The sequence below is a fragment of the Carya illinoinensis genome, chromosome 5, assembly GCF_018687715.1.
Source record: "Carya illinoinensis cultivar Pawnee chromosome 5, C.illinoinensisPawnee_v1, whole genome shotgun sequence".
In the NCBI taxonomy this organism is placed as follows: Eukaryota; Viridiplantae; Streptophyta; class Magnoliopsida; order Fagales; family Juglandaceae; genus Carya; species Carya illinoinensis.
Genome location: NC_056756.1, coordinates 5,035,321 through 5,107,409, shown reverse-complemented (window position 1 = coordinate 5,107,409; position 72,089 = coordinate 5,035,321). Strand labels below are relative to the sequence as shown.

Below are 72,089 nucleotides of genomic sequence, written 5' to 3'. Positions count from 1 at the left end.
GTTCAGGGGTGAGTCTGGGTTGATCGACGTAGGGGAAAGTGAGAGAGGGACGCAGAGGAGTTGTGGGCAACCATGATGTCATGCGTGGAGATGGCGACGGCGGAGCCCTAGCCTAGAGAGAGAGACAGAAAAGAATGGAAGGGAGAGAGATTTGACAGAGGGACAGTCAAACCGAGATGGATAAGTCGCGTATCGTGGTGGTGGTGCTGCGTCGCGTAGTGGTGGTGCTGCATCTGTGGTGGCGGTTGTGAGAGAGGAAGAGAGTGAGAGAGAGACAGAGTTTTCGATTTGTGGGGGAGGGGAGAGTCGGGAGATACGGCATTTGGACTTTGGAGGGAGGGGGAGATCAGACGGGGGGAAATATGGGAGGGAATTAGGATCTAAGTGATCTAAGGGTGGAGATTTAAAATCTCATGCGTATTTATTTGCGGCAACTTAATTTCCATGGTAAAATCTTTTTTGTTTTCACGAATTTTTAATTGTCTAATGTGATTACATGATAAAATGTTATTTTCTTTTTCCACAGATGCTATTTGTGACATTAGGTAAGTATTTTCCACCAAATCTTGCTCGTGGACATGATTTCATGGAAAAAATCATATTGTTTTCTCCACAAACAGTTTTCATGTTATTAGCTAAGTATTTGCCATGGATGTAGAGTTTGGAAAAAATACTTCATGATAAAAACCCATATCTCTTGTAGTGAATGTTTGTTTGCGGCAATTTGTGATATTTTTTGCGACAAATTCTAATGTTGAAAAAGACCTGTTTTCTTTTTAAATACTCTATGTACTAGAGTTCAAATAAAACATCTGTTCATCCCCGTTTTTAAAGTATTCATCCCCGTTTTTAAAACATCTGTTTATTTACTATTTGCAATTTTTTAAATAAAAAACGTCTGGTCAGAAAATAATACTAATTAAATTGACAAACAAATTAAATGAAGTCGTGTTATACCTACTGAGAGAGTATTGTTCGAGAAATTCTCTCAATAAAGCTATTTAATCTTTTTATTTTTATTTTTTATACATTTTTTATATTCTTAAATATTTTTTTTTAAATTTATAATATCATTAAAAAATAATTTCTTAATTTTTAACTAAATAAATAATAATAATAATTGAGATCCATTGCCGGTAACATTCATCTGACATATAACATTATTTCTAAGCTGGTGCTATACCCACCAAGGGTGTAGTCCGAATATGGTTCCGATAAAACTATTTGGTATTTTTTAATTTTAATTTTTTTCAATTATTTTTTTATATTCTTGCACATATAAAAAAATTTCACAACATTTTCTAAAAATATGTTTCTCTAAATATATATATATATATATCGAGATGCATTTGTCGTGATCAGTAGCACTATTCTTATTCTTAAATGAAAATCTTATCACGGAAGGTAGTTGTCGTTGTCTGTCAATTTTGTGTCATTCAACCACCGGTCCCAATTTTAATATCATCAGCTAACTAAGGAAAACACTAATCCCACATAAAGGGATTACCGAAATTTTTTACCGAAAATTGTTTTGATTTTTTTTAAAATTTTTTTACTTAGTCATTAAATAAGTGTTTTTAAATAAATATGTGATTTTTTTTTATTTTTAAAAAATATTGAAAGAAAAATTAAAAAAAAGAAAAAAAGAGAAATACACTGATCGGTAGAAGATCTGTAGAAATCTTCTGTGGACGTAGCAACGTCCGTCGTCCTCTAACTAAACCAACCTTTCGGGATCAACACTAATGCGCGTGCAGGCAGGGCATTTATTGTTTCCAAAATGATCCGGCTGTCTGGCCTACCCAAAGATGAATGAATGTCGGTTGAAGTTGGTAGGGGGCACACAGGTAAGCAAAATATCTAAGAGAAAAATGATCTACACTATATTTTTTATAATATTTAATATAATTATTTTTTAAACGAGAAGTACTTTTATAAAATAAATTACAAAAATAATATCAACTTACAAAAATATCATTGCCTTAAAACGTAGTTATAAAATATGTTGAAAAATATATTGTGTGGATGTCATGTCATGCTCTATTTAAAAACCCAATACTTCAATCATTTTCTAAGCATATAGTTTTAAAATGATAAATGATATTTGTAAGATTAGGATTTCTGCCGTACTTCTGTTTTAAAAAATTAGTTATTAAATCTTAAATTCATATAAAAATTAATTTTTTTTATAATAAATTCTTTTTTTTTTTTAAAAAAAATTATTGTAGTTAACATTATTACTCATACAAAATAGTTGACCGCCTGGCCTATCCAGAGAACGTCGGTTGGAGTAGATCATGGGGTACTGAGTTAAGAAAAATATCCGAAGATGTTTGAGCGTTGCTTCAATCATTTTCCAAGCATATATGTATGTATCTTCCGCATATGGTTTAGCTCTCTTCTTCTTCTTCTTTTTATTTTTTATTTTTCTTTTCCCTTCTGCATGGATGAATTATATTGAGTGTCTAATGGATTTATTATATATTCTTTTGCATTTCTAACCGATTGATAAACAGAATTAGGGATTGTAAATTGGTCCAGTACTGAAAAAATGATGGAATCAGTCTATCACCCTTCCGGGACCGGACTAGACCGAACATCCATAGAGACTAGTCCGGCCTAATTATTTTTTATTTTTTTCTTCTTTTTTCAGGTAAATTATTAATTTTTTTAAAATTATTAAATTAAAATTAAGTAAATTATTAATGTGAATTATGTAACTAACTCATTAAAAAAATATTATACTATAATTATATTTATGATGTTAATAGTTACTACTTACTGATTTAGACTTTATTTTTTAGTATGCATAATTATTAATAATATCATAAATTTTATATATGATTAATAAATATTAAATAATTTCATTGTACATAGATTATTCATACTTGCTTGCAACTTAGGTATTTAAAAAAATTACTTAATTATTTTAATTAAGTGTAAATAATAGAGTATGTATAGATTTATGATGCATTAACTGTTTATATATAATGATATAAATTATCACATAATTTAAGATTTATTATTAATTGATAGCATATATTATTTTATATTTTATATGGTCTATGATAATAAATTAGATAAAATTCATACCAACTTATATAACTACTATATAAAAATAATATATTAAATTATTAAAAATATTTAAAAATATATATAGGGTTCGGTCCATTCGGTTTGGTCCTGTCCAAAATTTGTAGACCCCGAAACCGTACCGAATGTCATTAGTCCACACATTTTGGGATCGAGATTGACTGGTCCCAACTTCAGTCCAATCAGGTTAGTTTCTCCAATCTAGACCGATTGGCTTACAGCCCTAAATGGAATTATGATTTTCCCATCTCATTGCAAAAACAAGTAAAATGAATTTGCTTTTCTATTTACATTATTGTAATTAATTATAATGTTATATACATTCGTGGAGTGTATAAAAATAGACCAATGTGTGCATTCACCAAATCATCACGTCATTGATCATGAGATCGAGCTTCTTTTCATAATAAAGCTGATCAAAGGAGAATAATATTAATTGGAGAAATGGATGATCAGATTGTAGTCTTAACGGGTTAGGATTTAGTTTTAACGAGTTTGGGTCAAAACAAGTTGACTCGTTAAGGCACGATTACTTAATGGGTTGATAATAGGTCAACTTGTTTTAACTCGTTATAACCCGTTATGACATGTTAAGAAAGTTAAAGTTACAATTATACTCTTATACCTTAAAGTAAAATTGTTAGAATTTTAATTTCAATATTTATATTGTTTGGATTATAATTTTGGACTTGTAGTTAGTTTTCTAATTTTTATAAATATTGTAATTTTAAAATTTATATAAAATTATGCTAAATTTAATCAGGTTAAACGGGTTAATTTTATCAATTCAATTCATTTACATAAACAGTTTAAAAATGGATCGAATTATATCATGATAACTTATTTCATAATATTTACTAATAGGTCAAAACGGGTTGACACGATATGATCCGTTATGTTAATAAATCGTGTTAGAATTTAAAATTTTGACATGATAAATTTAATGAATCAGATTAAGATTGAGTTATATAATATAATCTATATATTTTGACATAATATATATACGATTCGTTAATACAATTTGACATCTTTAATCCATATCGCAAAAAATTTGATTTAATTGGATCGAGTTGGATGGATCCTTATGGCACCACTAGAGCTTATTGTTTGATGTGAAAAATTGTACCGACAGCAGTCGACACCTTTATATTCGATCTTCTTTATTAAAATAAGTAAAGCTAACTGGGCAGATTTCAAAGGCAATGAATCTTACCTCTGTCTCTCTCTCTCTCTCTCTCTCTCTCTCTCTCATACGGAGTGATAACATACCATATGTGTCCACGTCTAATCAAATATCTAACTCAAAACCAGATGATACGACTCTTGGAATATTTGTTTTACCTTTCAAAAATTGATAGAGTCACAATCCTTTTACTATTTATTTATTATTATTATTATTTAATTTTTTTTAATTTTTTATTTTACTTAATAATTAAAGAAATAATTATTAATAAAATTATATATATATTTTAATTTTTTTAATGATTAAAAATTTTAAAAAAATACTTAAAAGATAATGATAAAAAAAATTTTAATTTTTTTTTATAAATAATGAATAGATAATAATAGAATAATAAGTCCGTTGGTGTGACATGCATGCAATTAGCTTGATAATTATTGGTTATAAAATATTTATTTGCTATCTTTGTGCTGTTGCATGCATGGACGTTTGTGCTGGTACAGTATTGTCTGTGGTGGGGCACATGCATAAAATTCATGGAAGGCATGTTTTGCATTTTCATTGTGGCACAAATAATTTTTGAGATTTCCATCTTTTTGTTGTTTAATGTCATGAGAGCAATAGCTTGAACCCATTTGAGTCGATCAACATTATAAAATAAAATTAAAACAAAAAGAGTACTATGAAATCATTAATAAATCCTCCATTCGCACAAGATATACCAACTTATTATTAAATTATAGCATCTGTCGAGCTTTTACATCACTATACTTTGTTATATTTTTGTTAGGGTGTATATAAGATTAGAATCTTTATTTGAATTTCAGTCTTATAATTCACTTGAGATGTATATAAATATATAAATAAACCCTATATATTTATTGAATATTTAACTTTATTACATAAAACTCACTCAAATAACTAGAAATATTATAAAATCTTCAAATCAAGTATTTATTTCTTGTCCACTAAGAAATATATACTAGAGTTTGCCTCGTTTGATTACAAAAATTAGATGAGATGAAAAATTTGTTAATAATAATAAGATTATTTATAAATATTAATGAAATAGTTTGAATTAAAATATTTATGGAATTTTGAGAAATGAGATATGAAAGGAAGCATAAGCTAATAATAATATATATGCATAATATCAATTTTTCAAGCATATAAATCTCCAAAACATCATCAAGTACTTCAATAGCATCTTGCAGGTTCTTGGACCCATGCATGTTCACTTTAATTATGATCATGCTTTGCTGTTTAGTTTCATGCAGATTGTTGGACCCATGCATGTTCTCTTTAATTATGATCATTCTTGCAGGTGCTCCAGGAAAGGAGAAGAAGGTTGTTAAAGTGTAGATAGTTTTAGTAGGAAGAGAAAGGGGTAGTTGTATTGGGATCTTGGCTCGTGTTGTGGTTGTAAACCTTAAAATAATGTCCATTTACATATATAAGGTGTTAGCATTGTGTTTCGTATGCCTGAACAAGGTCTTAATAATTCGAATTTAGATTTTCACATGCAAACACATGGGAGAAAGTGGGCTTGGAGTGGCTTAGTGAACTTCTAATGCCTAAGTTAGTCTCTTGTATGTATAGTGATGGTTGGAGAATAGCAAAATTCATAAGGAATTTTTCCTGCTTGGGAGCCAGCTTTTATACAAAATTTATGATGACATTTTGTACCCTATAACAAGGGGTTCATGTCATTCTCCGTAATAATTTTCAACTGAGTCTTTAATACAATGTGGGACTTGGGCGGCGTCATTAATACGGCATGACTTCTTGGATAGCGCCTCGATTGTAGATGATCAAGGCTGTCACTTCCCATGCTTAGCGTCAAGGAATGAAGGGTTGTTCCATGTTTGTCCTTCCTGTCCACTTGTTGGTCTAGATTCTTAAATGTTGCGAGTCTTTGGGGATGTTAGGGTTGGCGTGTCTTGTCTGTTCCACCTTTTAAGTTATATGTCTATTGAGTAAATCTATTTATTTTTTATTTTTTTCCATTCTGTCATCATTCCATGACAGAGCATTAAATAATAGATTTACAAATAATATATATACATATATGAATTATACCATCAAATTAATTGGGATACTTTATCTTCTTGGGATGGTCTTGCCTATTCAATATATATATATATATATAAATGATATCCACACACCCCAATAGTAAACCTGTTTAATTAAATATAGATTTTTTTTTCCTTCTAAAAGGGGTCTGATACTTAGAAAAGAAAGAGGGAAAGAAACTTGAATAGAAGCTGACAAACAAATTAAATGAAAACCTCTTGATCGGTACAACAGAGATTGATCATGTAGGATTGTAAGTATCCGTACGTGTTTCAAAACTAATTAAAATAAAACATCATCGCTAATTCATTATGTTTTTTTGTGCCTTCCGCAGGTTTTCTTGAAAATGCTAACGCTTTTGCTCATTGCAAGCTATACAAGAACAGGAAGCATATATATTTGTGCATTTTCGTAGATTTTCTTGAAAATGTCGAAATTGACTTTTTTGTCAAGAATATTTGTGGCGACATGTTTTTGCTAAAAACTGCTTTTAGTGGCGATTGCAGCATTTTTTTTTTTTCCCAAAACATTAATCTTGTAGGTAAAAGTAAGTATTTATGAAGTTACGAGCCGTTGGATGAAAAAAAAAAAAAAAATGGTGGCCGCAGAAGGCCAATATGCCGAGACCCATTATCAAGATCCACTAACGGGACACTTAGCATTTCTCCTTTTAAAAATATTATTCGTCAAGTTAATTAGTATTATTTTTTCCCTTCTCTGACCAGACTTTCTTTCCTTTTAAAAATGCAAACCAATACCAAGCATATATATGAATGTATGTATAATGTATCTTCCACAAATGGTTTAACATGACTTTTTGTGATTTGAATGAACAGTTGATATATATGATAAAAATCTTTTGATATATTAAAAATATTAAAGAGCTCTTATGTACTGAAGATAAGATCATCGTTCTGGACTAATTCCCATCTCCTTTGATCAATGGACAATAAATTAGTACAACTTTATTTTATTTTCCAAACAAGTCTCAACATATATTATCCTTAAGACAATCTTTATACAGCAAACCCATTTTATAACCAACCGTCAACACATTTAATACAACGAACTTGATTACTTTCCGACGAAATGTACCTAGCTACTAATTATAAAATATCAACAACAGTACAGTACATATTAGGAATTGATTACAACAATGACGTAACTTAAAAGACTTAAAATTTAAATCCAGTACCATAAATTTTTTCTTCAATAATATGGTCCAATCTCTTTGTCATATGAGGTGTGAAGTAATTCACCCAATCTCCACTATTGCCTCGGCAAAAAAATGATGCATGGTCTATGCCTTGGCGAAATAATGCTGTTTCATGATTTGGGATACGAAACCTTCTATTTTTATTCACTTCCAAGTTGCACAAGTTATCAAAACTACACAATATTAAAATATCATTTTCACAATACCTTTTGCCTCTTCTTCCGAAGAAAATGGACAATCCAAGAACTCAGCTATTCTTCTCAAATGGGTGGTTGGTTGCTCTTTCATTTCTTCATACTTCAAGAAAAACATTTTTCAACCTGGTTTCTCGATGCTTTCCTTCCAACAACTCAAAACATGATTCCAATAAGGGCCAAATGGACTCATTCCCCTACAAAACTTGTCAAAAGTTTCTTCAAACGAGACGGTGGTTGAATGCACCCTATTCACGAAGTGCCAAAGTGACACAAAAGTATCTTTAGGGTTTCTATATACATACATAATCTTACATGTTGAGTTTTTCACAGATGTTGGTAACAAAGTATAAGGCATATGAGTTGAAAGGAGTCTTGGAGAGGCATGATTGAGATCTTTAACCTTTTTTTCATTGTACATATCTCCTTCCAATATTGGAACAAGAGCATGAGGGAGGTTTGTGAGTAGAGGATGTTCTTGAAGGTTTGGGTGGTGCATCCAGTTCACTAAGGCGAATAAGATGGCCTTTGACCAGGTAGTACCAACTTTGGGAGCAGTCACCAATAAGATATCAGTGTCATGAGCTTGAAATTGTTTTTGTGATGCCATAACTCCTTCCAATGACCAAGTTGGGATCCAAAATCCATGGTACTCACTTAGTTGGCCTTTCTCTATGTTGACGTCTTTGCATTCTTGACTTGGTCCATCTTCTTCCAGGTGCTCAAGATCAGTAGTAGAAGAAGGTGATTGAAGTGTAGACATAATTTTAAGAGAAATGATAATACTATTGGGTCTCGCTTTGTTTATTGTTATATAAGTAGAGAAAATGAACAACCAAGGCATGCCAAAATTACCAAAAATAGAAATAAAAAAGGCAACGTGGCATTATATTTATCAGGGGCGCCAATGGAGACTTTTTCTTGTTATTTTTCTAATTTTGTTGCTATCATATATTTGGATGAAGAAAATGATCGGGATTTTGATATTTGCTCTCTCGATGATGTTTAAAGTCTCTTTTTCAATACCTTGTTTATTTGGAGCTATAACTCTAGACTTCAATCTATCTCTTGCTCCTAGCTTCTCTTGTATTTATCTTGATTAATACGTGGACCATCTCAATTTCTGTTTTAATAAAAATATGTTTAATTTATAAAAACAAGTTATGCATGAGCTCTGTAGTCGTCTATAATCAATGGCCAAATGCACAAACTTTAGACACGTACGTTCTATGTATTCATATATGCCCAAATAGCATCTTTCGAAATATTCTTACATCGCTTTGCTTTGTTGTATTTTGGTTGGAGTTTGCGTTTAAGATTTGGATCTTTTAGAATCTCTATTTGAATTTTAGGCGTAGTATTCACTTGAGGGAGATATAAACATATAAATGAGCCCTACTGCATATTTATTGAATATTTAACATTATTAAAAGATTCATGATTCTAATAACTAAAAATATTATAAAATCTTGAAATCGAGTATTTATTTCTTCTTCAAAGTATTTATAAAACATCTGTTCATCCCCATTTTCAAAGTATTTATCTTGATTTCACTATTTAAAGCAGGCCTCAATATGAATGTATGATGCATTAATTATTTATATATAATAATATAAATTATCACATGATTTATGATTTATTATTAATTGATAGCATATATTATTTTAAATTTTATATAGTTAATGATAATAAATTAGATAAAATTCATATCAACTTATATAATTACTATATAAAAATAATATATTAAATTATTAAAAATATTTAAATATATATATAGGGTTCAGTCCATTTAGTCTTGTCCGGTCCAAAATTAATAGACCCCGAGACTGGACCAACTGTAATCAGTCCACACATTTTGGGATCGAGACCGACCGGTCCCAACTTCGGTCCGGTCAGTTTCTCTAGTCTAGACCGATCGGTTTACAATCCTAAGTGGAATTATGATTGTCCTTTCTCATTGGGCAGTGGAATTATGATTTTCCCTTCTCACTGCAAATACAAGCAAACTGAATATGCTTTTCTATTTACATTATTGTAATTAATTATAATGTTAAATATAATTGTGAAGTGTGCAAAAATAGACCAATGCTTGTGTTCACCATATCATCGTGTCATTGATCATGAGATCGAGCTTCTTTTCATAATAAAGCTGATTGAAGGAGAATAATATTAATTGGAGAAATGGATGATAGATTATTAAAAACGAGCAGATCATATATTTTTTTCTTTTTTTAATTGGTTTCGTTTAATTTGTTATCATCATTATTATATACTTGAGCCTTTAATTTGTGACAAATTACAATCACAAGCACATGATTAGTTTCCAGGCTGTAATTGATTTCACCATCTTTTTTATCTCTAGCCCGATCGAAGCTATTAATTTCCAATGAAGAAATGTGGAGATTAATCAAAAACAAAACTTTCATTCTTGCATGCCCTAACATTAATTATACCTTCAAGTACTACTCGTGTTATTAATGTTGATGAACTGATGATCAAAATGGTCCAATGTTGTTGATGCAGGGGGATCTGAGATAGATGATGCTGAGCTGTCAGATTGCACCTTGATGGCTCTGAGATACCATGAGTTGGCATATCAGCGTAAAGGCGGAAATTGATTGTGATATTTTCCTAAGTGAGGCCTTTTTTAGTACATTTCAGTCTTTTGGCCATAACTTTAGCTACGGGCATTGGAATCGCACGTAAGACCCCAATTTAGAAAGTTCTTTTCGGCGCGCACGCTGTCCACATATAGCTCCATGTGCCCTTTTTTCGACATCAGATTTTTCTGTTTTCTCCTCCAAATCACTAGTTTTAGTTATTTTTTACTATTTATGGTAATATTTCGTTTGTCAGTTAGGAAGTCATTTTAAACCCGATTTGGGTCCCATTTTTTACAGATTGTTTATTTTATTTTGAATTTCAATTTGGAGTGATTTTCGAGATTTTGCTACTTTTGGCAAAATTTGGATAAACACGATTTTTGGCTATAATGGTCTAGCTTGTGGACTGATTTTCATGATTACTTGATTTGATAATATTCAGTTAAACCCTAGAGAATTTTTCTCTTTGTGTTTTGGGCAATTTTCTCCTCTTCTTCCCTGTGAATCATCTACTGGAACTACCTATAGAATAATCGTTATTTTGTCCAGCGTCAGTGTATATGCATGTATGCATACCAATATGCAAAATCTATTGAGGTGATCTTGTTATTAGAGATAGATTAATAGATTGAACGGAGCCAAGTTTTGACTTAGTATACTCTTGTTAGCAATATTAGTTGTATATGAACAAAATTGAGAAAGAAGTGACACCAAAACATTGGCAATAAAATTGAAAATACAACATTAATAATGCATTTTATTGATTCCATATCAACACGTGTACACATGATGATTGAGGATAATCTAAAAAGTTTATTTTTCCAAGAAAATGCAAACTTAATGTTCTAAGGATGCAAGAGACTTATTATACTGATCATGACATTCCTAGTTTCCAACATTGACAATATTAAAGACGTTCACATAATATATATATATATATACACATAGCAACGTTAACGGGGATGGAAACTTTGGATGTCTTAAAATATGTTACTCAGTTCCATGAAACTTATCATGTTTAAAAATATCATCTAGTTTCTTTGACATTTGAGATGTTAAGTAATTTACCCAGTCTCCAACCTCACACTGGTGAAAAAGGTTTTCGTTCTTCATGTTGTGGGTTATTCCACTTTTATTTACCTCTAACTTGCTCAAATAATCAAAACACCACAACCTTGAGATATCATTTACTATACATTTTGTCTCTACTTAAGAAAATGGGCACCCCAAGAACTCAACTATTTCTTCAAATGATGAGCAGAGTTCAAGCAAAGTACCCTATGTGGCTTTTCTAAACTTTCCTTCCAATAGCTTAAAACACGGTTCCAATATGGCCCAGATTCACTTCTTGAGAAAACTTATCAAAAGTTTCTTCAAATGAATTGGCCGTTGCATCTTCAAAAATTCCTAAGTTTGCATTCTTCAAAACTAAAAAAACAGTAGTTCTACACGACACCACACCTAAAGGGGGGGTGAATAGGTGTAATCTAATTTTTATGGCCTTTTGAAAATTAGTCAAACAAGTAGTTAATAAATGAATCAAATAACACAAATAATCAACACATGATTTTGATCACAGAGTGGAAACTCATTTGAAGAACATCTTCAAAATCTAAAACTACTCCGGGTGTAAGACACCACCTCAAATCCACTATAGAAATTTTAGTTCATTACAACCAATTTAGAGACACTCACAAAACCTTTCTAGTAGCTAAACTTGGCTTGCAATACCACGAGTGACCCACTTGATCTCTACACGTATGTAGTGTCGAAATTCTGACCTTTCTATAGCTTTCCATGAGAACCTCTTGATCTCTGCATCAACAGCAGCTTCGGACTCTTCCAGCCAACAAATATGTCCACTTCAATGGACTCATGTAAGAGTTGATTTTGAGTATGTTGTGGTGGAGAAGTGTTTATCCAAGAGAGAATCAACCAAATGGGAGAGAGGTTGCTCTAAGAAGTTTTTGGAGGCCCTTAGGGTTTTTGCTCTGATTCTCCACCCCTAGAACAGAAGTTAAGCTGTTCTATTTATAGTTCCAATCAAGAAGGCACTTCAAAACCCTAAATTGCAAGTGATCTGGAATATTGACATGAGCGAAGTATCGAGTGAGGGTCGAGCGGCACAATCTACGTGAGTTCGCTCGAGCTCAGTGTCGAGCGAGTGTCGAGCAGCACACTCTGCCTGAGTTCGCTCGAGCTCAGTGTCGAGCGAGGCTTAAGCGATGCAATCTGCTTGACTTCGCTTGAGCGCTACGTTGAGCGAGGGTCGAGCGGTACAATCTGTTAAAGTTCGCTCGAGCGCCCTGTTGAGAGAGGGTCGAGCGGTGCAATCTGCCTGAGTTCGCTCGAACGCCCTGTTGAGCAAGGGTCGAGCGAAGTCATCTGTTTTGACCAATAACGAGCACACTTCAAGCACATTTCAAGCCTTTCCGTAACAACACTTGTTACAACACTATTTTACACAGGTTTTCACAAAAATATGCCAATACACTCATTTTTCCCTCAACAATCTCTCCCTTTGGCATTTCTGTGACAAAACCTCTAACCTATACATATGACTTAATCCTAGCACACCCATCACTAGATCCATATTCTTGAACATGTTGAAATATTTCTGCACACAGTTAGCAAATGGTTAAACATACCCATACACATATACACAAAAATGTGTTTGCAATTCACAAATCATAATTCATGAATAGTCATGTCAAGTACAGGTTTTAGAAAAGAAATATTTCATTAAGCAACAAATCAGAAATTGAGTTCAAAGAACCATTAGTCAAACAACAGCAGCTAACATGAGATATAAATCAATAGACACAACCAAAAGCTGTTGTTCCCCCAAAAAATGTGTTAGTAACACTGTGTTACTAAACAACTAGCATTTCCCATGAGTTGGTACAAGTAACACTCCACACTCCTCCTGAGTTAGTACTGTACTACTCCCCATTTTTGTCACAACAGGCAAAGGGTCTAAATCATCACCATTTGCATCCTCATCATCCTTATTAAGCTGCCCTTTGATGTCATTGAAACGTTGGGTCACAAACTGCTGCAGATTATCAACTTTAACATTAAGGCTGTGAACCGTAGCATCTATAGTATTGAACTGGACGTCAAGACGGGCTAGATACTCAAGAACCTGCTGAAGACTGGGCTCAAACGAACTGGGGGTCGAAGTGGATGGTACCGAGGTAGACGGCTGAGAACTGGATGGCCGAGAGCTCGAATGCTGAGAGGAGGGAGCGGGAGGGTGCTCAACAAGGAGAGGGTGCAGGGTTGTATGAGCACGACTAAGCTGGACCGTCCTACGACCAATAGGAGCCTTAAGTGCAATTCTAGGCTCCGGAGGAAGTAAAACGACTGATTGGGAGAGGGCCAATTGGGTGATTAGACAAGGTAAGGGCAAACCAGTTCGTGTTTTGGAGGACCGATATGCCTTAATAATAACCCGACACAGAAGACTTCTTAAATCAATGGAGACACCCTTGATCAAGGCGTATAGTAGAGTGGCACGATCAAGACCCACATCACTATTATGACCAGTAGGATCTAAATTAGTGAGAACAATCCTATTAAGAATGAGGTGATCAGGTGTAAAACGAGCAGTCAAAATAGGGCTCGTCCCTTCCCAATTACTACGCCGACAACAAAGATATCCAGCAATGACTTGTAGACTGGGAGGAGATGTCCGTGTATAGGTAAACATAGGATGGGATACACGAGGGGCATTTAGCAGATCCGCTATCATGCTCGGAGTTACTCGAAAAACAATGTTCTGGAGACTGACCTCAAACGAGTCATCAACAGACACGTTATGAATGTTGGAGTAAAACTCCCTAACCAACTCCACAGAAGGAGTGAGATGACCAATGGTCAAGGCCTGCCACTGGTGAGACTCAAATATGCGAGGAATGATAGTCTCGGTAAGCTCACGTAGAGATACTTCACACTCGACAATAGGAGTACGATGATAGAAGTTCTAAGAATACAACTCCTGGGCTCGTGCATTACGAAAGTGGACTTCAGTGGGTGCAGGGGGTTGTGGCGAGGACGAACACGTCGAGACATGGTTTTGGCTGTAGACAGAGTCAATGACGTTAGACAAAGCTAAGGCAATGTGAAGACCTGATGAATACATGCCAACCATGCTGTCACAACAATGCCAACCGACAATGCAAGACTCGGTGCATGCCCATGTCTCACTCTTCATTTTTCAGATCAATGATATATGCCTAGTCCAAAATGACCCATATGCATGCCAATGCCAACCCATATGCACGACCCATGCCTCTTCTAAAATAAAACACCTTCAAACACAATGCAATCTTAGTCAAAAGATGTCTCAAACCTATGATAGACATGAAATAGGTATGGAAACAATGCTATGCCAATGCATGATGAAAAAGAGAAAATAAACATCATTGAGGTATTTTACCAAACACTTGGAGTGCATCTAAGTGAGAAACTCGGGCAAAAACCCATGAGAGTTTATAAAACCTCCTTAGTACACCCAAATACACAACCATGATTTCACAAGAGCTTCAATAAACCAAAAGAAATGAAAATTTTCAAGAAATTTCTCAAACACCCCCAATCCGAAACCCATATGCAAAACAAATGGAAATATACCCAAAAGAAATTCACCAAATCATGAAAGAACAAAAGAGAAGGGGTTTTACCTTGATTTGGAGGTGATTTCGGAAGAAAATCCAAGTTTAAACCGACATATTTTGAGAAAAGATGAAAACACACGGGAGAAAGAAAATTGCGAAACAGTGCACTGTGGCTCGAGTGGCGTTGGGCTTTTATAACAGACATTCTCTCGAGCAAACTTAAAACCCTCGAGCGGCCTGTCGAGTGGTTGTCGCTCAAGCGGTGTCTAGCGAGGGTTGAGCGAGACCACCAGAAATGCATATTTTGCCCACTTTTGAAACACACAACACTCACATGACTTGGACAAATACTGAGAATGTCAATTTTCACACCAAGAGTATATATCAAATGTAGAGGAGCATCATATTCTCATAAAACATGCAGGTAAAAACAAAGTATCACAAGTAATGTAGACGTGTGTGTTTAAAGCGGTCATTGCTTAATCAAGAAATTTCAACCGTAAAGCGTGAGCGGGGTTGGGCTGAACATGAAACCATAAGTGCTTGGAAAGATCTTTTCAGATACAGAAAGTCAAACCCAATGCTGCTAGGACCTGAATCTTTCTGTTTAAATACTTGTTTCAGTATGTTCAAGAAAACAGAAAACTTATTCTGTTTTTCACCCTTTTTATTTTTTATTTTTTATAACAACATCACTTTTTCTTTTCCTTTTGAGATACCATATTTTTGCACAAGCGGACTATGATGAGGTCATCTAGCCTGTGGTCAATTCTGTATGTAGGTAGAGCTTCCTACCAACTTTTGATTGCCTCCCCAATAAACTCACAAGTGGTGAAATGTCAATTGATCGAGTTTGGAGTGAAGTGTGTGATGCCAGTCACAGATTACAAGAGATACTCACGTTTCAAATCTTTGTAAAACATGTGTATATGATACAAATCTCAAAAGACACATGAACCTAGATTTTAGAATTAACAACTCCACTATTATATAGCACAATCATGGAGTGCATGTACGAGCAGCAAACAACGAGAAAGAAACTAGACAAACAAAAAAAAAATCAACAACAAAATAAAACAAAAATGCAAGTAATGCATACCTGTCAGTCTACAGCACCAAAACCATGTGTGGCTTGCGTCTTTCCCTTTTGGATGATCCACCTTGGTACCCATTTTCTTGAGTAGGGCTTTTCAATTCTCTTGGTATGCCTCCTAAGCTCAAAACAGTTTGGTGGGATGTGACCAATCTTACCATAATGATGACACACGGGGCTTGATTTGTGAATTCTTTGTCTCAAGAAGGTTGAGACATTCTTAGGGCCATTCATGTGATTCTTACCCCTTCTAGAAGGATAAGCAGTTCTACTCTTAACGAATGTGGGAGCATGCATAAAGTGACTCATTAATTTAAAACAGTTTGGTCTAATATGGCCTATCTTTCCACAGTGATGACATATGTGGCTCATGTTGCGAGCTCCTTGTCTTTTGGGAGGAGGAACTGATTTTTGCACTTGCAAAGGCTTCTTACCCTTTTCAGATGGATGAGCCTTCATTTTCTCAATCATTTCAGGAACAAACACTATGTTTCTCACACTTTTATAGAATGCTTTTGAGCTTGAAGGAGCATCAGGATTCTCTTCAAAGTAGCCTAAACCACTCTTATCACTAGAGGACTTTCCTAAACTTAGGAGTTTGTCAAGCTGGTTTGTCCAAATGGAGAATTTCTGCAACTTAGTATTTAACAAAGTTAGCTCACTTTCATGAGTTGTTACTTTATCTTCCAAAGTCACATGCCTCTTTTGTAACTCATCGGTTAGACCAAGGGCTTCTCTTAGTTTGCCTTGGAGTCCATTATTTTCTCTTTTGCATAAATCTATTTCCTCAATATGTGCTTTATTGAGTTTCCTCAATTTCACACATTCCTTATATAACTTCTCATAGATTCCTGCAAGTCATCTTCATTCCAGTATTCATTTTCAGAAACACTCTCAATGCTTTATTTTTCACAATAGTGCCATGCTTATCGGACTTGTTCTTAAATATCCACTTAGTCCCAATGATGTTATAATTTTCTGGTCTAGGAACTAACTCCTATACATCATTTCTAGTGAATTGATGAAGTTCTTCATGCATGGCGTTGACCCAAATTTCATCATTTAATGCTTCCTCGACTTTCTTGGGTTCAACCTATGACAAATAACACACAAAAGAAACCTTATTTAGTACTCTTCTTCTAAGCCCCATACCTTCATCTAGCTCACCGAGAATCTTTTCCTTAGGATGATTTTGAGTAACTATTGAAGAGGGTTCTTTGTCTTGTGGATTTTGTGGTGTCTCCTCTATGTGATCCTCCTCATCTTGCACTTGTGGGTCTTCTTCAATGGTCTGCCCCAGCTCCTTCATATTTTCAAGCTCCTTCATGGTAGTCTCAGCTGAAATACTATCCGCAACTACATTAATTGATTCCGTAATAGATTTTGCACATGAGTTGTAAACTCTATAAGCCTTACTATTAGAGGAATAACCAAGAAACATTCCCTCATCACTTTTGCTTTCAAATTTATGAGTGTTTTCCCTATATATATATATATAACAATAAAACAAAGCGAGACCCAACAGTATTATCATTTCTCTTAAAATTATGTCTACACTTCAATCACCTTCTTCTCTTACTAATCTTGAGCGCCCGGAAGAAGATGGACCAAGTCAAGAATGCAAAGATGTCGACATAGAGAAAGGCCAGCTAAGTGAGTACCATGGATTTTGGATCCCAACTTGGTCATTGGAAGGAGTTATGGCATCATGAAAACAATTTCAAGCTCGTACTGACATTGATATATTATTGGTGACCACTCCCAAAGTTGGTACTACTTGGTTAAAGGCCATCTTATTCACCTTAGTGAACCGGATGCACTACCCAAACCTTCAAGAACATCCTCTACTCACAATCCTCCCTCATGCTCTTGTTCCGATATTGGAAGGAGATATGTACAATAAAAATAAAAATAAAAAAGGTCATAGATCTTAATCCTGCCTCTCCAAGACTCCTTGCAACTCATTTACCTTATACTTTGTTACCAACATCTGTGAAAGACTCAACTTGTGAGATTTTGTATGTATATAGAAACTCCAAAAACACTTTTGTGTTACCTTGGCACTTCTTGAATAGGGTGCATTCAACCACCGCCTTGCTTGAAGAAGCTTTTGACAAGTTTTGTAAATCTTCAACAACACCCTCTGCTTATAATTAAACAACCCAAATACTCTTGGGCCTTTCTTGGAAATCTCACTCTACAGCAAAAAAGGGGTTCCAGATCTCAACTCATTTACCTCTTCGATACACTTTAACATCAGTTGTGACACTCCCAAATCCCCACGCCCGAACACGGGGAAATTGAGACGTCCGGATGGTGACAACCCGGGTCACCATCCCATCGACGGGTGCCGAGTGTGTGTAAGGCAGCGGATGTGTACAGAGAAACACGCAGCGGATAATGAAAGTCATAACTAAGTACCAGAATTTTCTTAACGTAATACAAGCTGTTTAAAACGTACATAGATAAATATTACATAACACAAATACAGTTTTGAACAAATAAAAAGATAGCATCAGCAACCCGGCGGAGCCGCATCCTCGGGCTCAGCCTCCTCCTCTTCGTCCTCTAACTCTACACCAAAAGCTACGGAACCACGAATGGTACCGCAGGTAAGTAAAACCCAAACACTACCAGATAAAAATACATAAAACTCAAACAAGATGCATGAACCATGCCCAATGCACAAAGCCCATAAAACACAAGTTTTCCACACACGCCAAAAACCCCTCGGACTCAGTCCGGAATCAACAACCAACAACAGTAAATAATTGAATGAGCAATATATATTAAAATCTGAAAATAGGGTTTGGAAAATACTTACAGCGCTATATGGCAATTTTAGAAAACAAGCGGCGTTGCAAACGGCGGAAAAACAGCAACGTCACAGTGAAAATTCACTGTGGCCGTGGGTTTGAAAAACCCACTTTTGAACGGGGACAAACTAGGACACAAGATTGATAGGGAATGATCTAGGGATGGTTGTGAAGCTATTGGAAGTGGCGAACGGCCGTGGGTGGCGGCGGAATGGCCAGAAATGGCCGGATTACCCAAAACGGAAACTAAGCTCGTAGGAGCTGTTCCGGTGGTCGTTGGAGGCCGGAAATGGGTGGGTTAGGACGGTAAGGAGTCGGTGATGAAGTGGTGAAGAAATGGTGGCCGGAGGTGGAGCGACGGCGGCGGATCGGAGCAAAATCCGTGCGCCCTTCTTGGAGCTTTTCCGGCCAAACGGCCGGCCGGTTGGGGGTGGGTTTTGGAGGGGTGGTGCACCGGAGGGAGAGGAAGAAAATGGGACCGGTGGGAGGCCGAACGGTGGCCGGACGGCGGCGGTAGGGTAGAGAGAAGGTGACGTCGGCGTGAGGGAGAGGGAGGAGAGAGAGAGAGCACGGGGGGGGGTTCGGTCGAGCGGGAGAAGAAGGAAAGAAAGAAAGAAAGAAAAAAAAAAGAAAAAGAAGAAAAGAAAAAGAAAGGAAAAAGGAAAAAGGAAAAAGAGGAAAAAAGGAAAAAGATGTGAAAAGAGATGAGGTCCAATCCTCACTCAGGGAAAAAGAAACAAACCGCCGAAAAGATCAAAACTACAAAACAACATAAAGAAATAAAACACAACCTCAAATAAATTAAATTAAATTAAAACCCAATTTTTAAAACGCAAACAAATTAAAATAAAATAACTGATATATTAATTAAAATAAAAACAATTATTTCAGCGAAAATACACTTAAAAGCGGGTCATCACATCCTCCCCTCCTTAAAAACAATTTCGTCCTCGAATTTGCAAATCAACCACCAACTTAAAGCAAGCCACATAAACGCTCATAATCCAACTGAGATCAAGATTAAAATACATACCTTCATCATTCGAACAGATACGGGTACTGCTCCCTCATGTCCGCTGCTCGCTCCCAAGAGAAGTCTTGAGCTAACGGATCTCCCCAAGCCACTTTAACTAAAGGTATCGTCTTGGACCTCAACTGTTGCTCCTTCCAATCCAAAATCTGCGACGGAACAACTTCGTAAGTGAGATCCGGTTGCAACTGAATACCTGCTGGGTCGATGAAGCGAGGCTCTTGCTGCCCAAAGCTCTTCTTCAGGGATGATACGTGGAAGACATCATGAACATCCCCAAAATAATCTGGCAAGGCAACCCTATAGGCGACGGACCCTACTCTCTCCAGAATCTGAAAAGGGCCGACGTACCTCGGATCTAGTTTCCTTTTCTTACCAAAACGCTTAACACCTCTCATGGGAGAGACTTTAAGATAAACCCAATCACCCACTTCAAATGACAATTCTCTCCTCCTGGTATCAGCGTAGCTTTTCTGGCGACTCTGAGCTGCCGCCATTTTATCTCTAATGATCCGGACTTGGCTTTGCATTTCTTGAATTATTTCGGGTCCAATTACCCTACTCTCCCCAACTTCATCCCAACACAAGGGCGACCTACAGTTTCTCTCATAAAGAGCTTCATAGGGAGCCATCTGGATGGTCGCATGGTAGCTGTTATTGTAGGCAAACTCAATGAGCGGCAAGTGATTTTCCCAACTCCCTTGGAATTCCAGGATACATGCTCGCAGCATGTCTTCTAGGGTCTGTATGGTGCGCTCTGACTTGCCGTCTGTCTGCGGGTGATAAGCAGTGCTGAACTTCAACTTAGTACCCAAAGCTGCCTGCAAACTCTTCCAAAACTGCGACGTAAACCTCGGGTCTCGATCCGACACTATACTCTTTGGTACGTCGTGTAGTCGCACTATCTCTTTGACATACAAACGGGTCAACTTACCCAAAGAGTCGGTGTTGTTAACAGGCAGAAAATGAGCGATCTTCGTTAACCGGTCCACAATCACCCAAACAGAATTCTTCCCACTAGGTGTTCTCGGCAAACCCACTACGAAGTCCATCGTGATGTCATCCCACTTCCACTCAGGAATAGGGAGGGGTTGGAGCATGCCTGCAGGTCTCTGATGCTCGGCCTTTACCTGACGACACGTGTGGCATTTCTCCACATATAAGGCAACGTCCTTCTTCATTCCATCCCACCAGTAATTTTTCTTCAAGTCATGATACATCTTTGTACTGCCGGGATGAACTGAATATGGGGCCGCATGAGCTTCCGCCATGATCCGTTCTTTGAAATCTGAGTCCTTTGGGACCACTCTGCGATCTCTGAACCGAAGTATCCCATCACTATCCATGCTATAGTGCAACGGCCCTCGAGATTTTCGGACTCTTTTCCTGATGTTCAGCAGCTTCGGATCCTTTCTTTGGAGAGCTTTCAATTCTTCAAAATCTATTACCCGAATGTCAAGAACTGAAGACAAAATCTCTACTTGCTGCGAACTCTCTATAAGGAGTCTTCTCATCCCATAAAGTAACGAATCCATTTCTGACGGTTCGGCTTCATCCTCCAAATGAGACTTCCGGCTCAAAGCATCAACAACTATATTAGCCTTCCCTGGGTGGTACTTGATCTCACACTGATAGTCACTGATTAGCTCCAGCCAACGCCTCTGCCTCATATTCAGATTTTTCTGGGAAAACAAATGCTTCAAACTCTTATGGTCGGTAAATACCTCGCAAGCTTCCCCATACAAGAAATGCCGCCAGATCTTGAGTGCAAAAACAATCGCAGCCAATTCTAGATCATGTGTCGGATAATTCTTCTCATGGTCCTTAAGCTGACGAGATGCATAGGCTACAACCCGTCCTTCCTGCATAAGGACACAACCCAAACCGAACTTAGACGCATCACTGAAGACTACGAATGGCTTATGCGGTTCTGGGAGTGCTAACACTGGTGCCGTCGTCAACCTGTTCTTCAATTCCTGGAAGCTTCTCTCACATTTCTCTGACCAAACAAATTCTGTATTCTTCCGAGTCAAAGCTGTGAGAAGTCCGGATAGGCGAGCAAAACCCTCTACAAACCTTCGGTAGTAACCGGCGAGTCCCAAGAAACTCCTGATCTCGCGTACTGTAGTTGGGCGTGGCCATGACAAAATGGCTTCTACCTTACTAGGATCAACTGCCACTCCACCCCGGGAAATTACATGCCCAAGAAATTTAACTTCTTCCAACCAGAACTCACACTTGCTGAGCTTGGCGTATAGCTGGTGTTCTCTCAATCTCTCTAGTACCAGGCTAAGATGATACACATGCTCTTCAACATCTCTGGAATAAATCAGTATATCATCGATAAATACTACCACAAAGGAATCCAGGTAAGGTTGAAACACCCTATTCATCAAATCCATGAACGCTGCAGGGGCATTAGCTAACCCAAACGGCATCACCTTAAATTCATAATGCCCATACCTCGACCTGAAAGCAGTTTTAGGCACATCTTGGTCTCTGATTCTCAGCTGGTAGTATCCCGACCTCAGATCAATCTTAGAGAACACGGCTGCTCCTTGAAGTTGGTCAAACAAATCATCAATCCGCGGGAGAGGGTATTTATTTTTGATGGTCACCTTGTTCAATTCCTGATAGTCAATGCACATACGGAGGGTTCCATCTTTCTTCTTAACAAATAAAACTGGTGCACCCCACGGCGACGTACTAGGCTGAATAAATCCCTTCTCTACCAGTTCTTGCAACTGAGTCTTCAACTCTTTCAATTCAGCCGGTGCCATGCGATAAGGAGCTTTATGCACAGGAGCCGCTCCAGGTTCCAAATCTATGACAAACTCCATCTCCCGAACAGGGGGTAGTCCGGGCAAGTCATCCACAAATACATCGGGGAACTCTTCCACAACTGGAATGTCTGCCAAAGCCTTCTTCTCAGACGGCGTGGACACCATCTGCACCAAGAATGCATCTGCTCCCCATGCAATCTCTCGTCTTGCCTGAATCGCCGATATAATTATCGGTTTCTCTTTTAACCTACTCCCCACAAATTCCAGACAATCACCATCTGGAAGCTGAAAGCTAATTATCCGACTTCTGCAATTAATACTCGCAGAATATCGGTATAGCCAATCCATTCCGAGGATAATATCAAAACCCAACAGCTTGAACACCACCAAATCAGCATCCAAGAATCTTCCCTCAAAATTTAACGGGCATCCCAAAGCAACCTTGGAACACCACACCATCTCGCCATCGGGTAGCGCCACTACCATAGCCTTCAGCAACGGTTCCGTGACCAAGTTACACACCCGAGCAAACGTGGAAGACACAAACGATCGTGAAGCACCGGAATCAAACAAAGTACAAGCATAAAACTCATACAAACGGACTCTTCCTGAACCAAACACACAACCCATGAAATCCAAAAAACAACGAAGAAACCAAATGCACCAAAAATTAAATCCAACTTAAAAAAAATTAAATTAATCCATACCTGTGATTACTCCAGCATCATGGGTCGCTGGTGCCTCATCATCCACCTCTCCGGGTGTGACAGCATAAACCCGGGCTTGCACTGCTTGTCTCGGGTTGGTTCTTCCACCGTGTCTACCTCCACGGCTTCCTTGAGCTCTAACGGGGCAATCCCGAGCAATATGCCCCACTTGGCCGCACCGATAACACTGGGGTCCGCTACTCGTCCGACACTCGCCCTCATGAGCTCTATTACAAACTCCACAAACAGGCATACGTCCTCCCATGCGAACACTCGAGGATGCTTGAGGTCGAGTTCCGGTCCGCTGAACAAACTTCTGAGGCGAACCCGAGCTGCTTCCTTCACCAGAAAAACTCCGCCTCTTTTGCCCTGAAGGGGAGCCCATACTCAGATTATTTTCCCTCTCTATAAGGGTGGCCACATCCACTAACTCCTGAAAAGTGGATATCCGATGGCTGACCACCATACGACGTATGTCATGACGCAGCCCCTCCTGGAAACGATCTGCTCGCATCTCCTCAGTGGCGACAAGATGAGGAGCAAACCGCTCAAGTTCTATGAATCTCCGGGCGTACAGCTCCACTGTCGCGCCCCCTTGGACCAGATTGGAGAACTCTCTTGCCTTTTGCTTCCTTACCGATGTGGGAAAGAAGCGGTCATTGAACTCTTTCTTGAAACGCTGCCAGGTCACTGCAGCAAAAGATCCCAGTTCAGATTCCAACAGCACCCTCTTGGTATCCCACCAATCAGAAGCAGTGCCTTGCAAGAGGTAACTGGCGTAAAGTACTTGTTGTGCCTCAGTGCACCCACACACCTCAAAAGTCTTCTCCAGGTCCTTGATCCATTTTCCAGCCTGAAGTGGATCCTCATTTCCAGTGAAGTGTGGAGTCCGATGCGCCAAGAAGCGCTCATAGGTGCATCCGGCTTGCACCATGCTACTGGACCCTCCTGGATACATCCAAGGCCCTCCCTGATATGGCCAAGGACCTCCTGGTTGTGGCCAATACCCTCCTTGTTGCGGACAAGGTTCTCCTGACGGTGGATAAGGCCCTCCTGATGGTGGACAAGGCCCTCCTGATGGTGGCCAAGGACCCCCTTGTGGTGGCCAAGGTCCTTGTGGTGGCCAAGGTCCTGCCTGTTGGGACCTCGCACTCTGTTGCATAAACTCCGTCATCTGCCGAATTGCTTCGGCTATGGAGTCATATCTGGAGGTATTTTCTTGCGGTTCCTGAGTATTTTTCCTTGGTCTCCCTGGTCTCCCCATATTCCTGTCACAACACTACTCCTGACCCTCCTTTTTAAGAAAACAAATAAAACCATCAAAACAAAACAGCACTACCCAGCAAGAAACGAAAGAAACCAGCATGCCAAAACATAACTAGATAAATAAAAACAACCAAACAAGCTCACACAAATAAAACAAATAAAACAACTATACTTAACATAATTTTCAAAACACAACTTAAAAACACATTCTGGTACTACCTACGGGACATGTGGTTTTACCCAAAGCCAAACCGCTCTGATACCACCTGTGACGCCCCCAAATCCCCACGCCCGAACACGGGGAAATTGAGACGTCCGGATGGTGACAACCCGGGTCACCATCCCATCGACGGGTGCCGAGTGTGTGTAAGGCAGCGGATGTGTACAGAGAAACACGCAGCGGATAATGAAAGTCATAACTAAGTACCAGAATTTTCTTAACGTAATACAAGCTGTTTAAAACGTACATAGATAAATATTACAAAACACAAATACAGTTTTGAACAAATAAAAAGATAGCATCAGCAACCCGGCGGAGCCGCATCCTCGGGCTCAGCCTCCTCCTCTTCGTCCTCTAACTCTACACCAAAAGCTACGGAACCACGAATGGTACCGCAGGTAAGTAAAACCCAAACACTACCAGATAAAAACACATAAAACTCAAACAAGATGCATGAACCATGCCCAATGCACAAAGCCCATAAAACACAAGTTTTCCACACACGCCAAAAACCCATTTGGCCCAAAAGCATATCCTTTCTGAAAAACACGCCAAAAGTCACATTTGGCCGCCAAAAGTCCATTTGGCCCAATATCTTGCCAGAAGTCCATCCGGCCCACGCCAAAAGTCCCATTTGGCCTCATAAACCATTATCCAATTTTAACCGTATGCACCATGACCTCCCCTAGGGGTCATCCGCACACCCTGGCTCCAGTGCCACACCGTAGAGTACCACCACGCATGTGACACCTAACGAGCGATGCCCAGTTCCGTGCCCCGCGCGTGCGTAGCCAAGCATCCTCTAGCCCTCGCCAGCGAAGGGCCACGGAGTCGGTGAATAGGGCGATGCCCGGTTCCGCGCCCGGCGCGTTCGTAGCCAAGCACCCCCTAGCCCCGCTCCCGTCATCTCTCTCGACAACTCAGGGGACATCACTCAGTTTATTCCGCTCCCGAGTGACCAGAGGAGCTCCACCGAGATAATAACCCATCCCGGCTTGGGCTCGTGATACACACGCACCCGCAAAACCACTCACGCCAAAACACAGGCTTTTCACATAAATCCACAAACACACGTGCATGCACCATGAAATGCCATATCAATGCATAATAAAATAATCAAACAACATAAAACAAATAAACAGATAACTCCGTCCTCCATCCATCCGACCCCCGAAACTCCTCGGACTCAGTCCGGAATCAACAACCAATAACAGTAAATAATTGAATGAGCAATATATATTAAAATCTGAAAATAGGGTTTGGAAAATACTTACAGCGCTATATGGCAATTTTAGAAAACAAGCGGCGTTGCAAACGGCGGAAAAACAGCAACGTCACAGTGAAAATTCACTGTGGCCGTGGGTTTGAAAAATCCACTTTTGAACGGGGACAAACTAGGACACGAGATTGATAGGGAATGATCTAGGGATGGTTGTGAAGCTATTGGAAGTGGCGAACGGCCGTGGGTGGCGACGGAATGGCCGGATTACCCAAAACGGAAACTAAGCTCGTAGGAGCTGTTCCGGTGGTCGTTGGAGGCCGGAAATGGGTGGGTTAGGACGGCAAGGAGTCGGTGATGAAGTGGTGAAGAAATGGTGGCCGGAGGTGGAGCGACGGCGGCGGATCGGAGCAAAATCCGTGCGCCCTTCTTGGAGCTTTTCCGGCCAAACGGCCGGCCGGTTGGGGGTGGGTTTTGGAGGGATGGTGCACCGGAGGGAGAGGAAGAAAATGGGACCGGTGGGAGGCCGAACGGTGGCTGGACGGCGGCGGTAGGGTAGAGAGAAGGTGACGCCGGCGTGAGGGAGAGGGAGGAGAGAGAGAGAGAGAGCACGGGGGGGTTCGGTCGAGCGGGAGAAGAAGGAAAGAAAGAAAGAAAAAAAAAAGAAAAAGAAGAAAGGAAAAAGGAAAAAGGAAAAAGAGGAAAAAAGGAAAAAGATGTGAAAAGAGATGAGGTCCAATCATCACTCCGGGAAAACGAAACAAACCGCCGAAAAGATCAAAACTACAAAACAACATAAAGAAATAAAACACAACCTCAAATAAATTAAATTAAATTAAAACCCAATTTTTAAAACGCAAACAAATTAAAATAAAATAACTGATATATTAATTAAAATAAAAACAATTATTTCAGCGAAAATACACTTAAAAGCGGGTCATCACATCAGTGAAGGACTCGGCTTGTAAGATTGTGTATATGTGAAGGAATCCTAAAAAACTGTTATATCAGCTCGGCACTTCGCTTGGTCGTTTGAAGAGGCGTGTGATAAGTTTTGCAGGGGAGTTGTTACATACGGACGCTATTTGGATCATGATATTCTGAATTGTTGGAATGAAAGCTTATAAAGCCTCGAAAGATGCTTTTCTTGAGATGTGCTCCTCATTGCTTTGGTTTTCAAGTGTTAACTAATAGTAGTTTCGCATCATTAATATGTCCTTTAAATAAACTTACTATTTTTTAAAATCTTTATATACATATTTATATATATATATATATTGACACACATTTAAGAGGCCTTATTCTCATAAAAAATTCGGTATCGAATAGGTACTGAATTGTATAGATTTTTTTTTTCTTCAATCATATTTTAAATCCCTTTAAACATTTTTAAAGATAAAAAAAATTACAAAATTATTAAGAAACAATTCCTTAGCTATTAAATAAAAAAAATTATAAAAACATTCAATACAAAATATATGCACAATTTTTTTATGGCTCCATCATTTTTGTTGGTTGGTCAAGAAAGTTTGATGTTGATTGATTGGTGTAACCAGCGAATTGGTTGGTCAACTAATTCTCATCAATTTCTCCAATTATTCACCTTCGATTAGCTTACGAAAAGAAGCTCACAAGTCTCATGAATGACATGATCTGGTGAACGCATACACTGATTTATGCTATTTCTCTCCAAAATTTAAGTTGTTTAATTATAATATTAATTCATTCTTTTCCTTATCCTTCTCTTGATCGGTTTCATAAATGTAAACAAAAAAGAAAATTCATTTTGCTTGTTTTTACAATGAGATGGGAAAATCATAATTCGGTTTATCGATTGGGTCATACGTAGAAATGCATAAGGGGAAAAGAAAAAGATAAAAAGAAGAAGAGAATAAATGTCATGAGACCGGCGGCTGGGAGTACAAAGTAATGGATGAGCAGAGGTGTTGGTGGAAGAAACAGAAAAAGCAAGTGAAGAAGAGAAGAAACTAAAGTAATCTGAAGTGTCTTAAGTGTTTTGAAGTGAAGATGCGAAGTCAGTCCTAAATGGAAGCTGAACGACGCCGTGTTGTGTGTGTGTGTTAATTCCAGATTAAGCTGGATGTGTGTGTGTGTGTGTGTGTGTGTGTGTTGAAGTGTGTGTGTGTGTGTTCACTGAACACAGCGTTTGGGATATGCCCAAACGGTGCGTTTTGTTTTACATAGCTGGGTATTTCTTTTCAGTTAGTGGCCAGCCTCTATTTTACATTCCAACATGTTTTACATTCCACGTGTTTCAATTCCATTAGTTCTGTTAGTAGTGGTTTTACATCCATATGTAAGCCAAAAAAATGGCAGAGAAGGACATCAGAATATTTTGGCAAAAAGGTAGAATTTGTAGTCTTGTAAGGAGGTTGATTCTCCCTCGAAGAGGATCCTTATCAATGCAACGTTGTGGCTGAAACCTTTCATCAAACAGATTGTCTGCCTTTCCTTTACCATTGTATTTGCATGCTCATTCTTCATTCAATCTCTTCCCACCTGCGTACAACAGCCCAGAAGGAGTAATCAAGAAGGATCCTAACATTGGTATCAGTAGTCATCCGATCCTACCATCAACCTAAAATACAACCCAAACAGCCTCCCATCCACCCAAACCGCATCCCAGCCAACCCAAACAGCCTCACAGACCAACCCAAACAACCTCCCATACAACCCAAAACCATGGCTGAAAATACAAGATCCAAAACTCAACTCATAGAGGCCTTACAAGTTCAAGTAGAACAACACCAACAGGAATTTATTCCAATCAAAGCTGAAATCAGGGAGCTCAAAACTGATGTTCAAGAAATTAAAGATATGCTACGTAGCTTGATGAACCGACAGAACCAGCCACCACCTCCTCCACTTTTTAACCATGAAACCAACTTTGAAGTGGAAAATCATGACCCAAGAAGAATGAATTCCAAAGGGGTCAAGCTGGATTTTCCCCATTTCCAAGGACTCAATCCAGCCGCCTGGCTTTTTAAAGCCAGCCACTATTTCGACTTCCACCAAACATCAATGCCTCAACGATTATTGATGGTCTCTTACCATATGGAAGGAGACGCTCTCGTATGGTTCAAAAATGTTGTCGATGGGGGGTTATGCCGTGATTGGGACACTTTTTCCAGAGCATTGTTGTTGCGTTTTGGACCCACGGCCTATGACGATCCAATGGAGGCATTGATGAGGCTGAAACAGACCACTACGGTTGAGTCTTACATGAGCCAATTTGAAAGGTTGGCCAACCGATTACGAGCTCTCTCGGATAATCATAAGTTGAGCTGTTTTCTTTGTGGTTTGAAAGATGAAATTCGAATCCCGGTACATATGTTATGCCCTGTGAATTTAAATGCAGCATATGGATTAGCAAAAATGAAAGAAGAATACATTCCAAGCATAAGAAAAATTGCTAGATCAATGGGGGAAAGAACCACAGCCATGGGTGGGGGAAATTATTCCACTAGCTCTTATTCGAGCGATTATTCTACCAAATGGAGACAACCTATGGGGGGCGCTAAACCAATTTCTTCTGAACAAATGAATGAAAAGCGACGCAAGGGCCTATGTTTTAATTGTGATGAGAAGTGGAATCCACAACGTACTTGTAAAACTCCTCGGATTTACCTCTTGGATGTAAATGAGCAAGTATGTGAGGAGTTGTGTGAGGAAGAGGAAGTGCTGCCGATGGTCAGAATGGACGACAAAACAGTGCTGGAAAACAAAACTACACCAACCAGCAGCAAGGAAGAGCTGGAAATTTCCTTGGCTGCCATAGCGGGAACCCCCACGGTGAGTACAATGTGTTTACTTGGGAGTCTTTGTGGTGAACAAGTGGTGATCCTTATAGATTCAGGCAGCTCCCACAATTTTCTAGATTCAGCATTAACAGCAAAGTTGCAGCTGCCTGTGGATTATTCAGTGAACTTGAAAGTTAGAGTGGCAAATGGCCAATCTCTTAACAGTGAAGGCATATGCCGGACAGCCTAGTTAAAGGTGCAAGGTAATCTGTTAAAACCCCCCCTTCATTTATTAGAGTTGGCTGGTTGTGATATTGTGCTTGGAGTCCAATGGCTAGAGACCTTGGGTCCCATAACCTTGGATTTTTCAAAACTATTAATGACCTTTATGTGCGAAGGCAAAACCATTGAATTCAAGAGGATGAAGTTGAACCCCTTGGTTGTCGAGGATGGTCCAAAGTTAGTAAAAGCAACTTTGGCTAAGGGGAAGGGCATTCTTTTACAGATTATAGGTGAAAGGGAAGTGAAGGAATATTTTGCAGTGGTGGAGGGGCAATTTTCTGAACTGTTAGAAGACTTTAAAACCGTATTTGATGAACCCCAAGGGTTACCCTCACCCCGTTCTCATGACCATCAAATAGTCCTTAAAGAGGGCACTCAACCCATCACAAATAGACCCTACCGATACCCTTATTACCAGAAAACAGAAATTGAAAAGATTGTGGCAGAGTTATTGGAATCGGGAGTGATTAGACCCAGCTCTAGTCCTTTCTCCTCCCCTGTTTTGCTGGTCCGTAAAGCCGATGGAAGTTGGAGGCTTGGTGTGGACTATAGAGCACTTAATAAGGAAACGGTGAAGGCAAAATTTCCTATCCCAGTTATTGATGAATTGTTGGATGAACTTTTTGGCTCGGTGATTTTTTCCAAACTCGATTTAAGATCGGGCTATCATCAAGTGAGGGTGGTGCCAAGTGACATTCCTAAAACAACATTCCGTACCCATGATGGACATTACAAATTTTTAGTAATGCCTTTTGGCCTCACTAACTCTCCAGCCACATTTCAAGGGTTAATGAACGATGTTTTCAAACCTTTTTTGCGGAAATTTGTGCTTGTTTTTTTTATGACATTTTGGTGTATAGTAAGTCCAGGGAGGAACATGCAGGTCACCTAAGAGAAGTTTTAAACATGCTGAAACAGCATTGCTTGTATGCAAAGAAATCTAAGTGTCGGTTTGCGGTTGATGAAGTTGACTATTTGGGCCGCATTATTAACAGTAAGGGGGTAATGGCTGATCCTTCTAAGATTACTTCAATGATAGAATGGCCTGAGCCTAAGAATGTGAAGGCCTTACGAGGTTTCCTAGGGCTCACGGGGTACTACCGGAAATTCATCAGGAATTATGGTCTCATCGCAACTCCTCTCACCTCATTACTCAAGAAAAACTCTTCTTCTTGGAACATGTAGGCCAGTGAGGCGTTTACAGCCTTAAAGCAAGCTGTTTCACACCCACCAGTCCTAAAACTTCCCGATTTTAGTAAGCCATTTGTGATTGAGTGTGATGCCAGCTGAAAGGGCATCGGGGCAGTGTTAATGCAGGCTGGACAGCCTATTTACTACCTCAGCCAGGCACTTAAGGGCCGAGCGCTCTCACTATCCACCTACGAGAAGGAGTTATTTGCCTTAGTAACAGCGGTGCAAACATGGAGGCCATACCTTCTTGGGCAACCATTTTTCATTAAAACGGACCAGCAAGCACTTAAATTCCTGCTAGAACAGCGGGTAGGAACTGAGGCACAACAAAGGTGGATTACTAAGTTGATGGGGTACGATTTTATTATTGAATACAAAAAGGGAAAAGAAAATAAGGTGGTGGATGCTTTGTCAAGGAAGGAAGGTGAGAGTCAAGAGGCAACTTACTCGGCTATGATATCCATCCCCACCCCACTTTGGATTGAAGAATTGAAGAGGAGTTACCAAGACTCTACGGAGTTGACTGAATTAATTCAAAAGTTGCATGATAATAAGGAAGTTCCTAAGGGGTTATCCTTGCAACAAGGGTTGTTGGTTAAAAAGGGGAGACTAGTGGTGGCTCCCAATTCAGATTTTAAACAAAAGGTTTTGCAGTACATTCACAACAGTCCCCAAGCGGGTCACTCGGGGTACTTAAAAACATATCATAGGGTGAAGCGTGATTTTTATTGGAAGGGCATGAAGCGAGACATCAAACAGCTGGTACAAGAATGTGAGACTTACCAAGCTGTGAAGTATGAAACGACATACCCCGTTGGGTTGTTACAACCCTTGCCCATTCCTAACCAGCCCTGGACTGACATCTCCCTTGATTTCATCGATGGCTTGCCAAGTTCTAAGGGATTCAGTGTGATATTTGTAGTGGTGGACAGATTTTCAAAGTATGGTCACTTTATAGCCTTGGCCCATCCTTACACAGCCCAAGGGGTAGCTGAGGAGTTTATGAGGAATATTTTCAAGCTGCATGGATTTCCTAAGTCCATAGTATCATATAGGGATCCCATTTTTCTAAGCTCGTTCTGGCAAGCCTTATTCCAGTCTCAAGGAACTTCTCTAGAATTCAGCTCGGCTTATCATCCCCAAACTGATGGTCAAACTGAGGCCGTCAATAAAGGTTTGGAATGTTACTTGCGCTGTTATACAGGGGCAAAACCTAAGGCATGGTCACTATGGTTACCTATGGCAGAGTGGTGGTATAATACCACCTATCACACAGCCACAAAAATGACCCCATTTGAAGCAGTTTATGGCCATCCTCCCCCAACCCTACTGTCCTATATCTCCGAAACAAGCAACAATGCCACAGTGGATCAAATGCTCAAAGACAGGGATAGTGTGATACAATTGCTAAAAAGTAATCTCAGTGAAGCTCAAAACCGTATGAAACACTATGCAGACAGAAAAAGAACAGAAAGGCAGTTTGATGTAGGTGATTGGGTATATTTGAAATTACAACCGTACCAACAAAAGTCCCTAGCACTATGACACAATCTCAAATTAGCCCCTAGATTTTATGGGCCTTTTCAAATTGAAGCTAAGGTGGGAATAGTAGCTTACCGATTGAAGCTCCCGGAGTCCTCCAAGATCCATCCGACATTTCACGTGTCTTGTCTCAAAAGGAAGATTGGCTCTCAAGTTCCCATCTTTCCATCCCTACCACCAACAGACCACACGGGTGAAGTAAGACCCGAACCAGAAAAAATATTAGAGAGGCGAATGAAGAAGATGGGAGAGAGAGCAGATACCGAAGTGCTTGTCAAATGGGTGGGCTTAACCGTGGAAGATAGCACCTGGGACATGTTGTGGCGTCTCCAATGACTTTACCCGCACCTTGTGGGCAAGGTACTGTAAAGGGGGGAGTTTTGTCATGAGACCGGCGGCTGGGAGTACAAAATAATGTATGAGCAGAGGCGTCGGTGGAAGAAACAGAAAAAGCAAGTGAAGAAGAGAAGAAACTAAAGTAATCTGAAGTGTCTTAAGTGTTCTGAAGTGAAGATGCGAAGTCAGTCCTAAATGGAAGCTAAACGACGCCGTGTTGTGTGTGTGTGTGTTAATTCCAGATTAAGCTAGACGTGTGTGTGTGTGTGTGTGTGTGTGTGTGTGTGTGTGTGTGTGTGTGTGTGTGTGTGATGACCCGCTTTTAAGTGTATTTTCGCTGAAATAATTATTTTTATTTTAATTAATATATTAGTTATTTATTTTAATTTATTTGCGTTTTAAAATTGATTTTTAATTTAATTTAATTTATTTGATGTTGTGTTTTATTTCTTTTAGTTGTTTTGTGGTTTTAATCTTTTTCAGCGGTTTGTTTCGTTTTCCCGGAGTGAGGATTGGACCTCATTTCTTTTCACATCATTTTCCTTTTTCTCTTTTTCCTTTTTTCTTTTTCCCTTCTTTTCTTTTTCCTTTCTTTTTCTTTTTTTTCTTCTTTTTCTTTTTTCTCTCTTCTCTCTCCCCGATCGGTTCCCCCCCCCCCCGAGCTCTCTCTCTCTCCTCCCTCTCCCTCACGCCGGCGTCCCTTCAACAGCCCAAACCGCCGCCGTCCGGCCACCGTTCGGCCCCCCACTGGTCCCATTCTCTTCCCCTCCCTCCGGTGCACCACCCCACCCAAGCTCACCCCCAACCGGTCGGCCATTTGGCCGGAAAAAGCCCAACAAAGCCGCACGGTTTTGGCTCCAATCCGCCGCCGTCGCTCCACCTCCGGCCACCACTTCTTCACCACTTCATCACCGACTCCTTGCCGTCCTAACCCACCCATTTCCGGCCTCCAACGACCACCGGAACAGCTCCTACGAGCTAGTTTTCCGTTTTGGGTAACCCGGCCATTTTCCGGCGATTCCGCCGCCACCCACGGCCAACCACTACTTCCAATAGCTTCACAACCATCCCTAGACCATTCCCTATCAATTTCGTGTCCTAGTTTGTCCCCGTTCAAAAGTGGGTTTTTCAAACCCACGACCACAGTGAATTTTCACTGTGACGTTGCTGTTTTTCCGCCGTTTGCAACGCCGCTTGTTTTCTAAAATTGCCATATAGCGCTGTAAGTATTTTCCAAACCCTATTTTCAGATTTTAATATATATTGCTCATTCAATTATTTACTGTTGTTGGTTGTTGATTCCGGACTGAGTCCGAGGAGTTTCGGGGGGTCGGATGGATGGAGGACGGAGTTGCCTGTTTATTTGATTTATGATTGTTGGATTATTTTATTATGCATTGTTATGGCATTACATGGTGCATGCACGTGTGTTTGAGGATTTATGTGAAAAGCCTGTGTTTTGGCGTAAGTGTATTGCGGGTGCGTGTGTATCACGAGCCCAAGCCGGGATGAGTTATTATCTCGGTGGAGCTCCTCTGGTCACTCGGGAGCGGAATAAACTGAGTGATGTCCCCTGAGTTGTCGAGAGCGATGACGGGAGCGGGGCTAGGGGATGCTTGGCTACGAACGCGCCGGGCGCGGAACCGGGCATCGCCCTACTCACCGACTCCGTGGCCCTTCGCTGGCGAGGGCTAGAGGATGCTTGGCTACGCACGCGCGGGGCGCGGAACTGGGCATCGCTCGTTAGGTGTCACATGCGTGGTGGTACTCTACGGTGTGACACTGGAGCCAGGGTGTGCGGATGACCCCTAGGGGAGGTCATGGTGCATATGGTTAAAATTGGATAATGGTTTATGAGGCCAAATGGGACTTTTGGCGTGGGCCAGATGGACTTCTGGCGAGATATTGGGCCAAATGGACTTTTGGCGGCCAAATGTGACTTTTGACGTGTTTTTCGGAAATGATGTGTTTTTGGGCCAAAAGGGTTTTTGGCGTGTGTGGAAAACTGGTGTTTTTGGGCTTTGTGCATTGGGCATGGTTCATGCATCTTGTTTGAGTTTTATGTGTTTTTATCTGGTAGTGTTTGGGTTTTACTTACCTGCGGTACCATTCGTGGTTCCGTAGCTTTTGGTGCAGAGTTAGAGGACGATGAGGAGGAGGCTGAGCCCGAGGATGCGGCTCCGCCGGGTTGCTGATGCTATCTTTTATATTTGTTAAAGCTGTATTTGTGTTTTGTAATATTTTATCTAGGTACGTTTTAAACAGCTTGTATTACGTTAAGAAAAATTCTGGTACTTAGTTATGACTTTCGTTATCCGCTGCGTGTTTCTCTGTACACATCTGTTGCCTTGCACACACTCGGCACCCGTCGATGGGATGGTGACCCGGGTTGTCACCATCCGGACGTCTCAATTTCCCCGTGTTCGGGCGTGGGGATTTGGGGGCGTCACAGTGTGTGTGTGTGTGTGTGTGTGTGTGTGTGTGTGTGTGTGTGTGTGTGTTCACTGAACGCAGCGTTTGGGATATGCCCAAATGGTGCGTTTTGTTTTACATAGCTGGGTATTTCTTTTCAGTTAGTGGCCAGCCTCTATTTTACATTCCAACATGTTTTACATTCCACGTGTTTCAATTCCATTAGTTCTGTTAGTAGTGGTTTTACATCCATATGTAAGCCAAAAAAATGGCAGAGAAGGACATCAGAATATTTTGGCAAAAAGGTAGAATTCGTGGTCTTGTAAGGAGGTTGATTCTCCCTCGAAGAGGATCCTTATCAATGCAACGTTGTGGCGGAAACCTTTAATCAAACATGTTGTCTGCCTTTCCTTTACCATTGTATTTGCATGCTCATTCTTCATTCAATCTCTTCCCACCTGCATACAACAGCCCAGAAGGAGTAATCAAGAAGGATCCTAACAATAAAAGAGTTCAATCATATGCGCTAGATACATATATATTGATATACATACATACACATATATTTTACATATATATATAATATAATTGATGTCAGACAGAATAACGATTATTTTTTAGGCTAATTTTTATAGATAATTTGTAGGGAAAAGATATAAGATTTGTCTAAACTATAGAGAAAATTCTGAATAATATTAATTAATAATAAAATTTGAAATTATTTTATGAAACCCATAAGCCGGACTTAAATACTTACAAAATTCAAAATTATGAAGATTTTTTTCAAAAATGAAAAAATCTAAATTATTGTATGAAAAATTAATATAAAAAAAAAAGAATCCTATGAAAAATTTGATCAAATCAAAATCACTTCCAAACTTAAAAACAAATTTTTACTAACAAGAAAAGAATAAGTATAAATATATAATTTGAAATAAAATAATTGATATTATCATGAATGATTCTAAGAAAGTAATTACTGATTTTTCAGTCGTAAATTTCGATTATGTACTAAATGCGTTATCGATGTTTTTAAAATGGTAGACATTCCGTCAGCAATTTAATTAAATTTGTTGTATTAATGTCAATGCTGGCGGAGTTAGCTATCTTGGCTTGAGAACAGTGCTACTGTTTGTGACTTTTTTCTATCTATATTCCTGGGCTAGGCCCAATTAGTTGTCTTTAGATTACAAGCATTGTCCCCCAGATCCAATCACACTCAAAGTCGCACAATCACAAAAGGATGAAAAGAATGGTTGGGCAGAGCTAAGGACATGCCTAAAAACCCATCTCAATCATTATTTTGGCCGTCAAACTTGTTTATACGAATAAAAATTATTTAAAATACACGACATCAATTTGTATGATTAAAATAAATTATATTATTTTCAAAAACCAAAGTTGAAATTCCCTCTCCCTAAAATACAAATTTCTACCAAGACGGGTCACTTGCGCTCATTGCCTGCTGTTGCTGTTAGGCAAGTAAGGATACGTACGTTAAAAACATGAAGGATGGGATTTTGTCCAAGACCTTAAAGAAAAGAAAACACAATTCTCTCTACGGAAGAAAGAGATAATAACATGATCAAGTTATCTATGCAGAAGTTATATACTGTCAGGAACTCTAAAATGGATAATATTAAAGAGTAATGATGGATATATACATGTAGTTATTAGCTGCGCAAAAGCCGCATACACATTTTGAAAAAAAGTAGCTGAGTTCACTATTAAAAAATTAAATTTTTTCATACATGTCTTATATTTTATTACTTTTTTTAAAAAGAGTGTGCACACTTTATGATAAATCTCATATTTATTTACTTTGGAGAATGACGTAAACCCCCTGACATGGGGTACAAAATATTCCATAAATCTCGTATACACCACAAACTATTTCTCATTAATGATCATAAATAATTATTAACCTTCATAATTTATATAAGTAAACAAATTGGTAGTGCAGTTAAGAAAAAGACCAAATGAAGACAATCAGAAGCAATTACAACAGTTAGTATGTAATTGTTAAGAAAAAGTAAGATTTTGTAGTATTTGATTTAACATCATAAGTTATTAAAAGATAAAAGAGTGGTAAGTGGATATTTTGCTTATAGTCAACGGAGAAATCAAACTGCATCGATCTTGGAGTCTTAGAGATTCTGTCAAATTTTTACATGCATCGCTTTATATTGTTGTATTCACTCATGCATGAGTCCGAAAATCTGAATTATTTGGGGAGGGGGTGCATGCAGACGATATCTTACTCTTCTTCCTATGGGGTATTTTATGTAGAATTATGTTTTCACATGCCCTTTATGTACAACGTTAAGACTTTTTCTATCCTGCGGACCATAGGGTTTTTTTTTTTTTTTTTAAATTTTATTTTTATTAAATTAAATGACTTTCTTCTATTTATTATTTATATATTATAAATTTATTAAAAAATAAAAAATAAAAATAAGAATATAACTACTAAATATATCTATTAAATGTGTCTATTCATATATTATTTATTATTTATTTATTTTTAATAGTTAAGGAAGTGACTATTAATAAATTTATATTTTTAAATTTTTTAATAATTAAGAATATTTATCAAAAAATTAAAAAAAAAACTTATTTATATTAATATCCATTTTTAATATTCATCTTATTATCCAAATAAAAATAAAAATATAAAGTAGAAACGAAAAGCAGAATCTTTCGTAAGATTATCTGGTTGGAGATCAGGGGCAGCAGTACTAGCTCTGTATCCACCACATAAATACGTAGGAGGGGTCTGCAAACATTAAATGTTATATATGTCAGAGTTACTTTAGAAAACGTGTACATTTGACATGTAACATGTGTCTTGATATATATATAATGTACTGATCACGACATTTAAGGTGGACAAAGAATTAAGAACAACGCTATGTCCTCAGAAAGAATTCTCACCGATCAGCTTTATATATATATATATATATATATATATATAAAAGAACTTTTCAATTTATATGTTTTGTTTAGCGGCCTTTATGTTCTCTTAATCACAAAATTGTATATATTTGACCTAACTATTTGGTGCAATAGTAAATTTTTGTATATTGTATGATAAGGATGTTGTGTGTTTTAGGATATGATAACTTTTCAATTTTGATAATAATTTTTTTTAATTTATAATTGAGTTTTTCTGTCAAATTTTAGTCGCCGAAAATAAGCATATGATTGTTGAAAATACCTCATTTGCAACTCTTTTTTTTTTTTTTTTACTGCTGTGAGAACTATTATTTCCTATTAATTTAAATGATTTATTCTATTTATTATGCATACATCACAAATTTTTAAGAGGAAAAAAAATTAAAATTATGGTTGCGTGCTAATTAAATATGTCTACCAAATGTGTCCACTCATATATTTTTTATTTTTTTATTTTTTTTAACAGTTAAAGTCCAAAGAAGTTACTATTAGTGAATATATATTTTTGATTTATTTCTTAATTGGTAAGAATGTTTAAAAAATATTAAAAAAACACATTTATACTAATGTGTACACATGATTTAATATGCACATTTGATAATCACCAAAACATTATCCAAATAAAAATAAGTGTAAAATTATCTGGTTGGAGATAAGGAGCAGCAGTACTACTAGCTCTATATCCACCATATAAATATATAGAAAGGGCCAGCAAACATTAAATATTATATATGTCAGAGAATTACCCTAAAAAAAAAAAAAAAACGAGTACATTGACACGTAACATGTGTCTTGATATATAATGTACTGATCACGACGTACGGTTTACCACCTGGAATAGCACATGGTGTTATTTAAGATGGACAAAGAAAGAATTAAAGAGCACATGCAAGCTGGGTCCCGTCCCAACCCCCCGCCCCGTGGCCGGGGTAAAGAATTAAAGAGCACGTGCAGGCTGTCATTTAAGGTGGACAAAGAATTAATAACAATGCTATGTGGACAGAAAGAATCCTCACCGATCAGCCTTTTTTTTTAAAAAAAAAAAAAAAGAAAGAAAACTTTTCAATTTTTTTAAAGTATTTAAATATTTTTTAAAAATAAAAAAAATCAGAAATTCATTTAAAAACAATTGCATCATTATTAAGTAAAATAAAAAATAAAAAAATAAAATGCATTTCGGTAAATTTGGCATGCCTTCGCTGTTCATTTTCCTTACAAAATAATTATAAAATAAAGAAAGACTCAATAGTAATGTCAAATTTCTAATAAAATTATGTCCACACTTCAATTACCTTCTTTTAATGCTATTCTTTAACAGTTGGAAGAAGATGGACCAAATCAATAATGGAAAGACGTCGACATCTCTTCCCTGCCAAAGGAAAAAGGCCAACTCTGTCTGTACCATGGATTTTGGATCCCAACGTGGTCCATGCTAGGACTTATAGCACTCCGTAAACACTTTCAAGCTAGTGACACTAGTATCCTATTAGTCACCCCTCCAAGAGCTGGAATTACTTGGTTTAAGGCCATCTTGTTTGCCTTGGTGAACCGGATGCGCTATTTAGACATTCAAGAATATCCTTTGCTCATAAATATCTCTCATGCTCTTGTACCCAGGTCAAGGTATTTATGAAGGCAGGGCTGGAAGATGAAACTTAATTTAGGGAGACGCGATAGTGGCCTAGATAATATACAGAAGTTTTAAATTATAATTTTTATGGTAAAGAATTTTAGAAATTTTAATAAGTATTTATGCGCATTTTCATTTACGATTTTAGTATTTTAATTCAAAACAACTTTATTTATTATTAGAAATTTTTATACTTAACGCTTCTTTTAGAATAATAAAAATAAATAAATATATTTTTGAGTCAGGTTCAGTAGTAGCACTTTAATTTCTTCGAAAAGTTTTAAAAATAATTTTATTCTTAAACCTAGATAATGGGTGTTAGACATCTACATTTTGGCATAAGAACCACTAGCTTCCCAATGCCTCTTGTAGCGTTTGAGCTCCTGGAAGAAGATGGGCGGAGTCATGAATGCAAAGATGTCAACATATCTTCCCTACCAACAAAAGACTTTCTCAGTAAATACCGTGGATTTTAAATCCCAACATTATTCATGGAAGGAGTAATAGCATTCCAAAATCAATTTCAAGTTCGTGACAGGTTTGGTAACATAAAATTTTTATCTTAAATTTAAAATTTTGATCATCTTATTATTACAATTTTTCTAAATTTTTATATAAAATATAATAAATAATTTAATTTTTTCTTAATTTTTTAAATTTCAAAACAATAATAATATTAAAATATAATATTTTAATATTTTATCTTAAAACTCAAAATTTTCAACTTGCTTACCAACACCATCTACCCACAAACAATCCTCACTCAACTCTTTTGCCTCTCCAAGACTATTTTCAACTTATTTACATATTTTTGTGTCACTTTGGCGCTTCATGAATATATAGGGTGCTTGTAATCACAGATTCACTTGAAGAAGCTTTTGATCTCTCCAAAATTTAAGTCCTAGAGACCACTAGAGTTGTTTTATATATAATTCTAGCATATCATAATTAATTATAATAATCCATTATTTTCCTTCTCTTGATTTCATAATGTAAATAGAAAAGCAAATTCGTTTTGTGAATTGTTTTAGCAATGAGATGGGAAAATCATAATTCTGCTGCCCAATGAGAAAGGAAAATTATAATTTCGTTTATTAAAATGCAAAAGGATATAATAAATCCATTAGACGGTCAAAATAATTCATCCAGGAAAAAGAAAAGAATAAAAAGAAAGAAAAAGAAAAGAGTTAAACCATTTGCGGAAGATACATACATACATACTGAAAGAAAGTTTGCAAAGAAATGGTTTTGACCTAGACAAGGACTTCAGTATGTAGATTTCAAATATATGTAATTGTACAAGGTAAATTGGAAAGGAAATAAACTAGAAAGAAAAGACTAAACTTAAAAAATATATAATATTTGATAGATGTGAAATAATTGTCTATACAATAGTTGAGAATCCTGAATTAGTAGGATTCAAATGTTGATGTCGATTGATCTTTATTAGGCATGTGATGCTGAAATTACTGTACAATTTCATCTACTGATATAGCTGGAGAGGTAGTGGGAGAGTTTGTGGGGTCTACTGAATTATATGATTTAACACATACATATGACCTACTATTTAACCTGCTTCGACCGACGTTTATTCAACTTTTGGGTAGGCCAAAACAGTAAAAATTATTTTGAAAGTAAAAATTTTATGTATAATCATTTTTATGTATTTTTTATATAATTTATTAAAAATAATTATATGTAATAAAAGTTTTTGAGAAAATAATATCAAATATAATTTTAAAATATATAATTTTTTGTATATTTATTTTAAAAAATATATATGATTTTTATTAAAAAAATAATTTTTTCATATAAACTCAAAATTTATCTATTTACTAAAAAAATATAAAAATATTTACACATTTTAATACTATAAATATTATTTATAATTTTGAAAACAAAGCAATATGCTTTGTAAATAATTGAAGTACTGGGTTTTTAGATATTTTGCTTACCCCTGTGCCCTGCCTAATTCAATGCAAATTCATTCTTCTTTGGGTAGGCCAGATAGCCATGCAGACTATTTTGGAACAATCAATGCCCTACTTACACGCGCATTGGTGTTGATACAGAAAGGTAGGTGTAGTTGGTGCAAGGCATTTAATTGGCTGGTGTACAATGAATTTGTTGTATTATTATCACTATATATGTATATATTAACATGGTTAATTACATGATGTGTCTTGATCATGTACTCGAGACGGTTTACCCAAAGAATGATCATAATTAAAGAGTACATTATGGATGGGGCCAAAATCTGAATGATAATAAATAGCACAGCGTGAGTCCAAAAATATGAATGGTCATAAAAATCACATGCATGCATGGGTCCAAAAATCTGAATAATTTGTGCAGATGAGATATAATTACGTGGTTGGAGCTCAGGAACATGAGCAGTAGTAGTACTAGCTCTGTATCCACCACATATATAAATATATAAAAAGGATCAACAAACATTTACATCTTGTTTGATTACCTTACATGAATAAGATAAAATTTAAAAATTAAATAAAATATTATTAAAATATAATTTTTAAATATTTTTTTATTTGAAAATTTTAAAAAGTAAAATTATTTCTTTTATTTTGTATAAGAGTTTAAAAATTTTTTAATAATAAAATTAATAAAATAAGATGACTAAACGATACGTAAATATTATGTCAGAAAATTACCCCTATTTTTAGGAAAAAAAAAAACTTGTATATTGACATGTAAGGAGAGATGGTAGATTTCCTTTAATTGGACAGCTAAGTAAATCCCCCATGTACAGCTTCTTTTTTAATTTTTTGTTATTTTATTATTATTATTTTAATCTTATCTCATTTCCCATCGGGTACAGTTTGTTGTGAGCACTGGATGTTATGTGAAGTTTAAGTACATGATAATGTATACCTCGATCGGGTGTACTTCTCTATATATACCCATAACATTGAGAGTACCTAGGTACGTCTGTAATAATATCAACCACGTACTGAACAATTTCGTGAAACAACGATCATACTTCTACGTCAGCACTTTGCAGTTCCCTTCCTTCTTGAATCATGTCTGTACTCGATTCATCTTTTTCCCAGCACTTGCAAGAAGATGAACTAACCCCAGATCAATACGGGGACTTCATATCCTCCCTACCAACAACAGGCTTCTTAAGTCAGTACCGTGGATTTTGGTTTCCAACCATGTTCATGCAGGGAGTTTTATCCCTCCAAAAACACTTCCAAGCTCATGAGACTGATATTCTAATGATGACCCCTCCCAAAGTTGGGACTACTTGGTTGAAGGCTATCTTGTTTGCTATAGTGAACCGAAAGCATCATCTAGACCTTCAAAAACATCCATTGCTCACAAACAATCCTCATATTCTTGTGCCCTACTTGGACTTACATCTCTACAATAAAAAAGAGGTTCCAGATCTCACCTCATTCCCCTCTCCAAGACTCTTTTCAGCTCATTTACCTTATACATTGCTACCAAGATCTGTTAAAGACTCAACCTGTAAGATTGTGTATTTGTATAGGAATCCTAAGGATACCTTTGTGTCTATGTGGCACTTCCAAAAAAAGTTAGGGACAACGATCGATTCATTTGAAGAAACTTTTGATAAGTTTTGTCAAGGAGTGAATCCCTTTGGGCCATATTGGGATCATGTTTTGAGTTATTGGAATGAAAGTTTAGAAAAGTCTCAAAGGGTACTCTGCTTGAGATATGAAGAATTGAAAGAGCAACCTACAACTCAGTTGAAGAGAATAGCCGAGTTCTTGGGATGTCCATTTTCTTCGGAAGAAGAGACAAAAGGTATGGTACAAGATATTTCAAAATTGTGTAGTTTTGATTATTTGAGCAAGTTGGAGGTGAATAAAAATGGAATAACCCATAATATGAAGAACGAAAACCTTTTTCGCCGAGGTGAGGTTGGAGATTGGGTAAATTACTTAACACCTCAAATGTCAGAGAAATTAGATGACATATTTAAAGAAAAGTTTCATGGTACTGGGCTAACATTTTAGGGCATCCAAAGATTGCATCATCGTCATCGCTGCTAATGCTATATATTATTTGAACGTCTTTATTATTATCAATGTTTATGCTAGAATGTTGTGATCAATATAATAATAAATCTCTTGCATCTTGTAAACGTGTAAGTTTGCATTAGCATGAGAAAGTAAATTTGTTAGATTATTGTCAATCATCAGGTGTACTTGTGTCGACATGGAATCAATAAAATGCATTATTAATGATGTATTTTCAATTTTAATGTGGATATTTTGGTGTCACTTCTTTCTCAATTTTGTTCATATACAACTGATATTGCTAACAATAGTATACTAAATCAAAATTTGGCTCTGTTCAACGATCGATCTATTTCAATTTCTAGTAGCAAGACCTTGATCATCAATAGATTTTGCATATTGGTCCATGCACACACACATACAGCTAGCATTGGGCCATTTTGATCAATTCAACAATGACACGAGTACTTGAAGGTATATACAAGACAAACTACATGCAAGAATCAAACTTTTGTTTCCGATCTACTTAATTTCCACATTTCTTCATTGGAAATTAATTAATAGCTTCGAGCTAGAGATTAAAAAAAAAAAGACGTTGAAATCAATTAATACAGGCTGAAAAGTCATCACCATGCACTTGTGATTGTAATTGGTAACAAATTAAAGGGGCTCAAGCTGTATCATATTGTACTTGTGATTGTAACATATTAAGAGCACTTGTAATGAATGACAAAACGAAACGAAAAAAGAAAAAAAAAAAAAAAAGACATGTGATTTTCAATTAGTACCCGATCACCTCATTCTCATCCATTTCTCCAATTATTCTCCTTCGATCAGCTTACGAAAAGAAGTTCTCAAGTCTCATGAATGACATGATCTGGCGAATGCACACACTAATCTCTACTATTTCTCTCCAAAATTTAAGTTATATAATTATAATATTAATCAATTATTTTCCTTCTCCTTCCCTCAATCGGTTTCGTAATGTAAACAGAAAAACAAATTCATTTTGCTTGTTTTTGCAATGAGATGGGAAAATCATAATTAGGTTTATTGATTGAGCTGTATGTAGAAATTTAGAAGGGGAAAATAAATAGATAATATAAGAAGAAGAGAATAAAAAAGTTCAACCATATGCGCTAGATACATATATACTAATATATATACATACACATATTATAATATATAATATAATTGACGCCAAATAGAATAAGAATTATCTTTCAGGCTAGTTTCAATAGATAATTTACAGGAAAAAGATATAAGATTTGCCCAAAATACAGAGAAAACTCATAATAATATTGATTAATAAAAAATTTCAAAAATATTTTGTGAAACCCACAAGCCAAACTTAAATAGTTGCAAAATTTGAAATTATGAAGATTTTTTCAATAATAGTAAAATCTAAATTATTGTATGAGAAATTTATACATAAATTTAAAAGAATCATACCAAAACTTTGGTCAAAATTAAAATCAAAATCACTTCCAAATATTTTTTTTTTCTTTAAAAAGAGTCAGAAGCCACCTACATTGCAGTCTCGTCTCAATTTTATTAATAAACCCTCACTTATGGTTAAGGAATACCGTGGTTATAACCCGAGACTTGGAGGTTACAAAAGAAAAAAAAAAAATCAAAACCCAAACCTCTCAACAAAAAACCATGAAAACACAATTACAATACATATGACTCAAAGAAATAAAAACCACATGCAGCAACCTGTAAAAAACCTGCACAACCAAAGAGTAAGAAAATAAAGGACACAATGCAAAGAGAAACATACCTGGAGGGGCTCGAGCCGTGCAACATGAACCAACCTCAAGAGCACCAATGAACCTAAGCTCGAATGTAAGCAATTGCCAATTTGTCAAGTCTCGCGAGGCCTCTAATCTCTCGAGGAAGACTTTGAATATCCGAGTAGAACATGTCCGCACCTTGTGCACCAACCTTAGCTAGAGCGTCCGCCACAGAATTTCCTTCTCTGAGGCAACGATTGCACACAACATCCATCGCCTCAATGTAATCAATAATTTGGTCCCAAAAATTCCATAAATACCAAAGTGAGCATTTTTTGGATTTAACCCAAGTAACAACCACCTGAGAATCACAATCAATATCCACCTCCCTCCAGCCGGCAATTCTGCATAGACGTATCCCTTCCAACAAGGCACGAAGTTCAGCCTCATTATTAGTACAATTCCTAAAAGGCTGGGAGAAAGCGAAAATAAGATTACCCTCCCTATCACGAAGCACACCACCACCACCACTACTTCCCGGATTCCCGAGACTACTCCCATCCACATTCAGTTTAACACGGCCTTGAGACGGTTTGGCCCATCTCACTACCCTTTCATTTTTTGGTTTTGGAAAAATAGGAGGGATCTCCAGCCGCGCAAGTATCTTCGCATCCCCTGAACTGAGCTTTGTAATTTTAGAGATGTTCTCCATCACCACATGCAACTAGAATTTAATAGAGTGCCAAACTTCATTCATTTTTTGGTTTTGGAAAAATCGGAGGGATCTCCAGCAGCGCAAGTATCTTTGCATCCCCTAAACTGAGCTTTGTAATTTTAGAGATGTTCTCTATCACCGCATGCCAAACCAGAATTTAATCACTTGCAAACTTGAAACCAAATTTTTACCAACAAGGCAAGAATGAACATAAATATATAATTTGAAATAAAATAATTGATATTATTTTGAATAATTTTGGAGAAAGTAACTGATATCCTATATCAATTTGGATCTGCACCATTTTCACCAGGTTGGAGAGAATTCGTCCTAGAATTGTCCTTGAATTTTAAACTTTCTTATCTCGATCTCTTGGATGTCCAATTAGACAATTCTTTCTTTTCTTTTGTTGTATCATCTTGATGATCATGGAAAAACTAAAACAGATTTTATTGGATCGAAATAAAATAATATTGAACATCTTATACTCCAAAATTACGTTTCTTTCTCATATCTCAAATCCAGAAAAAATATTTTGCATAAGAGAATTTTAAAAAAGATCATCAACTCCAAGAAAATCAACATAGTTAATTATTTTAAAAATTGTTTCATGATCTTCAAACTTCAAAACTTCACCACCATTTTCTTTTTCCAAATTTTCTATGTTTTCAATAAAAATAGTTCTCTCATCCACTAGGTTATCTTCATTATGATAGGTATCATAATCACTTCCAAACTTAAAATCAAATTTTTATTGATAAGACAAGAATGAATATAAATATATGATTTGAAATATAATAACTGATATTATTATAAATGATTATAGAGAAAGTAACTAATATCTTATATCAATTTAGATTTGTATCAATAATATATATTATAAAATATGTACATAGAGAAATTAACCCCCGAAATATTTAAAATAAATACATGAATAAATAAATATAAAAATATATATATATATATATACATAGAGAAATTAACCCACGAAATATTTAAAATAAATACATGAATAAATAAATATAAAAATATATATTATATTATATATATATGTGTGTGTGTACGTTGGCATTCGCTTGGTAAATTAAATAAATACGTAATAATATTAATATTGTCAATGTATGCGTTGACATAGAGCGATCGGTAAAAAGCATTGTTCTATTCTCAAATTTCTCTCTCTCTCTCTCTCTGATGTCAATAAGAATAAAAAGAAAAATGAGAATATTGCGTTGACATCATCCCGATCAACTCCCCTATTTCCTTCGGTCCTTTGATAGACGTACTCGTGGAGAGCTACTCATGAGCTACAGATGGAGCAAACTGATCTTCATGGTTCCGCACTTTTCTATTATAATGTGGAGAACTGAAACACGCCCACTACGGCCATGAAAAAACACTACAATATAATTAGTCTTTTGTAACACAAAAAACCGTCACTAAATATCTTTGGTGACGGTTTGAAACTGTCACCACGACTATCAACTAATGTGTATTATAGAAAACAAATGGTGACAATTTACGTGCAATCGTCACTAAATAATTTACATATTTACAATATCTCTCTCTAGTTTAATATTATAACACTATTATTTATTTGACATTGTTAATTTATATAAAAAAAATTATTAATTATGGAAAAGAAGCTTCATATTTTTTAACAGGCAACAAAGTATTTTAATTAAATCTTAGATTGGCAGGAGATTTCTATGCGAAATATTTCATTTATTGATCTCGGATTAGTGAATATCGTAGTTACTTATTATATAACTTAGTATAAGTTGATTTATTTTAATTACTTACAAGTATAAGCACATATTAATTAAAATTAGTTATTATGTTTAATTACTTATTAAATTCATTAAATATTTATTCTCATATTAAATATATATTAAATGTTAATATTTTAACTTTAGTGAATAATATATTTATCCCTAGTCTTAAATTAAGTTCCTAAACTTATAATTTCCCTAAGAGGCCATACACAAAATCAATGTTATTGTAATTGATACCTATGTAACATATAATTTTATATATCTTATTAGATATCTTAGTTACTTATTAATTGATACCTCCTACTAAATATTTTAATTCATATTTATTTTTTATTATTTATAGTATAAGTTGATTTATTTTAATAATCCCTTACAAAAATAAGCACATATCAGGTCGAATTAGTTATTATGTCTAAAATGTTTACTAATATTTATATTCTTAATTGAGTGAATTATTTATTTACTTATTATTTTATTTTAAATAAGTATATTTATTTATTCCAACTCTTTACTTATTTATATTATTATGATGGAGTGAATTATTTATTTACTTATTATTTTATTTTAAATAAGTATATTTATTTATTCCAACTCTTTACTTATTTGTCTATTATTTTACCTATTTGATCATTAGTATGCTTCTTCTTAAGTTGTTAATATCTATTAGTATGCTAAATAAATATAGTTGTTAGTATCTATTAATAAGCTATATACTATATTATCCATTGTAATCATAATATTTTAATTAGTTAAACGTCAAAATATAATATACATCCCCTACTAGTTATAGATACACAAATAATCACAACGTATGTTTCACAAATAATAAAAAAATACACAAAATAAAAAAAATCTACAAATATAACATACACAAATAATCACGAGATATGCTTCACAAATAATAAAAAAAATACACAAATATAACATACACAAATAATATCAACATATGCTTAAAAAAATATACATTAATTGTAAAACATATTCATTTTAATCCATAAATATATACCAATATTTGTATTTTCACTTTAGGAATAACCATACACACAACACAATTTTTCATTTTAATTCATCATATTACATAATCCATATTACAAATATTTCCTTTTAATTTCTTCTAATTTATCAATATCAAAGTCATAACATATTCACAATATATACAATCAAAATTCACTACTCAACTCACAATATTATACCCACATCTAATTTATAAAAATTCACAATCAACTCACATTGTACACATTAAAATATTCATCATTATCAACAATAAAAATGTATAAACATGTTAATAAAGTTTAGAAATATACCTATGCTTCACAATATCATCTTACAAATCACAAGCTTTCAACAAACTACAACAACCAATCATTCACAAAAAATCACAACGCTAGTTAGTTACTATATATATATATATATATATATATATATATATATAAACATAAGAAAAATATCATAAAATTGCAAAAAAACTAAAATAAAAAAGAGTTTTTTCTTACCAAAATATATAGATTTTTGAAAAACTACTAACCCCCCCTCTCTCTCTCTTAGGAGGAGCAACAGAAGTGAGTCTGCTTCCTCCCGTGCGTGTATTCATTAATAGTAATCTGATTTAATTGAACGTTCGAATGTTTAAGTTGTACGTTTGAACGTTAAATTATCCCGCCCAATTTTCAAAAGCAATGTTTGAACGTATATAATTTACGTTCGAATGGTACTTATACAAATTTATGTATATTAACTTAAATATATTATATATATCTTATATTATATATACTAGTATATATTAGCTAGTATAATATACTATTTAAGTTAATATATACTAGCTAGTATAGTATATATTATATAGTAGTATATAATATATACTACTATACCCTATTATCATGTACTACTATATAATATAGTATATTATACTATATATATAGTCTTGTATACCAGGATATATAATTAATATGTAATTAATATATAATAGAAATATAATTAATATATAATAGAATAAATAATTATAATTAAATACATGAAGTGTCGAAAATAAGGATAGGTGGTACAACTGTCCTTGATGCATGAATAAAAATATAGGATAACATACGCGGATAAAATCAACTTTATTAAAAACATAATACTTACAATGAGATTAATTCTCAAAGGATTGAGGGGCAAGAGACATGAAAATGAGTTTACAAGAGAGAGTACTTTGGAGATTGAGACTAACGTGAGAAGGATTCAGATGGAATATTCTGAATGCCTTCCCTTACTTACAATCTGCCTTTTTATAGGCATGAAAACAATAACTTACAATAATATTAATGACATGTACAGTTACCCCAATAACTCATACACAGTAAATAAGTAGCTACATTAAATAAACGTGGGCTACTGAATAGTAAATAGACAGCTGGATGATTGAATTACAGTACCTATCTGATCCTAAAAAATTACTTGATGCTTTTCTATTACCAAACTGGCATTATGTTCTTCAAAACATCACGAAACTCAGAATTTTTATGAATTTATTTTAGTAGATACATATTTTATTATTATCTCCGAAATCTCATGTTCTCTCCAATCCTAACCTTCTCCACCTACAACTCCGATTATCGCTTTCACAAAGTCACTACTAAACAAGTTCTTACCCTAGAGCAATGAGGAAAAATCCCTTATCTGACGAGAAGATTTTCTTAGCTATATGATCATTCCTGTTTTGATTTTTATGATTATCAACAGACATTGAGCAAAACATTTTTAAAATAGAACAAAAATTTGCACCATTCTTGGTTCCTTCATTTTGACAAATTATAGGAAATTAAAACATTATCACAATAGTTCTTAATATGGTAGGATCAGTTTGAACTAGAATCTCTCATTCTCCCCAGTCCTCTCTAGGAAAGTCTCCAAACTTTTATATTACAAAATGATTATCCATCTTCATTATCACATTATCCACCACTTCTCATTTTCTTCCTTATTAAAACTAAATTAAACTAGATTATCATAAATTTGGATTAGCATGTGTTAACTAGTTATATATATTATTAAAGAATGTTCTTTGAAAGTCAGTGTTTATGTACCACGCATCATGTCATAATATCTACAAGCATGTCATTCAGTATAATTTATGATCATGTTTCATTCAGCATATTATAGTTATGTATGTATTATGCATATCACATTGCATAAGACAAGTAAGCTTTTATAAGATCAAGTGTAAGATAAAAATCAAATAAATAAGATGGTCATTCAGATGCATGGTACCAATACAGTTTCAGGGTGGATGTACAAATCATAGACTCAAACGTGGTCTACCATAGTATGCCAAAATACCATTAGCAGCTCCCCTTACTTCCGTTGATTTGGGGCCGGAGCACAACCTTGCACACATGATTAAGTGTGTTGGTTAGTCATAATAGTAAGATAATTCAGATCAGCAAGACAAGTCATGCACATCATCAGCATAATCATGAACACTCATAAATTTTAAGTTTTCAATATGAAATATTTTATAAAAAACCTTATGTTAAATATGTTTACATTATGATAAGTATCTTACTGAGTTTTTAACTCATTTTAGTTTTTAACTCATTTTAGTTTGTTTTATATTTTCCTTCTCTCGGTTTCATAATGTAAATAGAAAAACAAATTCGTTTTGCTAGCTAATTGTTTTAGCAAAGAGATGGGAAAATTATAATTTCGCTCCCAATGAGAAAGGAAAATTATAATTTCGTTTATTGATTGGGTAGAAATGCAAAAGGATATAATAAATCCATTAGACAGTCAATATAAATCATCCATGCAGATATAGGGGAAAAGAAAAGAAATAAAAAGATAAGAATAACAGAGTTAAACCATCTGCGGAAGACACATACATACATACATACATACATACATAGATACACACGACCGACTATTTAATTGCTTACCTTTATGCCCTACCTACTTCAATCTACGTTTATTCAACTTTTGGTAGGCCCAAACAGTCCAACTATTTTGAACGAGTGAAGTCAAATATAATTTAAGAATGTACAAATTTTGTATATTTATTTTTTTAAATAAAATTTTTATTAAAAAATAATTTTTTTTGTAAATTTAAAACTTATACATTTTTTAAATATATAAAATTTACACATTTTAATACTACAAATACCATTTATCATTTTGAAAACAAAACAATATGTTCGGAAAATAATTGAAGTATTGGGTTTTTCGATATTTTGCAAAACCTCTATGCCCTAGCTACCTACTTCAACGCACATTCATTCATCTTTGGGTATATATTTTGCAAACAATAATTTCCCTACGTACACGCGCATTGGTGCTGATCCAGAAAGGTAGGCTTAATTAATTGGGGCGGGTGGTAGATCAATGACACAAAATTAAGTGACAGACAATGACAAATAGTACTCTTTTGATAAGATTTTGATTTAATTTGTTGGTCAGGTTAATTAGTATTAAAGACAACATGATGGATGGGTCCAAAAATCTGAATAATTTGTAATGCAGATGAGATAAGGAACAACAGTACTAGACTTCATATATATATATATATATCGTCTACTCATTTATTCATCAATATCGTTCTGACCTCCCCATGGCTATTTTTGGTTTGCTTGATGCTGAGACTTCAATTTATTAACTAATTAAAAGCATAACTTGCTCGAGCGAGCGGAATGATGATGGAAAAAAAAAAAAAAAACTAAGTAAAAAGAGAAAAAGGGCAATTTTTTTAAAAACCCCAAAAGATAGAGGCATATGCATATATATATATCTATTGCTACTTCCCACAGTAAGTTAAAAATAAAAATAAAAAAAATTATATATTCATGACTGCGATACAAGGCCAAAGAAGACCAGGTTCTTTAATTTGTGTTCTTCTTCCGTCAGTAGGAACTCTTTCCACGATCAGAAACGAAGGAGAATTTCCTGGTTTTTGTGTTCCTCTAGTTCCAACAAATCCCACCTTTCCTGTTCCAATTGCATGTTTGTTTTGTTTATTAGTTTATTGGTTGATCGATAAACAGTCAAGTTTGCTTGTCTTGGTTGTTCTTTTTCCTTAAATATATATAACAACAAAACAAAGCGAGACCCCATAGTACCATCATTTCTATTGAAATTACGTCCACAATTCAATCAGCTTCTTCTACTATTGTTCTTGAGCACTTAGAAAAAGACGAACCTAGTAAAGAATTCAAAGACGTCAACAAATCTTCCTTGCCAATAGATAAAAGTCATCTTAGCGAGTACCATGGATTTTGGATCCCAAATTGGTCCATGCCAGGAGTTAAAGCATTCCAAAAACACTTTCAAGCTCGCGACACTGATATCTATTGGTGTCCCCTCCCAAAGTCGGTGCTACTTGGTTAAAGGCCATCTTGTTCACCTTAGTGAACCAGATGCATTATTCAGACCTTCAAAAGCATCATTTGCTCACAAACTTCTCTCATGCTCTCGTGCCCATATTGGATGAAGATATCTACAATAGAATAAAGGTTCCAGATCTCAACTCCTTTAAATCTCGAAGACTATTTTCAACTCATTTATCTTATGCTTTGCTACCAACACCTGTAAAGGACTTAGCATGTAAAATTGTGTATGTATATAGGAACCCTAAAGATACTTTTTCTTTTTTTCACTTTTGCATTTCCTGAATAGGGTGTATTCAACGGCTGATTCACTTGAAGAATATTTCAATAAGTTTTGTTGTAGAGGAGTGAGTCCACATGGTCCCTATTGGGATCATGTTTTGACCTGTTGGAAGGAAAGTGCATAAAAGCCAGCTCAAAAGATACTTTTCTTGAAGTATGAGGAAATGAAATAGCAACCCACCACTCATTTGAAGAGGATAGCTGAATTCTAATTTGGATGTAAATAAATGTGGAAAGTGGCGTATCCCGGATCATGACACTACTGCACTATTTCACCTTGGCTTAGATAACGCAGTATTTTTTCGCCAAGGCAATAGTGGAGATTGGACGAATTACTTGACACCTTATATGGCAGAGAAATTAGACCATATTACCGAAGAAAAACTTCTTGGTACTGGATTAAAATTTTAAATTTTTAAGTGACATTATCGTTATCATCAATTCCTATTATGTACTAAATGTATTATTGATGTCTTTTAATTAGTAGACATTTCGTCAGCAAAGTAATTAAATTTGTTGTATTACTGTCAACGCTAGCTTGTTTTGACGATTGGTTATAAAATCATGAGTTTGCTGTAATAATATTGACAACCGTTATATATATTGAGATTCGTGTGGGAAATAAAATGAAGTTTGTACTAATATTATTGTCAATTAAAAGAAGATAGAAAGTCCAAACGATGTTCTTATCTACAATACATGATCAGAAGAGCCCTTTAAATTTTTTTTAATATATCCAAAGATGCTTATCATATCAAGTGCTCGTTCAGGTCTACTGGGTTAGGACTTCAAGTTGCATCACCATAATCGCTGCTACATACTATGTGAACGTCTTTATTATTGTGTCTTTGTGATGAAATATCGTGAGCAGAGTAAATGCCTTGCATTACTGTCAACGTGCACGTTGGCATGCAGTCGCTTGGTCAAATAAATATGTAATATTATTGTCAATCTATGTGTTGACATCCAATCAGTAAAGCGCCGTATTAAAACCCTATATATGCTAGCTTTAGAATGGGAGAAGGATGACATGTACTATTATAACACAGGATATAAGAATTCAACTTTGCATGGCACTAAAAGATGCAATTTGAAATAAAAACGAAAATAGAAAAACAGATGTCATGATAGTTGAAGGTTAATCATACCAACTCAATCAAAATTTGACTCTGCTTCTATTGTTGGTAGCAGGACCTCAATGGATTTTGCATAGTGGTGAAACTACAACCAGTCATACAGCATTGGACCATTTTCAATTCAACAAGTATTGAAGTCACAGTTACCAAACCAACTGACTTGGCAAAAGCAACAACAAATTCAGCTTTTTGCCACCATTTTTTTCCCCACAGATCATAAATTGCCGCTAATATATTTGTTTTCTCACAATATTTATGTCTCCAAAAATATCCAATGAAATTGTCAATAAAAATGGATACTTTCGGCAACAAACCTTCACCGCAAATTTTTTTGACATTACAAGTCAAATTCTTTTCGTTTTGTGTTTGTTCTAACAACATACAATCGTCACTTGCGTCGGTTTCCATTAATAAATCACTGAATCCTTTTGTGACAAGTAAAAGTCGTGATTATAGCTGAGTTATGTAAATAGTCCCTACAAGGAGCGTACGGGACCTTTTCTCTCTCTGTTTGTCAGTCGACCCTCTATCATTGTTCTAGAATACCATATTTTGGGTGAAACCCACAACCAAATATGAAAATTCCTACTTATTATAACAGATTGTGAATTATTGCTGCCGTAATCAATCTGTGATGAACCAGCAATCACTGAATCGTCATCGACGATGACGACACAATCCACATTTGCAATTCATTTTGCATGCTTCGATTCGCAGTAGTATCGGGAGATTTTTTGGACCCTAGCTATCTTTGCTCAATCATCCCCTTCCCTTCACTGATCCCTACAAAAATTAACAATATGTTTCGGCTGCCTTTACTGTGAGCTATCAACAATGAGTGCATGGAAGCTACGGTCAAGTAAACAAGCTTTCATTTTTTGGTTTTGTGCTGCCCTTGTTATGCTATATTTCTCTATTTGTGAGGCTTTAATTTGTTGAGATGTAAGATGAAGGGATAAAGCCGTATTTCTTAGTAGATTTATATCACACGAAATCTAGCGTTGTGGCATTTTATATAGTGGATAAATATCTACATGCCAATAGTCTGGGACATGGCAGATTGTGAGAAGCTTTTAGAACTCTTTTTTTGTTTGGGTTAATTTGTGAGTTGTTCTCATTGTATATTTGATTATTGCTTGAAATGCTGAGTTCTTTAAGGTTGACCAGCTATTCTTCACCGTTCTTCTAATTGTCTCTATTTTTCTCTCCTTCTTCACTAGCATGCTGTCTTTTTTCATTTCTTCACTTTTTTTTTTCTTGGCTTTAGAATTTTGGTTCCTGCAATTTACAATCTAGATATCTTGATCAAACTTGAACCCTCTGTATATATTGTTCTTCTTGATGCCTTGACTGAGATCTGAATGAAGCTTTAATCTTAGTTGTCTGTTCTGGGGGTTTTTCCATTTTGTTTCCTAAATTACAGTTTTTCTTTGGGAGATTAAAACTGGATGAATATTATTTTGTGCCTTTATTGTTTCGCTAACAGTTCTCCAATTTGTGTGTTTTGGATATAAATTTTTAAATGTCGGTTTTAACGAAGTGAGGTACTGTTTTGTTGTTATCTAACCTCATGAAGTTTCTCGTTTGATTGGTTGCAAAGTATAGCGTGCACAGGTTCAGCGTCAAAGTTGCATTTCCAATTAGTGAACCCTTTGTGCTTGATTGGGCTCTTGCCTCCATCATCAACAGTACGTTTATATTCTTTCAGATCATCCTCTAGTAATCGGATAGAGTTCTTCCCTTTTATCAGTTGATGCATGGCTATAATTATCTTCAGCTGCTTCTTTGACGTTTAATAATTGCGGTGGCTTTTTAATTAGCATTTACATAATGAACTTAGTACTTCTAATTTCGACCGGAATGATTGATTGGATGGTAACTTGGGTTTAAGTAAATTATTTTTATTGCTTTGTAATTTGATTGAAGTGAGAAGTTATTTAATTAAGTCATTTTCACAATTTGGTGAACCATAAGTGCGTATTAAGCTACTCCTTCAATTAAACATTATTAGTTATGCGCATTTGATTGTTCTATCACCATTTAGTGTGCCTTTCTTTCGCTTATATGTCTGGAGTCGTGTGATGGTTGTATTGTGGATCAGGCACTCTCATTTCTGTTACTTAGCCTTTTGGACCATCCCATATAATTTAGAAATAATGGTCAGGTATAACCCTCGTTGTGGATTTGACTCTCCTTCACATGTAGCTATAAAACATGGTCTGAACAAACTTTTTAAACCATTTTCCATTTACATGTTTTGTTCTCTCATGCATGCTTCTGTTTTTTTACTTCTAAACCATTTCTTACTTAAGATTGGCCATGATTGAGTGTTGAATGTATCATGTTAATGCAACTTCCAATTGTTATTGTTATCTCTTGATTCTTTTTATTAATTTATAAAATAATGACTTCCAAAATGATACCTTGATATAGGTTATGCTAATGCATTTGTGGAGCATTCACTGTTCTTAAAGTGTGTATGCACATCTGCATTGTTTTCTAAGGTGAGCCCTTTTTGGCAACTTTATGTGCATGCTATTTAATATCCTTTACCTACTCCTCTTTTCATTTCTTTTTCTGTTTGCTGTTTTTTTTTTTTCTTTTTATTAGACTTCTAATCTTACAAAATGATTTTACCTACCCACTCAAATTATAAAAGAAAATGTTGGATTCATTTAGAGCAATAATGTCAATCATTAAAAAGAACCTTGAGTAGTTAAATAGTTAAATAATAATTTATTTAATAAATTTATTAACTAATATGTGAAGTCTATTTGTAACATACTAAAAAAATTAATGCAAATATTAATAAAATATATGCTCATTTCATTATTATTTAGACTTTAAGATAGCTAGTCCAATGTGGACAAATCTATCTAGAAGTCCATGTTCTAGCTAAAAGTTAACATTCCACTTGCTAAATTATAGACTTGGCAATGGCCTACTGGTTGCCAATGCTCTGGGGAAAAAACTACAGGTTAAAAAAGTTATGTTACAAAACTGGCTCTAAGGTCATGCAATATGTAGACTGGAACCCAACACTGGTTTAGCGAATTATCATAAGCCATAAACCCAAACTCAAGAAACTCTAAAAACCAATATTTATGAAGAAACAGATACATAAATGTAGGTATTGAAAATTTGTTACAAGTTTATGTAGGGTTGTTCTATGTGCAACAGGCAATAGGCAGACTTAGAATTAACAAAAGTGGAGTTAGATTTTTTTATGGTAGAGAAACAAATTCTATTTCCATAAAATAATCCCATGCTTGGTTCTTACCACTACCAATGCTGATATGCCAAGTATGCTCGTGCTACAATGTCAATGTGTCCCTCGAGTGATCTCAGTGTTGCTTTTTTTATTAATGACATCCATATGATGCCAAAAATATCAGCTTTGATAACCCATAATTTATCTGTTTATGATCATCTATTGAATTATTTCTAGTGACTTTCTTCACAAAAAATTAGGGGAAGATGGGGAAGACATACAAGTCTAAGCTAATTGCATACCATCCTTTTTCTTGGCACTTAATAAGTAATTGCATACCATCCTTATAATGCTAATAGTCACATAATATTCTAAACACCACTAAAAACTTTTTCTGTTGATAATACATGGAGGAAAAAAAACTATGGAGAGCCATCATAGAGAGGACTGACTGAATTCATTGCAAGCTTATATTCAAGCTCTTTGATAAGTATTTGACGTGTAGAAAGTGCACCTCAAAGTAATGCATGATCTATTAATTAAGCATTTAAATCACAAGTATGTGTGCACATATAGACTGGAATTTAATATATCAGAAACATTAGCCTAATAGAATAAAACGATTACCAAGTTCAGTATGATATGATGGACCTTGACTTGAACTAACACTCTAGTGAAACTTTTCCTAGAGGTTCGGCTTTTTTAAAAACAATGGCAATTGCTTAAATAAATTTAAACACTAGCTTCCCCTATAGTCAGATATGCACTTTGAGAGCTCAAAAAGTTCAACTTATTCAATGTTATGGTGGTCTTTTGTGAGTTCATTCTGGTCAACTAATGTGCTGTTTTTCTTAGTTTTTGGGAGAAGGAACTAACATTATTGCGCAAAGGCAACTTTGCACCATTCCGTTTTATTTTGTCTACACTTTGACATCTCTGCAGTCACTATTAAATCTGATTCAACGATTGCAAAGCTCACTCGCCATTCATCCTCCCTACCATGGTAATATGTTTATGGCATGATATCTTGATTTGTGTACTCTTCCGTGCATGCATGTTAAATTGCAAGTGTAGAATGTACTTGAAAATATGTTCTTCTTCCAAGTGTGGTACATACTTGAAAATACGTTGGGGAAAACATCCATTTGCTATATTAGATGGGAACAACGCAGAATACCAAAACAACCTAGCCAAATACTATGCATAGCAAATTGTACATAGACAACGAAACTTCATGATGTATGTGATGATGAATATTAATGGAATGTTTTGAAGATCATAAACACAGTGTATGAAAGGATTTTTTGTCAACTAATTATAACAGAAAGCACATCAGCATATCTGCATAACAATCCAAATTGAAGATATGATGCTAGCATTTTTTGCCCCACACCTTCACATGTAACTGATCTTGCAAAAAAGATCATCGTTGAGTCATGGTACAAACCTTAGTAGATGTAGAAAAATAGGATTGTCTCTCCATAAACTTTACGTGGTCAAGTCATTTTTATACCAAATAGCTTAGCAACACCAATCACTCTTCATGGATATGATCTAATGTAAACCTTAAACCCTTTTCCCTTCAAATACTAACTCTGTCAAGAGGCTATTGTTCACTTAATTCAACCATAAACTTCCCAATCTTGTATTTTATCACAAAATACAAAGCTACTGCATGATATGGACAATTTCAGAATATGCATTTGGCCAATGGATCCTTCTTGGTATATAATAGCTTCTATTGTGCCTCATCGCGACCACACAAGGATTAGTATCATCTGAACTACTTTCTGTTTCTAATGTGGATTGCTTTGTAACTTGATATGATGATGAACTGCAACCAAAATTGGCACATCAATTTAAACAACCCACAATATCCAGTACCAACAATGCCCAAGCCTAGTTACATCACTAGTCACTCATTGTTTGTTCATTTCTCCCATAAAAACATTGTTGAAGAGTAGCATCTAATATATAGACTAGAATACAATAGGATGCTATCAACTCTGGAAAACCGTATAGCTGCTAGATCCTTTTCCTTCCACGATGAATATTTAAAATGTAAAATTTTGTGCGAGGTTGTGTGTGGGAATTGATTACAGAATTGGCATGCTAAACCAAAGATATTAAAAATGTGCAGGCTCCCACGACTAGATGTGACAATCCCAGGAATTGAGCTAATCAATTAATACTGACAGACTTGGTGTAAGTTCTCATCTATGCTATAATACATAGTTTTTTGCTATTGCTAGAATGCACTATAGAATGTTCCTACTATTATATATCTGTTTAGGGTTATTGAGGTGTAACTTGGCTTTGCAGTTTGGTCATTGTATGAATATATTGTCACCTATGATTCGGTTAGCAAAAAGGGTTTGCATGCATTAGATGGGATTTGAGTTACAATCTAGTTTTAATCCAACTCATCAATGTAGAAGAGTATAATTGCCTTTATAACTACTTCTATTGATCAAAACTGTTTGGAAACAGTTTGTGTTGTTCAAACTTTTAATATTGGTATAGTTGCTGCAAAACTTTGAATGTAACGGGTGGGTGTATGAGCAAACATTTATCGGTATGAATCTACATGGAGTTGTGGTTTTGTGTTGTTTTTCCAAGTGGTTGTATGTTTGATGTGATAACTGACACTAGACTCATGATACTATGTTTTCCATTAATCTTTTTCAGGAGTAGCTCCTAAGGTTAAGTTGTAAACTACACCTTGGGAGCTACTCCTAACAAATCTGTATGGGTTTTAAATGGTTATCATTTGTCTTGGGGGGAAGTTAAACTGATGGAATGTTATGATAAACTCAGTAAGTGTGTGACAGGGCATATTTGTAGGGAGACATGATAATATAGGCAGCTTCTATTGGCAGCCTATAAGCTGCCTTCATCCCTTTGATTGATATTTATGTAGTTATGTACCCATATATATATATATAATTTGTTTGATCCCTTCCATTCGACTGGAATTGCTTTTGATTGGGTTGGGCCAAGCCCACTTGAATTGAGCTCTATCTTTTTGGCATTGGGCTTTAATATTTTTTTGCTTCATGATTACTATAAAATCAATGAAACATCAATTATAATTGGACTCTTTATAAACTAGCACTCAAGTTAAAAAAATATCATTAAAAGTCACAATTATACTTATGCATTAGCAAATAGATGTGAAAAAGTAGCATTAAAAATACACTGTTATGCACTATATCACAATTCTAGATTTTTTTTTTTTTAACGAACATCATACTACAGTCTGCAGTTGAAAGCTAACATGTTTATCAGTTTTGTCCCTTTGGACATACATATCTATTACAGAAGGAGCTGCCTCCATCCATTTGCATTCATCATCATAATTGATAGGACATATTTTGCAATAGAGTGGAGTTCACAGTTAGCCTCGATCTCTATATTAGAACTTAACTTGCCAAGTAGGTCTTCTTAAGCACATCCTTTTAATGTCCTCAATCAACAAGCCATACCATAAGTAGTTCCCACCATTTGTGAAAGACTTTATCAATCCATATATTGGCTGGTGATAAAGTATTAGAATTGCATAATTAAGTTCCTTAAATGAACGATTTATTTTATCAAATGAGAATTGAGCACTTAACTATGTATCAAATTCTAGTACTTGATGTTAAACTAATTGATGCTAATATTTTATACATAAAATTCTATAATTGTTGCAGGACATTTATGAAAATAATAAAAGGGCATCACTCGGACATCAAATGCACACAGCAGCAAAAGCACTCACACATGCAGACCCTTGAACGGAAAGAGCAGAAAAGTGCAAACACATGCAGCAACAAGACCCTTGGACGGCTGGAGCAGAAAACTCAAACATGCATATCACGTTGAGCAGCAGAGGAACGGAGGCTATAGAAAAAGAAAGAAGACCAGCTCACACATGCATGCACACATGCAGTTCTGCAACACACATGTAGACCATTCACACACACATTCACACATGCAGCTGCTACAGCAGGAGAACACCAGCTCACACACGCTGGAAACACACACATGCTAAAAGCAGAAAGGCACTCGGACGTTACAGCAGAGCAGCAGGAGAAGAAATGCACAATACACATGCAAAACAAACTCATTCGGACACCACTCACACCAACTCATAGCAGCTGCTGCAGCAAGGAAAAGCACACGGCCAGTTCACACATGCATGACAGCTGGCAGATAGCATCATTCGGACCACAACATCACACATGCAGAAAAATGCAAACATACAGACCAAACTCACATGGACAGCACACCAATGCAGAAAACATGTTGCTGGAAGGCAAGCTTTTCTTGCTTCTGCACATGGAAGGTCAGTGACAGCCACACTTTGCATGCTGGAGCAAATCACGTTGATCAGGACAGCAAGAAATCAGATGGATCCGAAGAAGCAGAAGGAGGATAGCTGGACCGAAAGCAGTAGAAGGAGAATGACTCTTTACTTCTCAACTTGTTTTATACGGCTAGGAGTTTTCGGTTTGGCAACAGCAGGAGGCAAGACTTGGGCAGCTATTTTTCTTGACTTTTACTTTCATTTATTTTTCTTTTTCTTTTTTTTCGGTTTGGAGCAGCAGGAGCTTGGGGAGTTTCAGTTTTTTTTTCTTTCTTTTATTCTGGTTTAAGAGGAGCAGTTGTTTGAGGGACCAGCAGACTTTTATTTTTTTGCATTTTTCGTTGGAGACAGTTAGGTAGGGGGATTGTTATTTTCTTCCTTATGTTTTCAGATGCAAGGATGCAGTTTGATCTTCTTGCTTTTTCTTTCATATTTCGTTCGGCTATAGTAGTAGCTTAGTTTGAGTTTTTCTTCTTCTTTTCATTTTCGTTCATAGCAGTAGGTAGCAGCAGAGTTGTTAATTCCTTTCTTTCGTTTCAGACACTCGGCAGTTTCCTCTACCTTTCATTTAGCTGGTTATTTGTTTTCTTTTTTTTGCTTTTTTTTTTTCAGGTTGAGGTTTACAGACCTGGGAGAACTCTCTCTTGTTTTTATTTGTTTTTATTTCGTTTCTTGTGGCTGCTGTTTCAACCTCTACTTCCCATTCTCTTTGGATTAGACTTTTATTTACGGATTCATTTCATTTGGTTTGTTAGTGGATTTGGCTTGTTGTTCTTTTCATTTCCTTTGGGCAGCGTTAAGCTTCATTTAATTTTCTTAAGTTTTATTCATTTAGTTAGTTTTGATTTGTTTTATTTCTTTGAGCTTTGACCGTTTGAACTGCTGTTTTTTTTGTATAGATCATCTATTTTGCATTTTAAAATTTATTCCATGTTAGTATTTTCTTTAATTTTTAATATGAGTTTACTTAGATTACTTTTTATTGTTAGAAATATTATGCGTAGCTAATTTCTTAAGCTTGGGTTGTGGAATGGGACGTGATTTGTTTCGGATTCTAGATTGATACAATATTTTGTTGATAATTATTGATTTCACTATGTTACTAGTCGGATTTAAATTGAAAATAGATTGAAGCTCTTGCTCTTGTTTTGTTGTTGACGTAAGGCATAACAAAAGCTTGAAAATTATCAAGGCTTCTCTCGTTTGTTTGTTAATGTGTGTTCGGCTAGTAAAATAGAAAATCCCTTAGGAAAATATTGCAAAACTTGAGCTTAACCTTTTTATCTTCCGATTATCAATGCCTTGATTGGGTTGTTAATCGAGAAAATTATCTAGAATCCAAAATAAAGAGAGTCCCAAACCCAACTCAAGTGTTCGTTAATTTGTTTTTTTTTAGAAACTCTAATTTCAATTTCGATTATCTTTTTGCATTGCATTTTAATTTTATTTTCATCTTTCATACTCGATTCATTTGTTACTCACAAATTTCGTATACGCTTTGATGACCCTTTGTCCCTGTGGAATACGATCCTGGACTTATCCTTGATGCAACTTGACACTTCTACACTTGGAAGCACATTCGAAACCGAGTCAAGTTTTTGGCGCCGTTGCCTAGGACAACTGGCGTTTATCAGAGCATTCCTCTATTGCTGAGAGGACGTTGTGGAGTTGTGAACCTTTTCACAGCCTGGGTGACATCTAATCTTTTTCCCTTCTCTCTGTTTATTCTTCATAGTCTTTGATTTTTTGCTCCTGTTTGTATGACTGGTTGGACTAGAGACCATACATCTCGACTATTTAGGACAGAATCATTGACATCTTTTAGCTCTGTATCATCTTCTGTTGAATCATCATCAGATACTGTTAGCACCATGGCTGAAAATGAGCATCATGATAGGGAAGTGGAGAATCCAAACAGGACTCTTAGAGAATATCTTCAGCCTGTTAGGACTAGCACACCTTCTTGCATCATTTTACCTATTAATGCAAATGCTTTTAATTTCAAACCTGGGATGATTCCATTGTTACCACACTTTCATGGTATGGAATCTGAAAACCCATATTTGCATATCAAAGAGTTTGAAGAAGTGTATTCCACATTCGTGGATAGAACATGCACTGATGAAGTCATAAGATTGAAACTGTTTCCATTTTCCTTAAAAGACAAGGCTAAGACATGGTTGAATTCTTTAAGACCAAGATCCATTGGGACTTGACAAGAAATGCAAACTGAGTTTTTAAAGAAATTTTTTCCCATGCATAGAACCAATGCCTTGAAAAGACAGATCATGAATTTTGGCCAAAAGGATGTGGAAACATTTTATCTTTGTTAGGAACGATTCAAAGACCTTTTAAATGCATGTCCTCATCATGGATATGAGAATTGGAGGCTCATTAGTTTTTTTTTATGAGGGGTTGCAACCAAAAATGAGACAATTTGTGGAGACCATGTGTAATGGAGTGTTTTTTAACTAAGAACCTGAGGAAGCTTTTGAATATTCTGATGTTCATGATAGGTCGGAAAGTTCAAGAACAATTTCAGGGGGTGGGAAATATAATCTGAGAGAAGTAGATGATTTGAATGCTAGGTTAGCTATGATTTCTAAGAAATTAGAAACTATAGAACTGAAGAAAGTGAATGAAGTACAAGCTGTACCTCAGATTACCTTGAGCTGTAATATTTGTGAAGGCCAAGGGCATTCAACTAATGATTGCCCAACCATTCCAGCTTTTAAAGAAGTTCTTTTGGATCAATCTAATGCGGTTAATATGGTTGCTAAATCTTTTTCAGGTCCTTATTCTAACACCTACAATTTGGGATGGAGAAATCACCCTAATTTCAGTTGGAGAGGTGATCAAGCTGCTTTACCTGCACCCAACATAGCCGGTCCTTCACAAATTGTACCCTACACTACCCCAGGAGGTCCAGGACCATCTCAGTATGCCAACCACATGGTGCCAGCCCAGAAAAAGAACCTTGAAGACAATTTCCAGCAATTATCCAACAATTTCCAGCAGCTGTCCACCAATTTTCAGCAATTTATGCAAAGCCAAGCTGCTATCAATAGTCAAAATTCACAAGCAATTACTGAGATTCGAGGGTCAGTCACAAGGTTGACTACAACCATGAGTGCTCAAGAAAAAGGAAAATTCCCTGCACAATCTCAGCCTAATCCCCAAGGCCAAAACCACCAGTTTCAAAATGTGGCAGGAGATTCAAATGTCAAGCAAGTCAAGGCTATTACAACCTTGAGAAGTGGTAAGGTGATTGGCATTCCAGCTCAAGAGGTAGAAAAGAATGGTAACACTTCTAAACCTCTTTCTGAAAATGAGGAATATGATCCTTTGAAATCTGAAAGTGTCCCAAGCACTACACTTGTACCTTTTCCTCAAAGGTTAGCCCCTTTGCACAAAGATAAGTATCACGCTGAAATTCTTGAAATTTTTAAGCAAGTTAGGATTAATATACCATTGTTAGATGCTATTCAACAGATTCCTACCTATGCTAAATTTTTAAAGGATTTATGCACCGTAAAAAGAAAATTGAATGTGCAGAAGAAAGCTTTTCTCACTGAGCAGGTTAGTGCTATTATCCAAACCAACACTCCTCCCAAATACAAGAACCCAGGATCCCCTACCATAGCTTGCATGATAGGGAGCTCAAAAATAGGCCAAGCATTATTAGACTTAGGTTCAAGTGTGAACTTATTGTCTTATAATGTTTATGTTCAGCTTGGATTGGGTGAGTTGAAATCTACTTCTATCACATTGCAGTTGGCTAATAGGTTTATTAAGATTCCTAGGGGTGTTGTGGAAGATGTTTTGGTTCAAGTAGACAAATTCTACTATCCGGTAGACTTTGTCGTACTCGACATGTAATTGACTAATCATTCTACTTTCCAAGCACCTGTTATCTTAGGAAGACCCTTCTTGGCTACTTCTAATGCACTCATAAATTGTAGAAGTGGAGTTTTGGAAATATGACCTTGGAACTAAATATTTTTAATCTTTGCAGGCAACCGCAAGAAGTTGAAGAAGTTCATGAAGTGAATTTGCTGGAAAATTTCATTGATGAAAATTCTACACATTTTCAACTTATTGATTCTTTAGAAGAATTTGAAGAAGATTTGAAAATATTTGATAATGTTAATGACTCATCTTTTGTTTCCTCAATAGGTCAGCAAGTTACACCACCATGGAGGTCAAAATTTGAGCAACTTCCACCATTGGCATCAACCCTCAAGCCTTCGGAGGAGCAATCCCCAACTTTGGACTTTAAACCTCTTCCATTGGAGTTGAAGTATGCTTTCTTAGGACCACAAAGCACCTTCCCTGTGGTAATTTCTTCTCACTTAACTAGTGAACAAGAAGATAAATTGCTAGAGGTCCTTAAGAAGCATAAAAGGTCTATTGGATGGACAATGGCTGATATAAAAGGTATAAGTCCCTTGGAGTGTACCCATAGGATTTATTTAGAAGATGATGCAAAGCCTTCTAGGGAAATGCAAAGAAGGTTGAATCCCACAATGAAGGAAGTGGTTAAAGGTGAGGTGTTGAAATTGCTTGATGTGGGTATCATTTACCCCATCTCGGATAGCAAGTGGGTAAGTCCCATTCATGTAGTTCCAAAAAAATCCGGGCTTACCATTGTTAAAAATGAACAAAATGAATCGATTCCTACAAGGATTCCTACTGGTTGGCGCATGTGTATAGATTATAGGAAGTTGAATGCCGCCACTAGGAAAGATCATTTTCCTTTGCCTTTTCTTGATCAAGTGTTAGAAAAAGTTGTTGGACATGCCTTTTATTGTTTCTTAGACGAATTCTCCGGTTACTATCAATTAGAAATAGCACCAGAGGATCAAGAAAAGACCACCTTTACTTGTCCTTTTGGTACTTTTGCTTTTAGGAGAATGCCTTTTGGTTTATGCAATGCACCAGCAACTTTTCAAAGATGCATGCTTAGCATCTTTAGTGACATGATTGAAAACACTCTAGAAGTGTTTATGGATGATTTTTCTATATTTTGTGATTCATTTGAGAGTTGTTTAACCAATTTACAAGCTGTTTTGGCCAGGTGTGAAGAGAAGCAATTGCTGCTAAATTGGGAGAAGTGCCATTTCATGGTACAACAGGGCATTGTTCTGGGACGTATTGTTTCATCTAGAGGACTTGAAGTAGATAGAGCAAAAATTGAGTTGATTTCTAAACTTCCTACACCTAAGTCAATAAAAGACATTAGATCTTTTCTTGGGCATGCGGGTTTTTATAGGAGATTTATCAAAAACTTTAGCTCTACTTCTAAGCCTCTATGTAAGCTATTGATGAATGATGTAAAATTTGATTGGACACCCGAGTGTCAAGAAGCTTTTTGTCGGCTTAAAACTTTGCTAACCACTGCCCCTATTCTTCAACCTCCTGATTGGTCACTTTCTTTTGAAATCATGTGTGATGCAAGTGATTTTGCTGTAGGAGCTGTTCTTGGATAGCGTAGGAACAAACTTCCTTATGTCATTTACTATGCAAGTAAAACTTTGAATTTTGCTCAAAAAAATTATTCTACTACTGAAAAAGAATTACTTGCTGTGGTATTTGCTTTAGAGAAGTTTCGTGCATATATTCTTGGTTCTCCTATAGTCATCTTTACTGACCATGCAGCTCTCAAGTATTTATTGGCAAAGAAAGATGCAAAACCAAGGTTGATTAGATGGATACTTTTACTCCAGGAGTTCAATATTATCATCAAAGACAAGAAAGGAGTAGAGAATGTGGTAGCCGACTATTTGTCCAGGCTCACAGTTGCTGAAACTGAACAACCGACACCTGTTCTTGATTCTTTTCCTGATGAACATCTTATTTTAGTTGAAAATTTGCCTTGGTTTGCTGATATAGTAAATTTCTTGGTGACAGGACAAACACCACCTCATTGGAGAGCTCAAGATATACGGAAATTCATGCATGAGGTGAGATCGTTCTTCTATGATGATCCTTACCTTTTCAAGTATTGTTCAGATCAAATCATTAGGAAGTGTGTGCCCAATGATGAAATTTCTGGTGTCTTAAATTTTTGCCATACGGAAGCTTGTGGTGGGCATTTTTCAGCCCACAAAACAGTGGCCAAAATTCTTCAAAGCGGATTTTATTGGCCAACCATGTTCAAGGATGCCTTTAGTTTTTGTAAAACTTGTGAACCTTGTCAGAAATTAGGAGGAATCACTAGGAGAAATATGATTCCTATGCAACCCATACTAGTGATTGAAATTTTTGATTGTTGGGGGATAGATTTTATGGGACCATTTCCTTCTTCTTATGGCTATTTATACATTTTGCTTGCTATTGACTATGTTTCTAAGTGGGTTGAGGTAGTCCCTTGCAAATCTAATGATCATCAAGTTGTTTTAAAATTTTTAAAAGAAAACATTTTTGCAAGGTTTGGCATGCCTAAAGCCATAATTAGTGATAATGGCACCCGCTTTTGTAACAAGCATTTCTCGGCCTTAATGAAGAAGTATGGTATCCATCACAAAATCTCTACTCCCTATCATCCTCAAACCAATGGACAAGCTGAACTAGCAAATAGGGAGATTAAAAACATTCTTGAAAAAACAGTTAACCCGAACAGGAAGGATTGGTCTTTGAGATTGTTTGATGCCTTATGGGCTTATAGAACAGCCTTTAAAACCATTTTGGGCATGTCTCCATATAGATTAGTGTATGGTAAGGCTTGCCATTTGCCTGTAGAGTTGGAACATAGAGCGTATTGGGCCATTAAGCAATGCAATTTTAACATTGATAAAGCTGGTTGTGTGAGAAAATTGCAGTTGTCTGAGTTAGATGAGTTGAGGAAGGATGCCTACAACAACTCTAAGTTGTCCAAAGAAAGAATGAAGAACTTCCATGACAAACACATCCAACGTAAGACTTTTGAGCCTAATAAAAAAGTGTTATTGTACAACTCTCGGTTACACTTGTTCCCTGGTAAGTTAAGGTCTCGATGGAGTGGGCCTTATGAGGTACAAACTGTTTTTCCTCATGGTGTTATAGAGATAATGAATCCTCTCAATGGTAACATTTTTAAGGTTAATGGTCAAAGGCTCAAGCTTTTTATTTCTAACTTTGCACCTGAGGAATCCACTCTACATTTGCTTGATCCTAATTGATGGATCTTGATCTATCCATTTCTTTTCATTGTTTTCTTTTGTTCTTCAATTTTTATCTTTTATTTTGGTTGCATTCCTTTCAAAGCTATCCAGGTACTTCCTTTTCCTCTTTCCTTTAGTTTTTCTTTGAATTTTCGGTTCTTCTTTTAGTTGTTTTGCCCCTTAACTGCTCTCTTTGTATAAATTCTTTCGTTTCTCTTGCATCATTGAGGACAATGCTACAATCTAGTTGGGGGGTGGAAGAGAATTTATTTATCTGTTTGCATGCCTTAGACATATTTCTTTTCATCTTATTAAAAAAAAAAAAATTGTTGAGGTCATGGAACATGTGGAATGTAGTGCAAATAAGAGTTTATGTCAAAAGAGGGATTTATCTATTTTTATTTAGTTGTTAAACCAAGGGAAAGATGTTAAAATTTTTGCTAAAACACACACAACACATACCCGGAAGGCCTAGAAAGATTACATTGAGTCATTGTTGGTTGATTTACACTTCAATTGTTTGAGACTCTAATGAACCATATCCTAATGGCTTAGGAAGAGATCTGAAATGAATTAAATGAGAAAAGGGACAAGCCAGGGATAAAAAAAAAATAAAAAAAAAAAAAATAAATAAATAAATAAAAGAAAAAAAGAGAAGAATCCTTTAGGTAGACTAGTGGTAAGGGCTGACTTGTGAAAGTGTGGGTAGGCGCACATTCATAGGTCCGATTCCCCCACTAGGAAATCTAAAAACAGAAAAAAAAAAAACAGAAATTATATTTGTGTACAAAAAAAAAAAAAGAAAAAAAAGAAGAAGAAGTAGGCGCCTTACAAAGTGTAATAGCGTGAAAGCAGCCACTACAATGGTTTTGAATTATAGTAAGACCATGTGGTTTTCTCAGATTGGTTGTTGTGATTGAAACTGTTAATGTCTCTTGGTAGTCGATCTTGGAATTCTAACCCCATTTCCATGCACTTGAAAGAAAGCAAGCTTTGTTACATGTAATTCCCTTGGTTGATTATCTAAATTGTGTATAAATCTCTTAGTTGATACAAAATTCAAATTAATCTATCTCCAGTGTTCTTAAACTCAACAAGTCTATTTCATGGCATGTGATTCTCGAACTTCTTTTGAAATTGTAGTTGGAAATCTCACATTTGCAAGAATTCTTTTGCTTTGTTTGCTAGAGCCTAGCAATAAGCTAGTTGGGGGGTGTGATAAAGTATTAAAATTGCATAATTAACTTGCTTAAATGAACGATTTATTTTATCAAATGAGAATTGAGCACTTAACTATGTATCAAATTCTAGTACTTGATGTTAAACTAATTGATGCTAATATTTTATACATAAAATTCTATAATTGTTGCAAGACATTTATGAAAATAATAAAAGAGCATCACTCGGACATCAAATGCACACAGCAGCAAAAGCACTCACACATGCAGACCCTTGAACGGAAAGAGCAGAAAAGTGCAAACACATGCAGCAACAAGACCCTTGGACGGCTGGAGCAGAAAACTCAAACATGCATATCACGTTGAGCAGTAGAGGAACGGAGGCTACAGAAAAAGAAAGAAGACCAGCTCACACATGCATGCACACATGCAGTTCTGCAACACACATGCAAACCATTCACACACACATTCACACATGCAGCTGCTACAGCAGGAGAACACCAGCTCACACACGCTGAAAACTCACACATGCTAAAAGCAGAAAGGCACTCGGACATTACAGCAGAGCAGCAGGAGAAGAAATGCACAATACACATGCAAAACAAACTCATTCGGACACCACTCACACCAACTCATAGCAGCTGCTGCAGCAAGGAAAAGCACACGGCCAGTTCACACATGCATGACAGCTAGCAGATAGCATCATTCGGACCACAACATCACACATGCAGAAAAATGCAAACATCAGACCAAACTCACATGGACAGCACACCAATGCAAAAAACATGTTGCTGGAAGGCAAGCTTTTCTTGCTTCTGCACATGGAAGGTCAGTGACAGCCACACTTTGCATGCTGGAGCAAATCACGTTGATCAGGGCAGCAAGAAATCAGATGGAGCTAAAAGAAGCAGAAGGAGGATAGCTGGACCGAAAGCAGCAGCAAGAGAATGACTCTTTACTTCTCAACTTGTTTTATACGGCTAGGAG

General features: G+C 36.0%; 2 protein-coding genes across 2 annotated transcripts; one reads left to right on the top strand and one right to left on the bottom strand.

Annotated features, from left to right (window-relative positions):
- Positions 1–7,764: 7,764 nt before the first annotated feature.
- On the bottom strand, positions 7,765–8,527 carry LOC122311975 (cytosolic sulfotransferase 13-like). Its single transcript, XM_043126777.1, has one exon. It carries the CDS (start codon positions 8,517–8,519, stop codon positions 7,878–7,880), a length of 642 nt encoding a protein of 213 aa, XP_042982711.1. The 5' UTR covers positions 8,520–8,527; the 3' UTR covers positions 7,765–7,877.
- A 34,626-nt stretch (positions 8,528–43,153) lies between these two features.
- Positions 43,154–44,479, top strand: LOC122309010 (cytosolic sulfotransferase 6-like). The gene has a single exon (XM_043122334.1). The coding sequence runs from the start codon at positions 43,263–43,265 to the stop codon at positions 44,223–44,225; it is 963 nt and encodes a 320-aa protein (XP_042978268.1). The 5' UTR covers positions 43,154–43,262; the 3' UTR covers positions 44,226–44,479.
- Positions 44,480–72,089: the final 27,610 nt, after the last annotated feature.

Coding starts and splice junctions, on each gene's coding strand:
- LOC122311975 (XM_043126777.1), bottom strand. CDS start 8,519: ATGTCTACACTTCAATCACCTTCTTCTACTACTGATCTTGAGCACCTG.
- LOC122309010 (XM_043122334.1), top strand. CDS start 43,263: ATGTCTGTACTCGATTCATCTTTTTCCCAGCACTTGCAAGAAGATGAA.